Here is a 71,902-nt window from a genome sequence, read left to right on the forward strand (position 1 = left end):
CTTTTGCAACAGTCCATTACCATATAACTTTGAAACATAGACAAATCAAAGAGAGAGTGAGAAAGAGAGAAAGAGAGAAAGAAAAGGGTGAGTACCTTGATGTCTAGAGCTAATGTCAATACTCCTTGGAGTGGTAGCATTAGAAGTAGAAGCGTGAGAAGCACTGGTAACATTAAAATTTGGCACTACAACTCTTGTCCTTTTAACACCAGAAGAAGACCCAGAAGAACCACCACCAATAGTACTAGCACCACCCACCATTAACATCTTCCTCTCCCTTCTTCTAGCTGCAGGCACCCACGTGCTCCTCACGTGAGTAGAACAATCAAAACCACGAGTCTTACAACAAGTCCTACACCTCCTATGGCTACAATCCTTCTTGGCTCTATTCCCACAGTCCTTGCACACTCTCATACCATTCTCCACCATTTGCTCAGAATCATCATCTTCAGTAGTGTTGTTATTTACTCCATCTTTCTTGCCACAACTCTGTTCTTGGCCTCTCTTTAGGCTCCAATAATAGTTGGGGTTATTTGAGTTATTACCACAATCTTGGACACCATGATTAGAAGGTGGTGTAATGCATGGAGTGGCAGTGAGGAGCGGGAAAATCCCGAGGCTAACTCCAAGTGAAGCTGAGGAAGGTATGGGAAGGTTGGGATGGTGATCAGAGTTAATGGGTTGGTTTTGTTGGTGCATGGTTGGAGTTGGAGCTATGAGAACCAAGTCTCGGAGACCCAACATGCTTAGAAATGTGGTGAATGATAAGGTTTGTGAGTGTTGGTTATATTTAGAATAAAAATCAATAATGGTACTGGCGGTGGACAGAAATGGTAAGGGTGAAATAGGACTATATGCTCTAATAGGAGAAACAGAATGTGATCTGATCTGAGAATCTTTTTGATGTATGTGAATGAATATCTGAAGTAGTTTGGCAGTGAGAGTTAGAGAGAGAGAGAATATTATTAGGGAGCCGTTGATGGTGAGGTTGTTTTTGCTACCATTGCTCCAAGTACTGACACTGAAGTTGCACCTTTTAAAAAGTTCTTGGCTTGGTACAAGAATGATGATAATTTGATGTTTTTTATTTTTATTTTTTTAATTCATGAAAAAGGCGGTGATTTAATAGTAACTCGTTATTTATGTCATTTTTTTGGGGGGGGGGGGGGGGGGGGGTTTTTTTTAATTTTTTTTTTTATAATCATCCAATCATCCAATGTTAGATTAGCCTAATAAGAAGTGTAAATGGAAAGAACGTCTACCAAGATAACGTTATGAGTTGCTATATAATATTGGTTTAGTTTATCTTAATTTGTAGTACGGAATTTTTTTATTTTTCCAAAGTGAAATCCCCTAATAGAGTGAGAAAGTGTTTTCGTTCATGTGATATAAAAAGTCATCGAATCTTAATGCATGTATTTAATTTATTTGGAACTATTAGAGTAATATCTACTTTCTAAGGAATATAATTAAGTCAAAGCAATATTAAAAATATTTCTAGTGGAATGCCTTTCACAATCCCTAAAGATATAGTTTACTAATAGCTTGAAGGATAGGCAATTCGATTCATTCACGTATAAATCATGAATGTTTGGAATGATATAATCAAATAAGTAAAATAAGATCAAAAAACACTTTATAAAAATATAGTTTTTGGTAACTTTAGTTTTTAATCTTTAATTCTCCTATTCATTTTTTTTCTTAGGTCAGTAGTTAGTGGCAAGGGAGGAGATGAGATTCAAACAATAAATATTGATGCTATAAAAGATACCAATACTGTTGGATCATCACTTGAACAGAACTCCTACTATTGTATATCTAAATAGGAGAAATTATTATAAATTATATGTATTTTAATAAAACAAAACTAAAAACAAAAATCTTACTGGAATACATAGAAGCCTTCAAGAATAGTTGATTAATTTGGTATATATTTGATGATAATGTTTCTTGGTACAACCAAGTGATATTTCAAGAAAAACCACCATTTCTCTGTTTTCATCAAAATGAATATCATTTACAATTATCTCTTCTTCTTTTCTTGTTCTTTTTTTGTGGACAAAGACAAACAATCTTATTTATTTTGAAACAGAGAAAACAACATTCATATGAAAGAAAGCATAATATGACAAGATCAAGATGAGATACCATTTTCGAAGCAATTTCTTCAAGACAGGTCACACTAATAAAAGCTTCTTTTACACCCGTGGGGTAACTTATTATAGACTTTTTCAATCAGTGGACTAATTAACATCTTTCTTTTTCAGAAACCTTTTAATTGGAATTATTGTCTTCATTAAATGTAAGAGTCTAATTAGTAGCTGAATGTTTGAATACCTGCACTTCTCACAAAGAAACAAAAATATAAAATTTACTTTTCTTTTCCCAGCCTTCCAAAATTCAAATATGGTTTGCAAACTATTTTCACAAAAAATAAAATAAATTCAAAGCATTTCACCATTTTTGGTGGGTCAGGTTGGACTGTGGCAATTGGCATGTTAGTTATAGGAGACATATGGTTAGGTAAACATCACTAAGGTTTTCTTTGAAAAATATTACTCATATATAGCATCAAACAAAATGTTGTTGGTGGACCAGCCAGTCTAGTCTAAATAGGTCAAGATTGGACCCTAGGAGCTAGGGCTAGGGCTAGCTACCCTATGGGGCTAGGCAGTAGGCTAGCTCATTTCACTGGATAAAGTTGAACTCTTTCTTTGGCCAACCGGATTGATATTGATGTGCCATAATGCGATGAACCTTTTTCTTTTCTAAAATTTTAATAAGTGGAATTATTAGTGTTCTTATAATTTTGTCATGAACATAATACTCCAATAATATTACTTCATCTACTCCAAGTGGAATGTGGTTGTGTAGTTACAATCCATGAGAATGTTTTTATCTTCAATGTGAATATAACCATTAACACATTTTTAGGTTAATTAAAATTGCTTACCTAAATTATAATGTATTTTTTTTAATATGTATCTTAAATTTCAAAAGTTTGTAATCAACACCCTAATTCGATATTAATCTGCAATGTCTATCCCCATGTCTACATAAGGAATCAAATTGGTAGCATAGTAGGTAACTATTCACCCTAAATTATGAGAGAATTTAGAGTGTGCATCATAAACTATAAAGGTATTTGTAATGAGTACCACTAGTTTAGATTTTAATTTGCATGATGGGTGGATAACTAGTGGACATGGCATTTAAAAAAAAAAAACAACTATAGATTGAACACTACAAACATCCATATAAATCTTGCACTTTTTTTTTTCCGAAATTGATATAAGGATAACTTCAGAAATGATATACTTACTACTTAAGACTATTAGAGTGAACTAATTATTCATATTTTATCACATCTATTTTTACTATTTAATTATCTTTTTTGTGAAAATTTAGTGTCAAAAGCACTTTTTTCCCTTTTTTTGCTAATCAAAAGCACAAAATTGTGGTTAAATGTTTGAGCCTTATCTCTATATTTGAATACATTTAAAATTAGATTTAAGTGTGAGTTACTGGGCAACATTATTATTATTATTATTATTATTATTATTATTATTATTATTATTATTATTATTATTATTGTTTTGAGGGAGTACTAGGCAACATTAAAGAAAAAAAGAAGTTCGACTTTTAATAACGCTTGCATATATGTGTAGCATTATTAGCCTAGGTAAGTGGTATAGGTCTACATTTTGGTGGAAGGTCTACTTTCTAAAAAAATTAAAAAAATAAGCCAACTGTTGTATAATTCAATTAATACTTTTTGAGGTTTTTAAAAGAGACAATTATGGTTCAAATCCTCCTTCTATGCTGTAACTAGCTATCACATTTATCAAAAATTAAAATAAAGTAAAGTTTGAGTTAGATTACCATGATAATTAGTAACAAATTAATAAAAGTATCAATTAGCAGATAGAGAGACCACTTCCACACAATGGTTCTTTGTACTTCATTAATTCAAATTATTAAAAAAAAAATCTTAACCATTTCATAATTTTGATTAACTAATTGATTGCTTGGGATGACATGCATTATTTCTGTTGCCACAATGATTTTGGAATGTTTATCTCTTTATATTGTCTCTTTGTTATATAATTAAAAAAAAATAGTCAAGAGAAAATTCTATCATGAAAAAGGTAAAAGTTCAAGTCATAATACTTTACTTTTTATTTTATCTGTTAATAACAGAAATTTATAAACAATTTTACTGAAATGTGAAACCTTTCAATAGTAATTACTGATACTTACTAATGAATAAGAATCCCTTTTTTGTTTCTTTTATCAATATATAAGAATATATGAATCAAATTTACTCGTGACTTTGCTCCTGCGTCGAAATCGTTGTAAAAAGCCCTATAGCCTAAAAGGCGTCAGAATCAGGACATATCACTTTGTATCTTCACAAATGTTTGCAAAAAGTTGTAACCATCACACTTGGTTGGCTTCTACATGGTGCTTAATTTGGAATATTGGAACTTAGTTATTGGTGTATAAGTGTCCTCTAGATACATATTAAATTTGGTATTTTATTGGCTTATTCTTAGCATCGCTGCCTATGCAGGACTTATTTTAATAAATGATTATTGCATAAATTTTGTACTTCAAAAAAAAAGAGTTTTTAACTCAACTGGTTGCACCTAATGATATTTTCAATATAAATATCCAGTTTTAAAATTTATAAGTTTTTGAACAAATAAACTTTAATATGTTAAGATATGTGTCATTTATTTTTTGTGTTGTAGCCATGATTCAATCACAGGTCTCTTATTTGAAGATAAAAAATTTTATCAAATGAGATAATTGAGACTCACGTATATATCTATTTTTAAAGATCAAAAACTTTGCAATTCAATTGGTTAGCATCTTATAATGTTTCCAAACAAGACTTTTAAGATTCAAATCCCTCCCTCAACTTCGTAGATAAAGTGTAAATTTAACTTAATAAAAATATGACTAGGAGCATTATAAGCTATAACTCGATCAGTTGACACATTTTTTGCGTTTCCAAAAGAATCATCAAAGGTTCAAACCCTCATTCTTCGAACTATCTAATTATAAATAATAATAAAAACTTAATTAAAATAAGAAATAAGTTTAGTTATTAATGTTATTGTTAATTATTAGATAATAAAACAATTCTGAACCTTTTATTTTTACTAATTAATTTCACATGCACCAATTAGCTAAATTACAGCAGAGGTAGCTTCTCTCTAGCTAAAATAATGATTTGTTTTTGTAACTTGTACTGCTTATATTTGGATTTTATTTTTTGGCTGAATTAATGGATATAGTCTTATTTGTATCAAAAAATTTCACAAATCCATCCTAGAGCAATAATTTTCGATTAAAATTATAGAAATAGTATCCAAGTTTTTGTGCACACATCATATGCATATTCAGCTGACGTAGACGACAACATAAACCTGTGTTGTACGTAACGGCGTTTGTTTTCATTCACAAGTCAAGAGGGTTAGGTATATATACATCAATAGGGTTAATTTTTCTAGGTTTCAATCAAAGACAATATATATATATATATATATATATATATATATATATAAAAAGAAGGGATGGGATTAGCATAATCTATATACATAGGTTAAGGTTCGTGTCTAATCAGCCTATAATCTATAGCCTAGCTTAGGCATCAAAATGGGATTAGATTGACTTTTCTTAGGCCTTGTTGATATTGAATCATTCATAGATATGATGAAGGATTTAGAGGATTATTTTAAAAACTATTGTGATGACTTTTGGCCGTAAAATAAGATTAGTGACTAAAATGGTCATATATTACTATTTAAAAAAATAAGTATGAATCTACTACTATTTGCAAAATATTTAACAATCTAGTTCCATGACCTTAAGTTACATAAAAAATTTTCAAATTTTTTTCATAGTACTCGAGTCCATAAACTCGAGTACCATGAAAAACTCGATTTCCACAAAATTGAGTTTCAAAAAAGTGGTAAATTACTAAATATTTCGCAAACAATGGTAGATTGCAAAATATTTTTAAAAAAAATGGTATTTGGCCATTTTGGCCTAAGATTATGTTATGATCCTAGTGTCCCAACATTGATTAAGTAAGCTTAACCATGTGTTTATAAATTCTTAGGCACTCTCCCCTTGCAAGTTGATTTTCAAAGGTGAGTTCTACTCATGAGTTTGTAACATTTGGTATAGTTGAGTGGAGCCACTAAAAAGATAAAGGGCTACCAATGGGTCAGTGTCACTAGAGTGAGCCGTCGTGGAAAATGGACCTATTTAAATTTCATGATAAGAAAAAGATAAGAAGCTGTGTATACCAATTTCACAGGAAAATTTTGACTAAATAACAGTAAGAAATGGTAGTGGATTTTGTCATGCACATATATTTAAAGAAATGAGTATTTTTTGCACTCTAGGTTGTCTTCCATGATAGAATACAGGATGCTAGCTATGTCCAAATAGATACAAAGACTAACCATTTTTCTTGTAAGAACAATTAGTAATAACAAACCCTTTTTTTTTTTTTTTGGTTGAGAAGTAGTGATAACAAACTTCTTATTTCTTAGTGATGATTTTTATTATTTTAAGGGATTTTGATCTCTAGAGTTTCCAAGATAATTCTTTTACAAAATTTTGAAAATCTTAAGTGTTCATTATTAGACAAGTGATTTAAATTGTACCAATTGTTTAAATAGAAGTAAAAATATATAGTACTAATAAACGTTTGTAAAATGTCAAAATTTAAGTTATAAGTTAATTTGACCATTAATAATAGATTTTAAGAATTTTAGAAGATCTCAAATCTTTTTTTTTATATAAAACGTTTTCAATTAGATTATTTCCCAATGATAAAAGATTAAAAGTATGTCTAATGTGTACGTGTGATATTTTCTGGGGGTACAACGTGATGCATGTGGTTTGCTAAGCATGCATGATTATGTTCACAAACTTTTAAATGGGGTAATCATTTTTACTTCTCTTATTGTAAAGATGAGGACCCAATTCAACAAGAAAAAGAAAAAAAGAGACCCAAAAAAGAAACCCCTTAAAGAGATGGTAATAATTATATGGAGTTTGCTAACTAATAGAGTTTCTAAATTTTTATCACCTCAAAAAAAGAGAGTAGAACCTCTTCAGTGACATGCATATATGAAAGTCGATCGAATCGATTAGCAAATAGAAAGTGAAGAGTCTCGAAAATCGATGCTTATGCTCTAGACCATAATAATTTGGGAGTAACATTATTGACCACACGTCCACATCTCCCAAACGCTGCCTCTATGTTCTGTCGTTTTTTTTTGTTGGGTCCCTGATTTGATAGGTACTTTTAAATTTTTTACATTCTAATGCAAAAATGAAAAACATAAGATTTTCTTTTTCTTTTCCTTTTTCTTTTATATAATAAAGAATGCCATTATAACATAATGTACTGATGTATATCATTATTTAGGGTATATTAGAAATCTGTTTTATTTTGTTAAAATTGAAAACTTTTTGTAAAAAGTACTATAGATAAAAGTAAAATTTAACTAAAATAATATAATAACGCCCATAAATAATATCAAAAGGCAAATAAGTTAAATGGTAAAATAAGCTAGTTTTTTAATCGGAAGCCAAACGCACACCTAGCGATTACCACAAATATAATTGTTTTTTGCATTGAAGAAGTGGTAGAGATTACTAACAGATAAAACAAGGTCGAGAAAGGAAAGAGATTAAAACAAATATGACAAAATTACAATCAGAGACCCAGGCAACAACGTTGTGAGCTAAGGAGTTAACTATTCTTAAAACGTCAAATATGACATTCTACGCTATTTCTTTTCTCGCCCATTGAGCTGTAGCTTCTCTGCTTGTAATACAATATTTGCAGCTCCTTCCAACATAATGACTTTGGACAGCTTTTCTTGGGTAGATTTTTGTTGCTGCTAATAGCTAAGAGTAATAGAGTCTCCCTTCATTACGTGCCTAATTTATTGTATTTAAGTTTATATTTCTAACAAATTAATCATGCCATAAACTATAACACTCTTTCAACTTCATGTCATTGAATCTATCAAAGTAATTTGGGATGTGTTATCTGGAACGTAAGGTGCCTGTTAACAACATTTTTTTTGGGCAACTTTTGACAATAACAACAGTTTTTTTGGCAATTTTTGACAGTTATTTAATCTTTTTTAACATTTTTTTGACAATTTTTTCCCATTTTTTTAAGTGAGACCCATATAAAAAAATCTTAACAAGCATAATTTTAGTGTTGGCTAGTTTCGTGTCAAAAGTTTGGTGTAATCACAATATTTTTTATGAAAAATTAAGAACAGCAAAGTCAGGGGCCAAAAAGGCCAATAACCTTTTCAAATAATAAATTCATTTAAAAATCTCAGGCCCAACCTAAGAACTAAAGTTAAAATCTTGGGTCCAAAGTCTCAAGGTCCTTCACAACCAATCAAATTTCGAAATGGGGTATATATTGAATATCACCATCCACAAAATAGATAAAATAACGAAGTGAAAACTAATCAATATAATCTAATATAAATTTGAATTCGTAAATGACACCAATTTCGGGCTTGACAAGGCTTATCGTAGCTTTGAAACTTAAATACATTACAAAATAAAGTCTTGCTTCTAAAAACAAGTTAAAGGATTGGCAGCATATTGTAATTATTTCTAAAAATAAGTTAATAAAATATTACTTCTATCCTAAGAACGTGTTTTCAAGTTTGGTTGTGTTAGATTCTAAAGAGTTAGGATTAAATGTTTAGAATTTCAACTTATAAGTGTTGGCAAACCGAGAACAAAAACATGTTCAAGATAAGTGTTAAACATTGTTCAAAACTATATAGGTCAAAACTCATGAATGTACAAGGTGCAGGAAAAAGAATTAATTTTCTGTGAAGCTCGACCGATCGAAAATCGCAGAAAAATAATTTTTGCAGAAATTTTAAACAGGTCTAAGTCCACGAAAACATTTAGGGTTTTAATCCAACGCTCCTACATATAAAAGAAAAACCCTAACCACGTTTTGAAGACTTTTGGAAGGCTTGGGAGTTACTCTTGTGAGATTTGAGAGGTTTTGTACCTCTTAACTCTACAAGCATTTACCGGAACAAGATCTACAATCAAGTACTAGTAAAATCTAGTTGTTACATAGATCAACAAGCTGTGATCTGAATCCTATGAATGGGATCTAAAAGTCACAAGCGTGGGGTGCTTGTGTGCTACAAATCCAAGAGAGAAGTAGTCCATGAATTCGAAATTTGTACATGGTCATGTCAGTAAGTTACTACTGGAGGTAGCAATAGATTTAGAGTCAAATCTTTTGTAAAAATTTCAATTCTCTATTGGTGGATTTGTTTTACCTTGAGGATAGTTAGGTCAAATCTTCCCTAGATTTTTATCTTGAAACTGTTGGTTTCATTGATTTTCCTGAATCATCATATCGTGGTGTTATTTATTTTCCGCTGCTTTACATGATATGATTGATTATCGTTTAACTTAGATCTGGATAATTAACCTAAGTAATCACTTGACTAACATATTAAGTTAAACAATCTACTTTTAAGGCGTCTAAACAAGCAAACATGCCCCTACACCTTAATGGCCGTGAAATTATAAGAAGCAAGCTTCAGCCAAAAAGAGCACAAGTATGTTAAAAATGTTGATAAGTACGTAGGATTTATTCTTGCATGCACAGTTACCGGCCAAAAAGCCCTAGATGGGAAGTTTTTTTTTAACAAAAAGTGATGCAAAGCACTACTCCCACATTGCTAGTGCATGGATTCTGCCATTTTTAACTATAAAAAAAGGTTAGTTGCTAGTTGCATCACCAATTTCAAATGTAGCACATATTGCATTGTCTCCTCACAAATTTAAGGTCTTGAACTTGTTCACTGCTTTACTTCAAACACTATACGCCAAGTTTTTGTTAACAATGGTACACTAAACTATTAATGTGTAAATTGTTCAATCTTGGCTGCATGACGCATGTGACCCATGCAGAAATTTCTTATTCTATTGTTCAATCTTGGTTGCAAGATGAATGTAACGTATGTGCAGAAATTTATAAGTCTTAATCGATAAAAAGTTGAAAATTTGTGTCAAAATGAGTGTGGATTGGTTGAGAGAGCAGTTTTCCATGCTACAGACTACAGTAAATTTGTATATGCTTAACATATTCTGTGCATTGCATTAAGTCACTTCAGGATATGCCATTGCACAATACAGAGTTTCTACATATTTTGGTTTTCTGCAGAAGACTTATTCTGTTTTTTAGATCAACTTTTGATAGACTCTATCAAAACATAGTCTTTCAACTGCCCTTCGACTCATACTCGATCAATAAAAAGTCCCTTTTTTGTACCTCTTGCTTACTGTCTTAAAGTTCCAAAGTTCATTCATGGTGTCTCTTAAGTCTTGGCAACTTGTGTACCACACTCCATTGTTCCTCTCTTATCCATAGTACCCTACATCCTTGTCTTTATGATATATTTACGGTCTTTTGTTTAAGCATTCTTATGATATGTATTGGTCCTTGCACGTTCCCACATTAAACTCTAATATTCATTGTGCTATTTCTGATTTGTGACAAAAATTAGGAGTGAGAATTGTTTATTATTGACTAGTCCAGAGATTCAAGGGGAGGGTTATTTGCTTCTTTCATGCGTAATTTTGTGTTATTTTTGCTAGGGGGAGCTGGGGTATATTTTTAATGTAAAACTTGGATTATCTAACCATTCCTTTTGATATCCTGTTATACTTATTGCAAATGATATTAGTGCTTATCGCAAATGATTTTTGTAGGTGCACAATTGTACTCGGACCCAAAAACGAATGTTGGACTCAGGCCCAATGAGCTTTATACAATATAATTTGTAGAGTATGGGTTTGAAATCTAGGTTCGGGATGTTGGAGGTTTGATTAGTAAGCTAGAATGTTACAATCTGTGTAAATGATGAACGAATATGACAAATAGATCTCCTTGGACATAAGCTGAGGACGATTTGTATAAATACTCTCTTTCTAGGCCAAAGTTTACAATTCTTAGTTCTCTTTTTAGTTTAAGAGCCGATCTCCTTCTCTTTCGTCTCTCGTCTCCTCATATACTTCTTCCTCTTCACTGTTCATCCATGTGTCATACAAATCTTTCCCTTAGATACTTTTCCCATCTACCACCTTCTTGAAGTCTTTAAATAATAGCAAGAATGTTCAACTCTATTGTTCAGAGGTCATTTCCCCATTAATACGATCAGGGAGGTAGATGCAGGGTCTTTAATGTGGAGGTGGCAGCCTTTTCTCTAAATATTTCTATCACATCCTTGCGTCTAGAGGGTGCTTGGATCACCCTCTTACCCATCAGTTTTTCCAGAATTCTATCTTTAACCTTCTTGGCGAGTCCCAAGGTCATTGCCAGGCCAATCCGAGGAGACATTCCTCCTCGGACAACTCCTTGGACCTTCATAATGCATACTGACTTGTGGGCCTAGAGGCCTTAACCAAAAACAAACTGATACCCGTCAATAAAGCCCAAAACCCAAATGTTTATTCGGGAATTTTTACCCCCCACAATAGACCCTCAAAACTCTACTATCGAATTGAACACCGTTATCTGAAACAAGCGTATGAGGCACCCCAAATCTAGTGATAATATTCTTCCAAATAAACTTCTTGGAGTCGATATCTCTAATATTTGCTAAGGGCTTAGCTTCGACCCACTTGGTAAAGTAGTCAGTCCCCACGAGTAGCCACCTTTTGTTTCCCACAGCCCTCGAAAAAGGCCCTACTATGTCCAATCCCCATTGAGCGAAAGACCAAAGACTAGACAAAGGATTAAGGACTCCCCCAGGCTGATGAATGTTGGGAGCGAACCTTTGGCACTAGTCACACTTTTTTGCGTAGTCCTGAGCTTCCCTCTGCATGTTGGGCCACCAATATTCCTGAGTCAGAGCCCTATGGGCCAAAGACCTTCCCCCAGTATGGCTTCCGCAAATTCCTTCATGCAATTCTTCCAAAAGTGCCTCTGTTGACTCAGGGTGTACACATAACAAGTATAGTCCAGAGAATGAGCATTTATACAATTTCTAATCTTCGGACAGCCAGAAACGAGGCGCCTTTCGACGAATCTTATCTGCCTCGGACTTGTCCTCGGGAAGAATGTCACTTTTCAAAAAAGATACCACAGGGTCAATCCAACTAGGTCCAGGCCTGATCAGGTGGATACGGGCGGCACTTGCAGTGGTCAAAGTTGGCTCTAGCAAGTCTTCGACGAGGATAATCCTAGGCAAACACCGAGACGAGGATGTCGCCAAGGTGGCCAACGAGTCTGCATGTGCGTTTCCACTTCTAGAAACGTGAGAAAGGATAAAGGAATCAAATTCAGATTGTAAACGTTTGACTTGGGTCAAGTACTCTTGCATTCTTGGATCCCTAGCCTCCATGGTCCCCATCACTTGTCCGACCACTAACTGAGAATCTGAGAACATATGAACTTCCCTTCCGCCCATCCTACGCACCATGTTCATACCGACCAAGACTGCTTCGTACTCGGCCTCATTATTAGTCACCGAGAACGCTAATCTTAAAGATTTTTCGAAGACAATTCCCTCATGGGATACCAAAACAAGTCCGACACCAGACCCCCTCTGGTTGGCTGCCCCATCAACGGACACTTTTCAAATTGGAGGTCCTTTGTCCATGATCATGCCAACTGATTTTTCATCCATGTGTGATTCCTTTGTAGTTTCTTCCAACAATGGTTCAGTAAACTCCACCACCAAATCTGCTAGAATCTGGCCCTTCACCGAGGTGCGCGGCATGTATTTGATATCAAAAGCTCCCAAAATAGTTCCCCACTTAGCTACCCTTCCGGAATAGTCAGCACTGCGTAACACTGACTTGAGAGGCAGTTGGGTCAAAACCACGACAGTGTGGGACTGAAAATAGTGAGGAAGCTTTCGCGTGGCATGGACTATGGCCAGAAGTGCCTTCTCCAAGGTCAAGTAGCACACCTCAACTTCGTTCAAGGATTTGCTGACATAATAGACCGGTCTTTGCACCCCGCCGTCGTCCCTTATAAGAACCAGGCTAACTGCATGGACGGCCACAGCTAGGTATGCAAACAGGATTTCATCGACCTCCAGCCGAGACATAATGGGTGGCCGGGAAAGATATTCCTTAAGTCGCTGGAAAGCTAAAGCACACTCCTCGGACCATTGGAATCCTTTCCATTTATTCAACAGTTGGAAGAAAGGCCTACACCTGTCAGCTAACTGAGAGATAAATCTGCAGAGAGCAGCGATCATTCCGGTCAACTTTTGAACTTCCTTCAGATTCCGAGGTGGCTGTAAGCCTTGGATGGCTCTGACCTGCGCCGGGTTCACCTCTATCCCTCTATGAGTCACCATGTAGCCTAGGAACTTTTCGGAACCCACGCCAAAAGAACACTTTGAGGCGTTAAGGCGCAGCCTATACTTTCTAAGTATTTGAAAGGTGTCGTCCAGATCTTTCACGTGCGTGGATATTGTCTTACTCTTCACTACCATATCATCCGCATATACCTCAATGGTCTTTCCAAGTTGTGACTCAAATATTCTGGTCATCATCCTTTGGTAAGTAGCCCATGCATTCTTCAATCCGAACGGCATCACTTTATAGTGATAGTTCCCTGTTGGAGTAATGAAGGCAGTCTTCTCCTGATCATCCGCTGCCAATGAAATTTGGTGATAGCCCTGGAAGACATCTAAAAAGCTCATTCGAGGATGTCCGACCGTGGCATCCACAAGCTGATCGATGCATGGCATCGGGAACGAGTCCTTTGGGCAGGCTTTGTTTAAGTCTGTAAAGTCCACCCATACTCTCCAATTCCCATTCTTCTTTTTCACCACAACTGTATGCGCCAACCACTCCGGGTAGAAAACTTCTTTAATAGCCCCAGCCTTCTTGAGCTTGAGCACTTCTTCTTTAACAGCCTCGAAATGCTCTTTGGAGGCACGCCGAGGTGGCTGCCTCCTAGGAACAATGGTAGGGTTGACGTTCAAATGATGACAAATAAAGCTTGGGTCAACCCCTGGAGCCTCATAGGGATCCCAAGCAAAGACATCGATGTTGTCTTTCAAAAACTCCACCAATTCCATCTTCTCTTAGTGTGGTAAACGTACACCAACTTGAAAAAACCTTTCGGGATCATCGGCTATCAGAAACTTCTCCAAATCTTCACACATGGTTTCCTCTGCTGTCACAGCATCGAACGCATTCAGAGTCGTTAATTGCTATAAGTCCCTCATAACAGGGGCCGAGGACTCTAATTTAGCTTGATGTAGTACTGTAACCGATATGCATTGCCTTGCCATTGCTTGGCTGCCAAGAATTTCTTCGATGAATCCTCCCGAGAGGAATTTTACTTTAACATGCAAAGTTGAGGAGACAGCACCCAAAGCATGCAGCCAAGGCCTGGCAAGGATGGCCGTGTATGGGGAATACGCGTCAACCACAATAAAATCCACCTCGACTGTTTCTGAGCCAGACTGTACAGGCAATCGAATCTGCCCCTTTGGTATGACGGCCTTCCCTTCAAAACTTATTAGTGGCGAGTCGTAAGGAGTGAGGTCCTCCAGCTTTAACCTTAGCCCCTTAAATAAGTCAGGGTACATAATATCCGCACCGCTGGCTTGATTGATCATCACCCTTTTGACATCGTAATTTCCTATCCTCAAAGTGACCACCAATGCGTCATCATGAGGTTGGATGGTCCCAACCTTATCCTCATCCGAGAATCCCAAAACAGACACATTCCCTTTAATTCTCTTCGGCTTCGAGCCTAACTCCTCTGCCTGGGAGTGTGACACTGCCATCACCCTGGTAGGACAGGAACCAGTCCTGCCAGGTGCAGCAAAGATGACGTCGATCGTTCCCAAGGGTGGCTGAGATAAGTCGTTCTTCTGATTATTTGAACCTGACTGACTGCCTTGCCCGTTAGGTTGGTACAGATGCTGCTTCAATTTCCCTTCGCTAACAAGCTGTTCCAGATGGTTCTAGAGGGTCCAACACTTCTCGGTAGTATGACCCACATCCTGGTGGTACTGACAAAAAAGATTCTTATTCCGCTTCATAGGGTCCCCCACCATCTTACTGGGCCATCTGAAGTAGGGTTCCTTACGGACTTTCTCCAGTAGTTGGTGTACTAGTTCTCGGAACACAGTATTAACTACTTGAGGAGTGGCTGAGCCAAACTACCCAGAGTAATCTATCCTCGGCTTATTGTTGTGATACCTGTCCGACCTGAAATCCCTTCTCTCCTGCGGGATAACCTTCGCCTTACCCTTACCCTGCTGTTAATCTTCTTCAACCCTTTTGTACTCGTCAATACGGTCCATGAGGCGACGTACGCTCCGTACGGGCTTTTTGGTCAAGGATTTCCTCAAGTCATGATTAGTGGGAAGGCCCACTTTGAAAGTATTAATCGCTACTTCGTCAAAATCTCCATCTATCTCGTTGAACATCTCCCAATACCTGTCGGAGTATGCTTTCAACGTCTCACCCTCCCTCATGGCCATAGATAACAATGAGTCCAACGGTCGAGGAACTCTGCTACATGTAATGAACCGAGACGCGAATGCCCTAGTAAGTTCCCTGAACGAACTGACAAACCCCGACTTGAGTCCATTGAACCATCTCATAGCAACAGGTCCCAAGCTAGAATGAAAAACTTTGCACATCAAGGGTTCATTGTGAGAATGCACTGCCATCCTCTGATTAAAGTGGCTCACATGTTCCACCGGGTCTGTCCGGCCGTTATAAATGATGAAGGTGGGCTGGGTGAACCACCTGGGAAGCCTTCCATTCTCAATCCTGTGTGAGAAGGGCAATTTGGAGAGTTGGTGTAACGCTCGGTTCATAGCGTTGTTTCCCAAGCCCTAGAGGGGAGCTTCCTATGCTTGCGACCTAGTAGGTCATCCTCTTCACAGGAGGAGGTTTTGCTGGGGGGGCGTTCGGAACCTTAAACTGTAACTACTTCCCCGGGATTCCCCCGAGGAAGGATTGGATGAGGGTGAAGCCCGCCTTCGTCTGACACGGTGCAGCTTCTTCTTTAGGTGGTTAATCTCCCTCTTCATGGCCTTGGCATCATCCTCATGGGTGGCACTGCCTCCGCCGCGCGTATGACTCGCGTTAGGATATACAGTATGAACACTTCCCTCTCGATCCCTCTAGCGCTCAAGAAGCTCAAAGAGATCTTCGGGCTGTGATCCTTGAGATTCTGCGTGGTGTGAACCTAAACCTGCCATGATGTTCCAATTCCTTCAACGCTAGATCCCCACAGACGGTGCCAATTGTAGGTGCACAATTATACCCGGACCCAAAAACGAATGGTGGGCTCAGGCCTAATGAGCCTTATACAATATAATTTGTAGAGTATGGATTTGAAATCTAGGTTCGGGATGTTGGAGGTTTGATTAGCAAGCTAGAATGTTACAATCTGCGCAAATGATGAACGAATATGACAAATAGATCTCCTCGGACGTAAGCCGAGGACGATTTGTATAAATACTCTCTTTCTAGGCCAAAGTTTACAATTCTTAGTTCTCTTTTTAGTTTAAGAGCCGATCTTCTTCTCTTTCCTCTCTCGTCTCCTCATATACTTCTTCCTCTTCACTGTTCATCCACGTGTCATACAAATCTTTCCCTTAGATACTTTTCCCATCCACCACCTTCTTGAAGTCTTTAAATAATAGCACGAAGGTTCAACTCTATTGTTCAGAGGTTATTTTCCCATTAATACGGCCAAGGAGGTAGATGCAGGGTCTTTAATGTGGATGTAGCAGCATTTTCTCTAGATATTTCTATCACATCCTTGTGTCTAGAGGGTGCTTGGATCACCCTCTTACCCATCAGTTTTTCCAGAATTCTGCCTTTAACCTTCTTGGCAAGTCCCAGGGTCATTGCCGGGCCAGTCCAAGGAGACATTCCTCCTCGGACAACTCCTCGGACCTTTATAATGCATACTGACTTGTGGGTCTGGAGGCCTTAACCAAAAACAAACTGATACCCGTCAATAAAGCCCAAAACCCAAATGTTTATTCGGGAATTTTTACCCCCCACAATTTTAATGCTTACTTCAATTGATTTATGTTGATATTTGTTTTTTTTTTTTTTTTTCACATATGCCTTTGTTTATTAAATATCTTCTTGCTATGTGATACATGCTCTCTTCAAGCTACTAAACTATTTGTGTTTTTACCTGCTCTATTTTCCACATGGTGCACTTAATGTTTTTGTTCACATTTTCGTGAAAGATTGGTACATCTTTTTGTAAATGAATATTTTCAAACATAGTTTAGTTTATGTGTTATGACATATGTGATTCATTTTAGGAACATATGTCAATATAGAATTGGCTAATCCTTTGACAAAACGCACTTTACTTGTAATTAGGTAGATCTAGAATATGTTTAATGCTTCAAGGAACAATGTTTCAAGTTCTAGTGTTAAAGCCATGCAAATTTGTCCAAGAGTCAAGTGAAGAAGTGTTGATTCATTAAAGCTCAACAGCTCTCGACAGCTCTTGACAAATAGCTATCTATCGAGGTTTAATAAGTCTCGATAGCTCTCGACAGATTCTATCTATCGAGAATCACAAAAACCAGTTTTTCAGATCTGATTTTCGGCTCATGCTTATGTATTAGTGTAGAGTTTCTTTTTCTCACAACCCTAGATATATATAAGGCTTATTTTTAAGGCCGTCACGTAAGAGAATACAAGGAGAACACATGCAAAAGGTGACCGATGCCTTATTCTCTCTGAAAGAAGCTACTGCGTCTTTGCGCCTTAGGATTTTATAACCAAGTGCTTCTTGATCTTCATTGTTGATGAAGTGAAGAACTTTGCAGCCAACATTCTTCTTCTTCAAGTTGGTGAGTGAGTCACGTACTGGGATCCGCGCATCTATTGGTTAGTTACGTACTGGAAGCCATGCGTTAAAAAGAGAGATTGTCACTACAGAACAAGTTTAATTGGGTGTTGGGGTAAGGGTTCAACTGTAGTTGGTATAAGGTACTGAGATTCCTTTACTTGTAACCGCTTGTTGTGATAATAGTGAATTCTCAGGAGTGGTGACCTTAAAATCACCCGGTGGGGTTTTTGCCTCAGAGGTTTTCCTTGTTTGAAAACAAATCACCTTATCAAATTTATTTTTCGCTGCATTTTAGCTTTAGTTGGTGATTTGTTTGCGCTGCCAAATACATTGCATGTTAATTTGGTTAATTGATAAACTTGGATAATTAATCAATTAATTCATCACAAGAGGTCAATACATTTTTGGCCTATCATTATCGTTTCTCAAGATTGTCTTTACTAGACTAGATGGGATTGGATTTGACTTTGGATTATGGTGTTTGGTCGTAGAATGGCCAAAGGGGAAGTTTGCTAGATTTGTAGTGCCCACCTCATGACATTTGCTTGTAAACAACTTCAAGTTTATTGGTGTAATTTATTCCTTGTAAAAGCGGGTTGAGTAAAAGTTAGAAATTGATCAAAGAAGACAAAGTTTCAATGTGCTCAAGACTATCATGACTAGTAAAAACCCCTAGCCACATCTTTTATATACACAAAAAGAATAAATCAAGATGGAATTAGGTTTCACCGTGATCACTTACAAAGCCCAAATCGACCAAGTACACATATGATGTAAGACTCAATGCATGCCCATTCAATCGACACTCACATCCAATTTAAGACTAATCTTGACAATTAGACATATCAAAGTTTTCCTTCCTTCTATCCCATATGTCTTTGTTAGGGCCTATGTTGCGCTCTAGTAACCCTAAGCTAAATAACATTTTTAAGGTAGCTTCGATTCCATTTGCAATTACTATAGGGAATCACTAGTCCTTTTAGCACAATACCTAAAGAAGACTAGTCAAGTTACAATTTGGGATTCTCGTAATTTTTTATATGACCTAGATTGACCTAGAAATCACTCGATATGGGACTTAGTACACCCCTTTATACCACATTCATCTAACAAACCCAATAGAATCCACAATTCAAGGTATCACAATATTTTCAACCAAAATTCCTAATATCATTGTTAGGAATTGTCCATACACTGCAATGCCCCCAAGCCACATGGCATTACTAGGTTGGCTATGATAGCATTTATTCTAACCAAAAGAAAGTATTATCCACATCTACACTATACCTAAAAGGAATGATCAAGTTACAATTAAGACTCCCCATAATCACTTATATAGCCAATACACTAATGTGGTATTTAACATAAGCCAACACAATACACTCATACATTGTAATCCAATCCAATCAAAATTCTCATAATTCTTGGTATCACAATCTCCATCTCGAAAATCATTGATGTCCTCACCCACACTTGTGTGGCGCTATAGTGGCCCTATGCCACATAACCTAAGAAATACTAGCTACATTTTTTTCTATACCCAAAAGAACTAGTCAAGTTACAATTAAGAGTTATAAATAATCAATTATATAGACAAAATTTTTCTAGTAAACATTCAACATTCGATTTAGTATAGGACAACACAATATACAGTACAATCCCATCCAATCATCTCCACAAAATTAGGGGTATGACAGTCAAATTTGTAGTTAGGTCTTCTCCACCATAATCACAATTAAGGGATTATTCTCCATAAGACACAACATAAAAGCACATAGGAAAAATTTTGTTAAGGGCCTTGTTAGGTTCTTATTGTTCGCCCATTCCATGACTTTGTTTGTAATGAATTCAAGTTTATTGGTGTAAATTATTCATTGTAAAATTGTGTTGAGTCGAAGCTAGAAATTATTGAAAGATAACAAAGTTTTGGTTTGCTTAAGATGAGAGTTGGTGATATTTTACCCATAGCTTTTGCACCATAACGAATTTCAAAATGAAACTTATTTCATTGGAAAGTAGGCATTTAAGATTTCAAAATAGACACACATTTGACCTAATTAGGATTTGAAATAAGTGATATATAGTTGTTTGAAGTCACACATGAATGTCGAACTCGATAAGCACAAGATTTCTACTTCCATTCAATCGACTCTCGATCGGTCAAAAATCGGGAACATAGCAGTGAAGTAGATACCATCCCATACTATCCGTACCGGCCAATGCACCGGTACAGATACCCCTCTGTTTCGTACCAAAAAATATACCGGTTGTACCAGATGCGTACCGGCCATACCGGACACGTATCGGCTGTACCAAGCCAAAACATTCCAAGCCACTTTTTTGTGGTAATTTTGACAAATTTTCAAGGGCAATATGGTAATTGTGCTAAACTTGATTCTAACCCTAAGTCCCAGCCGCACAACCCTTTTTCTTTCTTTCTCTCACGCTTTCTCTCAGCTGCTCTATGTCTCTCATCTCTCATCTCTCGGCTTCTCTACCTCTCACTCTGCTCTGTCTCTCACTCTGCTATGTCTTAGCTTCTCATTCTCTGTCTTGGGTCTCAGCTTCTCACTCTTAGGTAAAATTTTTCCTTAATCAAATTTGAAAATCGTTGCCATTATATGATATAAGTTTTGCATAAAGTTTTAGAAATTGGCATTTTTATACGAGTATCTTGCAATTGTTCCATCATGTCATTCTTCAGAATTTCTTGATGCAAAACATAAAATTTATTTATTTTCTTTTTCAGTTTTGTTGCTTTTTTTTTTTTTTTAGTCTCTATACTTTGAATTTTTTTTTTTTAATTAATTTTGGTTTACTTTCATTTGTTATAAGGGGGGTTGTTTCTTTCCTTGGAGAGACAATTTTTTAGGTTCATTACGAAATGCATTTCAGCATTATGTTTATTTAATTCCACTAAAGAAAAATGAGACCAATTTATACTTGTCGTGCATCTATAACTTTTCTCTAATGATGAATTGCCTCGGCAAAGTTGTTCCTTTGTCTTGTAATTCCTATGCTTCTTGGGGCAGAAGAATAGTGGATAATCTTGTAAACATGGTTCTAGAGATTTTGTGTGTGTGTGTGTGTGTGTGTGTGTGTGTGTGTGTGTGTGTATAATATATAAAATAACAGTAAACCCAAAACGGTACACTGATATTAACCTGTACCCAAAATATATCGTACCGCTAGTCAAACCGGTATAACTTTCGGTACGGTATTGACTTTCTTGGAACATGGTGACTTGTTTTAGAACTCAAAGGCAGTTGCTTTGTTTGCAAAACCCTACTAAAGTCTACTATAATAAGGACTTATTTTGCATAGCTTATATACAGTTAGAGAGGCAGAAACATAGAGAAAAATAAAGCCTCCATCTTAGTGCACCCATGAGTTCAGAAGAGTATATTCCATCAGGTTTTATCCTTATGGTGTGATCAAAGAACTAGCTTGAACCACATCCTAGTGGAGCTCACTGTAGTATCATATTCGCAAAGGTGCCTTGGAATTGGTTCTAGGCTCTGGTTGTTATGTGTTGTTCGTGAAGGGATTCATGTAAAAGAAGTTATGAAATTTCGAAGCTACAAATGCGTTGCAACAATGAGTTCATCTATTGGAATTGTGGAGTCAATGTAACATAGTTTTCTTCTAGATTTTAAACTTCTTCTTTCATGGTGAATTGCATTATTTGGGGTAGTGGTTTTTCCTTTGCAGACATTCTCCATCGATTTTTCTACTTTGTCACCATATCATTGTCTCTTATTTTTATCTTATCTTGCTTTAGAGCTTTGGTCACTTTCTGATTTTCTGGTATAAATTGTCATAATTGTGATCACATAATTTTATTATTTGGAACGTAATTGTTAAATGCATTGCATAATCAATTCGGGTCTAAACAAGATTTAGGGATTGGAAGGTAAATTTGAATAACAAACACATTTCTCTTTTCTTTTTCTTTTTTTTCTTTTTTATCACGCCAGAACTTATTGTCTATAAAATTACGCAAACTATCATGGAATCATCTAAAAATTGTAAATATTCACAATTAGATCAATGAGACAAATAATTTTAGTTTACTAAAATTTAATTGCTAATTGTTAAAAGATACTTTTTTCGAACCCATAATGCTAATGGTGTAATCTTAAAACCCATTCTTAGGATGAATTCAATATGAGTAACTTGGATCTACAAAAAGGTATTGGTTGGTCACATATTTATTTCTCATGCATGCGTACATTCTTATTCAGAGAGAGAGAGAGAGAGAGTATTTATCAAATTTATTATTTGAGTTAGCTCTTGGATTTCATGTATTATTATGTCTCAATGCTTTTTTATATGGGATATGTACCATTCATATAAACAATCTCCACGATAAAGGACACTTTTGTGGTTTTCAATGCAGTTTTCATAACCTTCAAAAGCCTTCTTATCTTCTTATATAGTGGATCATCCTTATGTTCAACCTTATTAGAAAGGCAATTTCGATAACTCCTAGTAATACATAATGCATGATCGTAAAGTTGTTTTTTTTTATCTTTTAAACAACTTTTAATGTTTTTTTCAATGCAAATATAAAATACTCCTTGAAAATAATCTAAATTGGAAGTCAGGGGAAGCTGGACTGGAAGTGAAGAGGAATGAAAATAGGTAAGAGCAAGTTTACTAGCTTGCATTATGATGAGAATAAGAATGACCAAAGCTGTCATCACCAACATAAGTTTTCTCACGAATTTCCTAACCATTGATTGATTTTCTTATGATGAAATTTTCTTATTTTAATGTAAAATTAGAACAACAATTAGAATTTAGACATGCCTTATATACAACTAGCATGTAACTTCATACAAACTCATGGATGCATTTAAAATTAAACAAAATTTTTATTATAAAAATATAAATAATTAGTCAAATTAATTTTTTTAAAAGCATGTAACATATGTATTCATGTATACATATAAATACATTTAAAATTAAACACAATTTTTATCATAAAATATAGATAATTAGACAAAAAAATTTTAAGTAAACGTAATTAGTCACATATTAAAACTCTGACCTAAATTTAATACTACTTATGATCATTTTTTTTTCTAATTTTTAATAAGATAGAACGTGGGGTGATTATTGTTATGTGGTAATTTTTATTTTATTTATTAATTGAGAAACATGTGATGATTTTTATTAAGTATATGTGATTTTTTTTTTTTAATTTTATAGTTCATTAATATTAGATTCTTAGTATTTTGAACTCATTAACTCACTTGACACAAAGATTAAAAACTTAAGTAGACACATGGCACAAGTTTAAGTGGATAATTATAGTGTAGTTCCCACATAAATTTAGACACATGGCACAAAATTGAATTATAATTTTACCTATTAATATATATATATATAGATGACTTATAAATTTGAATTTTTTTTTAGTTATATGATTATGTTTTTTTATGGTTTATTATATTGGACTCCTCGTTTTCTACACTAAATTAACTAATTTGGCACAAAAATTTAAAATTTAGATTAGATGTGACATGTAGTGCAAAATTAAACTCTAATTGAAATTCAATTTTTACACTAAATTAACTCACTTAGCACAAAATTTTAAATTTTAGATTAGATGTGACACATAGCACAAAACTATACTCTAATTGAATTTCAATTTGAAATTTAATTGAATTTTCTCTCTGCTTTACCTATTATTATTATATATAGATTAAATGATTAGACATATTTAATAATAAGACATTTTACTCTATAGATTGATTTATTTTTAAGATATATATATAGACACACATTAAATGTGATATTTGGAACACAAGTGACTTCCACTTTAAGTAATTTCTTTTGGCTAAGATAATATTTTTAATAAATAAAGATTTTTTTTTTTCAAATATGTCCATTTTTTAGTTATGGCTGCCCCTTCTAATTTTTTTTTTTTTTTTTTTCCTAGGGTCACAAGGTTTAGCAATATTTTTTATGTTAACGTTTGGCTTTTCACAATAGTCAAGTATACCCACAATAGTGCAAATAGTTTCGATTGAATCTTTGAAAAGGAATGATCCAATAGTTGCAATATGAGAAATTTAAGCACCCATTTCAAAGGTTTTGAAAGAAAATATTGGTTCAAAAATTGTGGTACACAAGTCATATTAGAATATCTGGAGTTCAAACCATACTAATGTTTTTTTGTTAGTGCGTATATGCGGTTAGAGCTACATGTTGATATTACTTTAAGAAAAGAAAAACACCTGTGTTAGGGGATTTGGGTGTCCCTAGCATTACTTGCAATTGATGTCGCAACAAATTCCCGAGGACAGATTAACGAACTACTGCCTACTGCCAAATAGACTTACTGCCAACTGCCAAATAGACTAAACAACGAACGAAATATGTTCTTGCCTTTATTTTTACTTTTTTACAAAATGTTCATACCACAAAACACAACAACCAAATAGTGTCCAATGTTTCTCAAAAAAAATAAATGAGAAGGTGTCAAACAACGTAGATATGAAAAACAAAACAGATCACACAAAGGAAAAATTATCCTTCTGCTATTAATAATAAGCTGCATATATATAAAGAAAATGAGTTTGAAGGTAGAGAACACTAATTAAACCTAGGAATGTAAAGAGTCGCCATTACCACACATCTCTCACATAGCATGAAGATTCAAGCAAGAGGCTGGCCTGACGGTTACGGACTGTCTTTGTAGAACGCGACTCTTGATCTCTATCATTGGTTTTCTTCTTATACTTTTCTCTTCAGAAAATTCCAAACAGTGAGCTAATTACTCAGATTTCTCTCCCCTCTTGTGACTTACCAACTCTCTATCCTTTTCTTGATCCAGATTTAGCTTTTCATCGGTCTTAGATTTTATGGTATTTATGACACTGATACGGTACCAAGTACGAACTGTTGAATGTAGTGTTTTTGTTCGAAAACAAGTATGAATGAACGGTTATATCTTTCAGGCTTGGCAGCTGTATTAAGCCAACCGATACATTGGGTTGGTGCAGTGTTTTTTGGGAGTTGTATTATAGTGTATTTGAGATTTAAACTTTGCATTGGTTTGGAACAAAACAAATGCCACGTCTTAACAGGAGTGATTTTAGTATTTATATTCTCTCAGCTTCTGCTATTATATATAGTAATAGAAGAATTGCAACTCCTGGGATTCTACTACTGTGAAAGATTTAAGTTGTATAAACTATGACTCTACCCAATTTTATAAGAACCAAATTCAGATCAGGTTTCTTAGGGCTGTCAGACAATATACAAGAGACACTACCATGGTTCCGAGTTATTACCAATATAATTTCTAACATGTGAGGGCTTACTCCAACCTTCCTCCATCAAAATGAGGTTGAGGCGTATCATCAATTTCTCCGCAGCATCTTCCTCTAGGCTGCTGAGTGAATCAGCTGATTGGCTTTTTAAGGAAGAATCCTGGAAATATTTAAGAAATCTCCTTAGTTTATTCAAAAGTGACATCACATGTTATGCCATAAAGATAGAGAATTGTACCTTGGTGTCCTGATACAACTTCAGATACTGGAGTGATTCCTCAAAGAATCCACAATGGTAGAGAAGAATGCTATAATCTCTTAATTCCTTCGCATCAGTATCCAGGAGGATAAGCCGTTCACATGCTGCAAAAATGGAGATCATTTCCAGACAAATAGGTGCATAAACAATTGAGAAGATCTTTTTCCTTTGAAGATAGTGTTTAACTCATTCAATGATTTGGTGGGAAGGGCATTCACAATATAAATGAAAAAGAAAGGAAAAGCGTCATAGTTTGACGAAATTCTACTTGGCAACCTGATGCCGGACAATATCAAATAAGGTTAAACAGGAAGATTAAATAAACAAAAAATGACAAACCCTAATCAGTATCTAGGGGTTTACCTGGAATCAACCCCAAGCAAAAAAAAAATCTAGGAATAAGCACCTAAGTTTCTAGGAATCAGCACCCAACAATTGGAAATTTTCCAATTCAAAATTTCATTTCATCAAAGTCTCCCCTACATGTTTATTGGAGCCTTTTTTAAAAAGGCTTTCAGAGAGTACATCAATAAAAATAAGGAAACTCATTCAAACATAAACATAATCTCACAATATTATCAATCAAGAAAATAACATAAATGAAATTTCAAAATTTGAAATTCAAATAAGCAGTAATCTCAGTGCATCTTGGTGTCCAAACCACAACCTCAACCATTACTTTAGTGAAATAAGGTACAGATCAAAACTATAATGGAATTATACGCTAAATTTTTGAAACATGTTTTATTTACTCTCTTTTTTCCCTTTTTTGGTGGGGTTGAGGAATACAAAATGTAAAGGTAGTGAATTTATGAAGCCCACATCACAGCATTGAATTTATTTTTGGTTCAAATAGCCTTATATATTCCACACCAAGTATGTCATCAATTTGTATATCAAGAAATGACATCATTTCTATTATCATTTTTATGAAAACTCCTTGAAATGACTCCATCATATGTAATTTTTAAAGTGCAATAGAAAATATGCCATACACCCTCCAAGCCTACTAATAAGTTGGATTTATCTCAGAAGTAACTCCATCATATTCTTTTGACTGATTCCAATTCAGGGATAGGTTGAGCAATAAAATCCCAAAGGAAGAAAAATGTATGTCATTAATAATTGAAGATTAAAATTGCAACCATAGATACAAACCAGAGAAAAAAAGAAGAGAGAGGGAGGGGGGGAGGTGGAGGGTCACTGCATGATTTACTGCAAGCTTATATCTTTTCATCCTACTCCAATTCTTGCAATATAAAATATCCCTTGGATCAAGTATTCCTAAAAGTTGGGAGCAACCAACCAATCCAAAGTTGACAAATCACAAGACATACAACATATTGCCCAGCAACTAAGGTAAAATTCCAGCATTACCACTTTTGGAAAGAAATCGAACTCTTTACTAGAAGTTTCTTGATACTTTCTGAATAACATCAGCGATAAGAAGTCATTGGTCTCTTCAATTCAAGCAGTTCTCGAAGGTAGAAAATATTGATAAGATGCATAGCTGAGATTTATAAGTCTCAAACTAACATATTCCCAACCCCCATTTTAACCATTCAAAAAAATAGTTTCAAACTAACATTCCATTAATACCCAAAAGGTGCAGTCTTGTGCAATTTAGAATGATATTTTTGGTCACTTATGCTTGAAAGGCATAAATAGCATATAAAAATGCAGATATTAAAATTTAAAACAATGTCACAACCTATCTGTAAGTGATCACTTCTTCCTAGAAAATTGATGTCAAACTTAAATAGTGTTTTCCATATTACATTCATACATACAACAAACCGAACCTCCAGTTACTACAATTATAAACCAAAATAATTCCAACACTACAGTGACCTTGATGCTATCAGCATGTAAATGAAGGCTAACACTAGTCACTAACCAGGAAACTCATTAATCCTTTTAATGTTATCAGCACATAACTGAAGGAGTAACTTATAGATGTGGGTGACTCCAGGGCTTCTTCTCTTATAAACAATTTAAAATGGTAACATCGTTCTAATCCTGGTTAGTATTGCCCTGTCAAAATCATCAATTTTCCCCCTCACAATGTTTCTTATACTGGCTAGAATGGTTTTGTTTATGTGTTACTGCCAAGTATGGTACTGTCAACATCATCAATTTCCCCCTCATGATTTTTTAGACAACGTAAAACCTCAAAAGCATGTAATGTCATAAACCCTAATATCTTGATGTGTTTATAATTACTAATTCAAGTAGTCTTAAAACTCCAAGCAAATCTTTTGGGGTGTAATCACAACTATGATCAAGAAGAAAACCAAGTATATAGTGGTCTAATATACAAGACCTTACATTGGTAATATAAACTAGCACTGTGCTTGTGGGACATATGGATTGCTATAAAAATCATATGTAAACTAAACAAAATGCTTCTAGTATAGTTGAAACTAAACAATATAGAAAAAATAACAGGAAAAAATTATTTTAAATCAAATGGAATAAAATATTAAGATCATTTAAAAGAAACAACGAAACTCCTTTTAATTTTTGAAACTTTTGGTCATTGAGTTTTAATTTAAGTAGTATTTAAAATTTCTTGAAACTTGGGTAACAGAGTTCTACTTAATTTTACATACTTATATTGGGAGAAAAATGAAAAAAAAAAATATATATATATATATATATATATAAATAATAAAGAAAAAAGGGGAGGGTTCACTTGGCACAACCATAACATGTAGGACACAATTTCTATTATCGTATATGATTTGAAATTGATGATGACAGGATATGTTTAGTGAAACAACTCTAGGTATTAATCCCATTCATTTTTGTAACTCTATTTGTCTTAAGACATTTTAGGGATTTCATTGGTATTTCTAATACAGAATCAATATCAGGATTGAATATGAACATATGAAAGATATCTTCCTTCCCCAATCCTCACTCTCCCCCTCTTTTATCTTCTATTTTCTTAAATGCATAAATTTTCTTTCTCCTGGGAAAGCTTCTTTCACTTGCCTACATCTTCAACTTTACTCCTATTCAAGACCAATAAGCAGTATTTGAAGATTCCATACTAATTTTTTTTCTTAAACTCAGGACCTCCCCAATCTGTTCTGCCCTGATTGTTAGCATAGAAGGCAAATAGCACTGCAAGCTTGTAGGATCTATGGTTTTGAATGAAAACATCTCCACAAGAAGATGCATTCTGTATTTAACCAAATGCAACTCACACTTTAAGTCCATTTTAGTTTCTATTGGCATTGACTCAGCAGCAAAAAGAAAGAGTCTACTAAAATGTAGCATCATCGTCTAGATACTAGGAGTAAAAACTGAACATGGTACATACCAGATAATGCACGCCTCATGTCCCCAAAACGTACACTGGTCCAAACGCCACGTTCAAGCCTATGTCGAGCAGCCTTAGCAGATGCAAGCTGAAAGCCACTGCAGAAGAAAAATTATGATATTAACATCTGATCTTAACATTTTGTGTAAAGTTAAGAACAGGCCACATTGCAGTGTAATTGAAAACTAAAAATACCTTTCTTCTGCAATATTTGATTTATCAATGCAGTTAGCGGCATGTGCTGCCCATAAGAATAAACTTCTGGTATGATCATGTTGAAATGGCCAGAAAGCATTCTTCAGATTTTTCAAAATCTGCATATGTAGTAAACTCTAAGGACAAGAGCTAGAATCAAGTAGGATTGATGAATCAAAGATTTTCACCCATATTGAGCATAAGTTATACTCCAACCTCTCATATTACACTCAAACGAAAGTTAAGCTGAAATGCTATTCCAGAATGGCTGGATTAGATGCTTTTAAAAGACAGATGGGAGCCATGAAGAAAATATTTCCTATTATAAGTAACAATATCACCTTGGAGCTGTGTCAGTAACATACATGCACAGCAGCACATCTCAGACTTCTGAGCTTTGTCAGTGATAACTATTTGGAGGGAGAGAGAGAGAGAGAGAGAGAGAGAGAGAGAGAGAGAGAGAGGGAAGGAGGTATTAATAGCTTAACTTTTATAATACATTAAACATATTTTTCCAACCTCCCTGGTGATTTCTCATGAAATTTCAAGGTGGCCTTTCCTGTAGTAAAGTCGAGCATCATGCAGTATATAATTAGTCTCCAAAATCATTAGAAAGTTTCCAAGTGTGCAAAAGGATCAAAGAAATTTGGAAAAAAAAATAACATCCATTATAAAATTTAGGATATCAGCTTCAAAAATGGATATGTATTCATGATCCAGTGCATATTTTCTGAGCAAGTTAACTTTATGAAGAATTAGACGAATGCCTAAAAGAAAGGAAAACAAAAAGGAAGGCAAAGCAAGAAACTACAGCACAATACTTTAACTTGTGTTTTCTAATGAACTTCACATTGATTTACTTGACATTTGACTTAAATATCACTAAAAGAATACAAGAGGGATCAGTAAAGAATATATTATAACAAAAAACCAATCCAAAGCCTTTTTCACCTAATCTCTGCCACTGCCATCACCAAATCCTTCTGTCAGGACAATACCTAAATAATATTGCCAATCCTTCATTTCATCCTTATGCCACCAAGCAGAGTCAACAGCAGTTCACAAACTGCAAGACATCATCCAGTCAACTAGGCATTTCACCACCACCAACCCAAAGCTTCCACCATCAATACCGTTGAATTATTGATCCAAAAGCCCATTGAAGTGGCGCTTCAGCCACCACAAAGGCTCATACCACCTTCATGATAGCCCATGGCTCCAACATTTGTATTTTCAGAGGTTAATTGTTTTTGTGAAATTGTCCAATGGAAAAAAATTGTAATTTAACCTGACAATAACACATTTATTAAATCATTTATTGAATATGACATATCTTATTTGATGGAAACCTTATTGCTCTTTTTTTTTTATAAGTATCGGAAATACTATTTTACATTTTTTTTTTATAGAGTTTCAAGTTTCAACCTATGGTGTCCGCTCCTAATAATTGTGCTCCTTATAATCAAACCAAACATCAATCGGTTTTTTGTGTAAGGATCTTGTATAGTTACCTAGAGCTTGAGCTTGGTGATTTAAGGAACAAAGCTCAAGCACAAGGGAACTATACAAGATCCCTACACCTCCAAAGCACATTTAAAACAATAAGTCTACAACTATAAGAAGTTCAAAGGAAAGGAGAACAAATGTTCTCCTTTCCTTTGAACAAATATTCTCCTCTAGCATAAGAAAAACAGTCTCTATTGCATAAAACTTGCTCAAAATTCCAGCAAAGTTGTGATTTCTAGAAAATCAAAAAAAAAAAAAAAAAAAAAAAAAAAAAAAAAAAAGCAAGGACCAAAATTATACCCAACAACTTCTAGGGGAATGAAATTTTGTAGACGTAATTTCTATTGAGGATTTCCAATTTTCCCAAATGCATGCCCTCACAGAAGCTTTATATTAAATTTATTTACTTTGAGTGCTGAATATATATTAATTGGCCTTTCTACAAAATCTCGCCAAAAATAAAGCTAATAAACTTGAGAAGTTGAAAAGTTTCAATTTCTCTTAATCTTTTAGTTTATTTTATTAAAAGTAAATCGGCTGTTTATGTTAATCACCAGTTTATCAGATATTCTTCAAATTGATTAGGTAACAGTATAGAAAATCAAACCCTGTGCACCATAAGATATGGGAAAAAATGAAAGGTCATAACCACAAATACGCTAGGTACACACCTTACGTGTGAAGATTGTTCATTCCTCCACCCAAGGGTGATAGCGATACAACTACTTATATCATAAATAAGGTAATAAATAACAGGCTTTATTATACAAAATAAGGCAAAAAAATGCAAGCAAGCAGGAAAACAGGAGTTACCTCCAGCAATAGCGTTTGCGATGTAATTATATGTGGCTGATCTGACTCCTTGCTTTTTTGTTTATCATAGCCTCTTGGTAGACTATGAAGATCATGGGGAAAGAATATCTCCACATCAAAATCCACAAGGCCCCACATGCGAAGCATTTTCAGGAGTTCTGAGTATATAAGCGAAAGCATGGCAATGGAGCCTGAACGATGGGTCAAAACCTATTTAAAATGTGAAGAAAAAATTACTAAAAAATCCCTCATTTAAAAGAATTCTCTTGAAAACAAGAACAATGTAACAAGACAGAAGGTAGAATTCCATACGGAGTGAAGATAAAGAGCTCGTGGCTCTGACTGATTTCTTGAATGAGTTCTTCGAAAACCCTGAAAAGAAGAAACCATGTCATACAAAATCATGCAGCAAGGGTCACAAATTGATCTATGAGATAAAATCTGAATTAGCGTTTAAAGATAATAGATCTATATGAAATCACAGATGACATGACTACATGTAACAGTCAATCATTGACTAAATTCTTGCTAGCAGAGGTGTAATATAGTTTTGCTCTAGTAATCCACACAACACACACATTGTGGAAGATTACTGGAAGAAAATGGGACATATTCTGGTCTTCGAGATAATTCTAACATTCATTTTAGACATGATCTGTAGAATGGTAAGACTACTCTTAAGAAGAGTCTTAGGTGGCAGATCATTTAGAGTACAGAATGAGTTGCTTTTATTCACTAGAGAGGTGCATGATTGGAAATTAAAATCTATGACTCAATTGTTGGATGACATAAACGCTAGAAATAAATTGGAATGGATCCCTTCAAAAACTCAAGGCTTCCAAGTGAAGAACTATTATAACACATCAGGAAGAGAGAAGGGGGTAGGGGAAATTTTCCTTGGCAAAGCAATAAGAAAGTTCCTGTACAGCCAAGGGTGTTTTTTTTTTTTTTTCATGGTGTGTGTCATAGGGAAAGACCTTGACTATAGATAATATAAGGAATAAGGGTTGATCATTATGGATTGATGCTTTGTGTGCAATAGTCATTGAGAGAGTACGGCTCATCTTTGCCTACATTCTGCAGTGACTAGGTAATTGCGCCCTTTGGTTTTCTTTTTGTTCTTTTGTGTTTCATGTGGTGCCTTTGAAGAGAAAGAAATGTTTGATGCTTTGTATGTTAAAGAGTTATGCATAACAAAGTAGAAACTATTATTTTGGAAGACTTTATATTGCTGGACTTCGACTTCTCATATTCTCTTTCCCCCCACCCCCCCCCCCCTATCATGGACTTTCTAGGACTCACGGATGCCGGAAGTTTTCATTTACCTTTGTTTAGTTTTATATTGTTACTTTCACATTGGGCTATTATTTTGTATTCTTTTGAAGTGCTAGGGTTGCGCCCCTTTTGCGCTTTTTCTTTAAATGAATTTTTGTTACTTATAAATACACATTCCCTAACAAATTCAACAGCAAGTATGAAATGGATATATAAACTCATAATCAAAGGACGAAAAATTTATAATAAAAAAAATTATAGATTGAAATAGCACAAACATATTGACCTTGGACAAAATAAAATGATGTGCTCGTCATACAAGTTTCATTTTTCTTAGTACACCTACTATTCAACTTTGAATACGCATATAAAAATTCCTTCAATGAACAGACCTTTGTGCCATATAGATATCTCTCTATGCTCTCCAAAAACTTCTCTGGAGATGACCTATAAGAGGAGTTATAGTGAGAGCAGTAGCCTACGGAAAGATCATCCAATCTTTCAATGAAAGCATCTACAGGGAGAGGAACTGAAGAGTGAGAAACAAGAGAATCATCCTCTGCCGCTATATAAAGAGCCGTCTTCCCCAAATCAACACAACTATTAATGCTAATGCTGGTTTCCCTCTCAATGTCAGACAATTTCCGGATCTGCGCACAGAAACCCTCCCTTCCCTCCTGCTCACGCATAAATTATGGACCAAATTCACCAAATCAAACCATATTACATCCTAAGAGATATCTAACTGAACAAAATAAAATAAATGAAATTAGCAATCACGTGAATTCTTGAAATCCCATAAAAAAAAATGCAATACAAAGACAACTAAATGGACTAAAAAAAAAAGAAAGAAAGAGAAAGAAATCAAGGCAAAGTGCTCTAGCTAAATTGGCACCTCCCCTCGTTGTAAGAACAAGGTGGAGGATGAGGTTGTAGATTCAAGACTCAGTGAGTGCGTGTACATAATTACCAATATATATATATAAAATACCCCTAGATTACTCAGCACTAGTTCTCGTGGATGGGTTCAATTGTTCATAACCATAGCTTTTACTGGTTGGAGCGCAAGTACAAAGGGCTGTTCTTTAGAAAGGTTCCTTATATTATCATATAAGATCAACCAAATTAAGAAATGCTCAAATGGAACCTCTTTTTTAAGAAAAAAACACCCAGATTCACTCCAGAAAAAATAATAAAAAATAATAATAATATCAAATCCACCAAATTTCAATTAAACCAACCAACATTGTTTCCACTGGGTGCGGTACCTGTGTCATACCTGTGTTTTATCAGCCCTGTTATGTTATACCCGTGTTTGTGACAGTGTCCGTGTTTCCTAGCTTTTCACACACGCCTCCCAAAAATAATAATAAATAAATTAATAAAAACAATTTTGGGCATTTTGGGTGCTTGTATATGAGGTAAAAAAAAAAAAAAAAAGCCTTATTTTGCAAAATTTTCACAATATTAATAAATAAAAATAAATAAATAAATCTCTCTTATATTAATAAAAACTAGAAACAAAGTGAGAGAGCGATAGATAGAACAAAAATTCGAAGGCCACAGAAAAAAAAAAATCGAATTTGAAGAAAAAAAGGTTTTGGAAAATTTTTTACTCTGGCATGGGAGGTGTGGATTCCGGAAGATTCGAGAGCGTCGTGGAGCACGAACTTGGACTCACGCGCCGCCGCATCGGAGCTCGATCTCGATGTTCCCTCGGTTCCGCCACTGCTACAAACAACGCGAAAGCACGAAGAAGAAGGAGAATGAGAAGGAGAAGAGGAATGGAATTTGAAGAATTTGGAAGGAGGTGGTGATGGTGGTGTCGGTGGTGGTGTTGTTGTTGTTGATGTGAGAAACGAAGGTCTGCGAATCGGAATCCATGGCGATGACGTGGCAGCAGCTGAAGACCCTAACAACGAACTCATAATATCGGGTGTTTTTTAACTGTTTTTTTAACAGTTTTATTATTCTGATTGAAGATTGATTGAATTTGAATTCACCGTTTTTCACACACGTATATATATATATATATATATGGAGAGAGAGAGAGTTGTGCTTTTGATATTGACAGGTGTTAGAATAGAGAGAGTATGGCGGCTAGGACAAGGAGTTACTATTTACTTCTACTTTTTTTTTTTTTATGTATAGCATTTTTTTTATGTAATGCATTCTTTAATTTTTATTGGCTAATCCTCGATTTCCAAATGATTGATTCCCATTTTTCAAAACCAAATGATTGATTGATTCCTTCTCAAAAAAAAAAAAAAATGATTGATTGATCGTACTGCTCATTTATCTTCGAATGGGGCTTGTATTCAATGCATTTGTGCACAATATGATTAGGACTCATGTCCAATTTTGGACACGGGTTTAGTTTACAAATGCACGAATTATATCTTCTTCTTCTTTTTTTTTATTCAGCTTGAATTTTAAAAAATTTTAAATTGCACATTTTGATTAGATTAAAAATTAATTGGTATATCATTTATTAAATGTTTAAATTTTAAATTTTTGCATGTAATATGAAATTAGGTATAAAAAAATAAGTTTATTATTCAAATAGTAAATCACATCTAATTTGAATAAAAATTTTGACATGCATGTTGTATGGGCCCAAAAATACATTAAGTCCACTTAGAGTGGTGGAGTTTGGTTATTAGGTTGTTAGGCCCAATACCATTAATTTGTTTAGAGTTATGAGTTTTGGAGGTCACTTTTAATGCAATCTTATAATCTAAATGTTGTGTTTGAGGCAAAAATAGCTCAATAAATCATTCGTATAAGAGCAAATTGAGAATTAACACTTTTTTTTAATATGGCTGAAAAGCCAATGTTCATATTGAGTTCAAGTTTTTCAAATACAAGGTTTCCCTACACAGTTCTTCTATTTTTTTTAAATTTCTCGTTCCCTAATTTGGAGGGGTCTCCTTTCCTTATACAATCTTTTGGATTGCATCCTAACCCTCCACTTGTATAGCTAAGGGCCTTCTTTTGAATGCTTGTCCCATCAAGGTTGTGTTGGATGTGGTAAAATGTGTTGCAAACTATGAGGCTACTGTTTAAGGGTCATTCTTTCATTAATACGGCCATCTGAGTTGATATAGTGCATTAAATGCAGAGGTGATGGCTACTTTATCTAGATATTTCCTTTCTTCTTTGCTCACACATTTCTTCCACCTTCCCCAGTTTCTTGTCTTTTGATATTATCAACTTGCTTAGTGATTCCCGAGGAACGCTTGCTCCTCGAGCTCCTTGGGAGGTTGACCTCTTTATCTTTCCTCCTCGAGCTCTAACCCGCGGGTTAGGCCAGGATTGATGTGCAAGTGGGCCTTTTTTTGGCCTTGGGCTGGGCCCACAATTTCTATTCCGTACTCAGCCTCACCCCTCCTACCCATGTTGAGAACATAAAGAAAATGAAATTCAACAGTTAGATTTTCAAAACTCACACCTAATAAAAAGATATACAAAGAATTTAAAGAGTTTCTCTTCAAACTAGTTTAGAGAGATACGAGACTCACAATACCACATCTTGTTCTCAAAACTTGATTTTAGTTAAAATTGTGAAATCATATTTTCACCGTTTCATAATTATAACTGAAATCGTGTTTTCAATACAAAATTTCACATGAGTGTGCAATAAAAAAAAAAAAAAAGTGTAAAAAGATGAGCAAAACTTAAGTACAGTACTTAGGTATTGTTCCTTAAATTCCTATCTTAAAATTAAACCATGTGACTGTACTTAACTAAAAAAAATACTTTCATCCTTTGAGAAAAAAGTCACATGGCTAAATTTTAAGTGTTGAACCTAAGAAATAGCAAATGAGATAGTATAACTATTTTTTTTCCTAAAAATATTTGGCTTTATTGTTTAAAATATTTTTTCACATGAGAGACACTAGTTTATGAGCTATTTATTTATTTATGGCTAACCCCTCAAACGATTGGCATTTTAATTATTTACTATAATTATTCATGTGAGTTTTTTTTTTTTTTTTTTTTTTGGGATTAAAAGTTAAAATTGACTTTTATTAACTAAACAGAAACACCTCCGCGCACCTTTAACGCAATGGTTATTCCATAAGTATAATTAGTGTTTGTGAGGTACGGGGCCTAAGGGTCAGAGTTCAAATCTCTAGGAGATTACTTCACACACATATACACTTAAGTTAGACTATAGTAAAATTTATATATTGTATAATAAAATAAAATAAAAACTAAACAGAATCAGCAGATTAGAGGACAAAGAATTTCATAGGACTATCCCAAATCCCAAATTCTCGTGAAAAAGCAGTAAACAATAAACATAGGTCCACATTTGAAGCAAAAAATAAATAAACATAGGTCCACGTGAGTTATTTTTATATAAATGGCATGTCTCGTGTGTGTATATTATTATTTTTTTTTTTTTAAGAATTAGATAGAACACGTGTGTTCAGTATTGTGTCTGTCTTTTTATATAAAAATAAAAATCATTTATGCAGTGATAGCTGTGAGGAAGTGAAAAAGTGTGGATGCAATTTCCTTCTTTTAAAAATAAAAATTCTCCTACTAGAATAGATATTTACAAATATTAGTACAAGATTTTCAATGCAAATTGAAGTACAAATCAACCGCTCAATAGTTTTTTTTTTTTTCAATATAAAGGCCATACAGTGTAGGACCGTAGGTAACAAAAGGACACAAGAATGGTGGGCAACTAGACCAAATTTGTCTTGTGCTAAATTTGCAAGAAATTTTGCTGCCCTATATATATGCCACCGACAAACTCAATTTCACAGCCTGCCAAATTGGTCAATTGTGAATGGTAAAAAGAAAAAATAAACTTTGTTTGTTTAGATAAAAAGTAATAGATGCTCACAATCGATCACTTCAACATATTGTAAAATTAGGTTTGTCCCTAGATTTATTCACTCACGAAAAGCTTTAAGCTTTACACATTGAAACGTAATTTCAAAACAAGACAAGTGAAAGTACATCATCCACCAGCAAGCCTAACAAGAACAAATTTGGAGTTGTAGAATTGATGGCCAAAACAGCACTTAATTTCATGGTTTCTCCACCTGGACCCTTTCAACTTTAGCAGCAATGACATTTTACACAAAGGTATTGGCACAAGAATTCCCAATTCTTGAGCATGGAAAAACATGATAACTAGCTGCCTTCTCATACAAACAAATAAATAATAGATCTTAAACCTTTCAATATTTCATTGACACTGACTATACCTTCATTAACATAGCCATTGATGTTCTATATCTACATGGAAATCATACAAACATCTTTGAACAATCACTGAACACTGACTACATTTACCGATATCATGTCCAAGGATTGTTTTCTGCTAGACATATCTTTTGTTTCCACAATAAATGCAACTCCATACCATAGTTTTACTCCCAATAAAATTCAGCCAGAAGCTATTATTCCCTTTCTCTTGTATCAATTTTCTGTACTTCATTTGAAGGCTTTCAAGGATAGGCCCGTACCCCAGAAACATATGTTGCCTCTATAGATGCAGATCCTTCTGCTGCAAAGTCATCCCATGAATCAGTAGATAGTATGACAAAATCTGCTAGTTTCCCAGGGGATAAAGATCCCAAATCATTGTCAAGGAAGCATGCACTAGCAGCTGAAATAGTGTGCCTGCCAGTGTGAAAGCGCAAGTTTTTCACGTACAAATGTGATTGAAACTGATGAAAGAAGTGATATCAAACAGGTGTAAAAGGCACTGATCAGGTATATAACAAATAAATTTAAGAAGAAAACAAAAACACAAAATAGAGGCATCAACAAAAAAGATCATTGAATCATAACAAATTGGGGATGGAGGGAATACATTATTTTTGGTTTGACAATTTGCAGGGATGTGGCTCACTGGTGGATATTTTTGTTTGGATATAAAGGATGGTTAATGTTTGTTGTACATATCTGTACACACCGCCTTAAATCACGTGTTCAAGACACAATAACATACATCATTTTGAAAAAGTGAAATTGTGCCTTGAAAACACGATTTCACAATTTAACTGAAATTGTGTTTTGAACACACAATTTCAGCTGACACCGGTGTGTAATTAACAGTGCTCATAAAGGATTAAAGGATTAAGACTAGGGATATTAATGTGGCTAAATGGAGGCAGCATTTGTTCCTTTGGAGTGCAGCGTACTTAGCATCTGTAGGGGGTTCCCATTGTTGGATCAGGAACCACCAACTGGATTGTTTTTACTCCATTTAGAGTGTCTGGTGAGCCATTACAGAGCATTGGGGGCCAGTTTATTGGTACAATCTTGTATGGGGAAATGTCAGAAAATGCTTTGACATTATTTTAAAATTATGAGTCATTTAGTTCAGAGGGGTTCTTTTCTGACAAGTTTTTCCCTCATTGGTAATTACATATGCACCTAGTGGGTCTTGAAGCCAATTCCTCACCCTCCACCTTGCTCTTAGGAGAGGAGGTGCTACTTGAGCTATGTAGCTCATTGACCAAATTATCATGTCCAAGATTATTTAAGTGTCCTGGCAAAATCATCTTAACAGCCTGCATTTAGCTTTAGTGGCACTAACAAGACATATCAGCCTCAATTCAATTGGTGCATTTCAATAGAATCTCTTCAGTTTGTCCATTCCATCCTAATCCAGTCGAATAGTTCTCCTCCAATCTGTCACTTCTTAACACCAATCAACAATAATAATAGGAAACATCCAAACACATGGTATATCTTAGTTCCAGTCCTGACAAACTATGCTTGTAGTCTTTCACTATTATCTTAACACACCACTCCATGTTTGAACTTTTGCATAAGCCACCCATGTTTGCACCACCACCAGGCCATCACCACAATCAAATGCCTCTATCATCATCTGAGATTATGGCAATCCAAACATGGCCTTCAGGATATTCTTTTTTATATGAGGAAAAAAAAAGTTTTGACATTGAATCCAGCCGAGGCCTTAGGAAGAAGGGGAGAAGGGTTGGTTTGTACCACCATACATGTCTTGTCTGCTCAGGAACTCGACTACCCATGCTAGCTGACTTGGATTTTTGAACTCACACATGACAATTCCTATATTATAGCACGTTACCAAGCACACAAAATCTTGGTTTCATATATATGTGTGTGTCTGTGTATGTGTGCACAGAACAAATAAGCATTCATTCTATGTCAGGAAGATGAAAACTTCTGAAGGATAAAATATCTTAATATTGCTTACGCCTTTAATGCATCATTCAGTGTAAGGCACTCTGATGGAATCCAAGCATCATTCCAAGCTGGAGGTATTCTCTTCATAGCTGTCCTGATACTACCTAAAGGATTTATATCTGCAACCTGAAACAACAGCACTGACCTTAAATTTTGCAGAGTATGTCAACATTACTAATTAATTTAATAAATATATCAGAGTCTATTAACAATAATATGCAAGGACAAATAATTATTTATGAATCTTGAATACTTACTGGCCAGTCAGAGCCAAATGCCAACAGAGCATTGCTAGCTAAGAGTGACCGAAATAGAAAAGATTCCTTTTGAGCCCTGTCCATCCCAAGTTTCTTTGTAGCAGAATCAGCATCATCCAATAGGTGCAATGGCTGTTCAAATTGGCAATCATGAAAGCATATTCATTCAGAATGATAGTTTGTAAGGATGCAAGTTGTCCTTTTCAGAAATGATCTATTATCTTTCTTCACTGATCAGGCAATGATAAGCCACAACGAAGCAAGGAAAAAGGAAGAAAGAAATTGATCCAAGCAAGATACTTCCATCCACAAATTGGAAGACTGAAAGCACCTACATAGGGAATAACATACCATCTTACAATAAATTATACTTGGATTTGTCTCCAATTTACATTTCCTTCAATTTTAATGAACAAGCGGGGATCATTGCCAAGCATCCAAAATTGACATAAGGTACATGTTTCTAAAGACTCGTAGACACTTAGCATGCACTTTGCATGTTGTTCATTACCGTTAAAAATCAAACTTGATCACAGTGGCAAGTGAAAGGAGGATTCATGCATCCTAATAAATGCACTCAGCAGATTTACATAATATTTTTAACTATGAGCCTTGATGCAGAAAAATCCCAAAAATGAACAATTACAGGCAGAATAGGAATAGCAATATTCAAACAAAATAATGCCCAAAAGATAGTTGAAATAAAAACCTGTACAGAAGCGACAATCCCTTGTCGACCAAATCGGGCAGCTGCCCCAGGTGCGAAATGCTGTGCATGCTCAATCTGATAGCTTCAATCCAGTTGTGCAAAAAATAAAAATCACAACCAAAAGGATGGGGATCTCCTTTATTTCAAAATATGCAAGAAATTATTTTAAAATATTGTCAATCATTTTCTTAAATTTACCCTGAATCTTCGATCCCTTATTCCATTAGTGGAAACAACTGACTCATAAATATCCAGGATCAAGTCGTTTGCTTTATCACCTATGGCATGCATAGCAACCTGAAACAAGCTAGAGGTAAAAGCCAATTAGTACTAATACACATAAGGTGATTCTTGTAAATCAAGGAAACACCTGAAGGCCTGATTTATCCGATGCCATGGTCATGTTGGAAAGAATTTCGCTTTCTGTCACTTGTAGGCCATAATTGTGAGGCTCATTGGCATACGGCTACACCATAGAACACAAATCTTAGATAAATTAGCTTACATGGTAGATAAATGATAAAAATCATCTTGTGATAAAGTTTTACATAACACAGTTGAAGCAGCAGTTATAAGGTTGACTAACTAAGCTTTTTTGTCTTCTCTTCTTCTTTTTATTTTATTTTTTCCATATACAAAGAAGTGGTTGAGTGTAGATAGCAGGGCAAGGCACACAGCACGGCTTGTATGGGTGGTGATCTTGATCATGGGGTTTATCCATTTAGATTTGAGATCCAGGACAACTAGTGAAGCTAACTAGAAGATATAAGACATGCTCAACCTCTAAAGTAAAAAAACAATTACAGAACAGATTTAAGTGCAAATGATAGATGGACTAAAACAGAGATAAACGTTTTATGAATGCTAAAATATCTTTCTTCTCACCTCATAAAACAGTGCGCTATTTGAACCCAAAGAACCATCAGCGAAAGCCTTTACACCACCCAAGTAAATCCACTGGCTTATGGCACGACCCTTTTCTTCAATTAGTTCCTAAGTGGGAATTACAAAACTCAGTAACAGTTAATGGAGAAAATTTTAAAGCATCCACTCAAGGTACCAATTAGATTAGACTCATCAAAAAGGAGAAAATTCTCAGAAAGTTTGTGTTACTTGTGAACAAAATAAGACACAATAGCTTAACCGAAGGAAAAATAAAAATGAATGCGCACACACAGTACTACTGTTTCTAGATTCAACATAAAATGAAGGCCATATTACATTGTTGGTTTTTAAACTTTAGCCCATGAGCTATTTTAATCTATGTAGTTTAATGTGATCACTATTCATCCCTAACAAACTTAAATCACCTTTAAGTGGTTGATTTAGTTCCCTAACAGACTTTTAGTCCTGGAAAGGTTTACTAGAGTAATGGCATGTCAGTTTTTAGCCTGGCCAAGTCATCTAAGGTATTAAAAGCGACCACTTTAAACTATTGGGACAAAATTCTCTCATGTGCTAAATTATAGGGACCAACAATGTATTTAAGAATAAAATGAACCTTTAGAAATTAAAAAAAAAAAAAGCTCAAACACAATAAAATTGCACCAAACTTCCAAGACATTACTTTCCACATCTCATGCTAATAGGGGAAATCATTTGGCAGAGGAACCATTTTGACACCTATGGGAAGCCAGTCTCATCCACATAATTTGAGATTAAGTTAAAAATATATAACTTGGATTCAAAACCCTGCACAGTAATGACACTGGCATAGACATAGCTAAACCAGAGTGGAAAAGATTTTGCTTCTTAAAACTATTCCTAATGACACTAACTTGACATGCACTGAATCATTGATTAATTGATTTGACCACTAGGTCCTACACAGGTGGCAACCATGGTCCAGTTTTCTATACAAATCTTGAATAGGTCCATTGCCTAGATCAATATAACAAAAATCAATAGAAGCTACGTTAGGATTGAGAGTGACTGAGAGAAAAGTGGTTCAACCTAACAGCTTACATCAGGATCGGAATGCCCTTAATGGCTACAGCTTTACTATGATAAACTTTATGTGTTATAGTGAATCCATTGAGGGGTATATATAATTCAGCAAACCATAGGCTAATTCTACAATTAACCGTAAGGTACTTTACTTGAACTACAAGTAGGGTTGCTACAGGAGTGATTACTTTGTTTGTACTTCAAGTAGGTTCTATTACTATGAATCTAGACTAAGATAAAGGATTTGGGCCTTGACTAGGATTGGCCCCAAATGTTTCTAACAAACATTATCGAGCTCATTAAAATAAAAGCAATACAACACCAGAAAGCCACCTAATGCAAGCAAAACCTAAAAAAGAAATTATTAACAAATGAATCACTTATTATAACCAGCAATGATAAGAAAGTCATACATGTAAACGTGACCATGTCTCCATTGGAAAAAATAGGCAAACCCTAATTATCATCTTCTCTGAAGCATCAGCCCATTGATACACATCTGTGAAACTCACAAAAAAGAAAAAGAAGTGCATGAAGGTAAAATGGCATTATCACGACAATAATACTATTGCATATGAAACTAAAATGTAAATGTTAAAAACATAGAATTTGAACTACTTACAACTTATGGGATTATCCATTGAGAACAGAGAAGAGAGAGACAGCAGAAGACTGGCAACTAAACTTTAAAATTACAATCTTTCCTTCAATAATACATAACTATCTTGACATGGCTACATTAAATTCACCAATCAATCCAAGGGGAGCATTTCGATGTCCCATGTATTTTAATTGATACTATTGGTTTATTTAATTATGTTGCACTTCAATGTTCAAACTCATTTGTTTTTACTTTGCATTCCAATAGTTTTTCTATTTCCTTAAAACACATTCAAAATAAAGCCATTTAAAAATCGTACAATATTCATGTTGGTAGCTTTTTATTGTAATTCCCTTTTACCTTATGAAAGCGCTGAAGTGCATGTTCAAAAATAAAACACTTTTCATCCTTTGATAAATACAAATTTCATTTAACATGACATCCAGTGAACCTCAAAATATTTAGCTGAGACCTGAGAAGTCTTTCCAGGAAAGCTCTGCTGATGCTCCAGGATAATATCTCCCAAAATCAACTACTGTTGTCACACCCCTCATCAAGGCAAGACTACTGGCTTTAAGCAAAGCTTCCCTTCTTTCACTCACCGTGTCCTCTGGTATATAGGGAAGGAGAAGTTTCCTAGCAGAATCAGTCAGCAATCCAGTAGGTTCTGCTTGATGATCAGAATGCAATACAAGTTATTTATTGTAGCACCCTATTTAAACATGTAAAGAATCTTAGAATTGAAAAAGTAACATACATTGCTATGCCATTAGTAAATATATGGCATTTATAAGATCTTTTATCTTTACTAGTAGTTAAGCACTAATCAGATTGACAATAGACTCCATAAATATGTTTATGAAATGGGGAAGTTCATCCAGTACCAGATCAAAATAAATAATTTAAGCAGATTAATGGAGAATTTAGAGGGTAAGGAACATGCAACACTAACTTTGCCAACAGGGATTAGCCATATATTTATAACATCTACCACAATTTATTTGAGTTTCATGAGTAATGTGATCTTATAGTCGTACTGCTAAAATTTTTAATCGTTACCCACCAAGAGCAATGATGCTGGTGAAACACTAGAGCTTGCCTACCACAAAGCATCCAATCTTCTGATATGAAAATTTCCTTCTTTTTTTATAAGTCAACTGTTATAACAAGTGGGGGAGGAGGATTTGAATTGGTTCTCCTCAGAAAGAAGACACAGCAATGCTACTGAACTACAAGGATCTTGGCGATACGAAAAATTCCTTTAAATGAAATAGAAGAGGTTCAAAAATATAAATACTGTGAAATATGCCAAAGACAGGGAAATTTAGCTGAACTTAACCATATATAAAGGGGAGTGGTGACTAAGACCATTTTCTTTCTTGATTAGCTGATGAGGTAGAAAAAGAGAGATCTGGATGGAAAAATAACAATAGTCATGGGTTCAATTCCATACTGGTGTTTCAGTTGTATTTATCTAAAGAAGGAAAAAAAATATTGATAGTAAACAATAGAAAGAAGGAAACAAAATAGCGAAGCTTGAAGAGACCTCACAATCGAAATGGAGAGAACTCAATCTTATAATCAACATGCCAGTTTGATAAAACCAGATGCTTTGAGAAGTTAGAAGCATCTTAACACAAATGAATCAAATTTGATATTACCTCCATCAACAGTTCTCACAATAGTTCCACCTTCAGGATCTTTGGTTAGATTGCTAATTCCAGACAACTTTAGTGCCACTGAATTTGCCAATCCCATATGACCATCCATCCTATACAACCAAACCTGCGTGTAAAGATAGTTTAACTTGGTTAACACCATTCTGATTGTTAGTATTCATGCTAGAAGCCAAAATTAATGAAGTCACCACTTACAGGATTATAAGGTGTGATATCATCAATCCAAGAAGCCAGTGGCAATTCTCCACCCCATAGATCATTGTTCCATCCACCACCCAAAATCCAGGAATCCTCTTTTGCATCTGAAAATTTTTGTCTAACCACGAGCAATTTGAAAAGGCTGCATAAGCTTGACAATTCATGTTTTACAAGGAAGAAATGCTACAATAAGTTCATGTTGTGTACACAATGGGTTGATAGAATGCATTGATTATAGTAAGACCACACAAACTAGATTGTGCAGTTTATGACATTTAGATCTGACTATGAATTGACACATCAGCCATTGATCAAAGAATATATACTCATTGCATGTGTGTGTCTATAATCACATGAAAATTGGTAGTCAAAACTCTAAAACAAGAAAACAGATGGAAATGTTTACATCTCACTGATTCCTTGATCTTTCTCACGAACTCATCTTTTCGATTTACACCTTGTAGTTTCACCCTTGCCATCTGTTTTCCCCACATGAAATTTTAGCTCAACATAAAGATTTAGATCCGTGTGGTGAAAATAAAGATCATATCACAAAAAACAATAAACAATAAAACATAAATTTGGAAAAATATGGCAGGAAAAGTTTGAGGTAGAAGTCTTAATACTCTAGGAAGGGGAGGGGAGGGTAGTGGGGGAAAAAGGCCATCATTTGAGAACAACTATTCAAGTTCAGAGATGGTAGAGTCCCTTTTTAAGTTAAGTTCAAACATATTATGTAAATTAGGCTCTCTACTGCCCTCAGATAGGAAGGATACCCAAAATGATGGTCGGATAGATGTGTGTGTGTAAACTAGTAATAGGCAATGGCATGAAATGATTATAGTGGCATGGCAGTGACATGAAATGATTATAGTGGAAAGGCATACAATGAAACCTACAATGGAGTGCACATATCCTCCATGTACTGAACTTTAAAGAGTGAACTTCACGTACTGATCTTTAAAGAGTGAAAAAAAAAAAAAAGGATCTCAACAACTGAAATGCTAATCCAGGAGCATAAAGTAACAGTTGTCTTCTTGTACAATATACGGAATGCCTGATAGTTCAAACAAAGTCTACATCATCACAAACTAGTCATGTGAATGATAGATGCAAAGGAATATTTTTGTACACAATAAAAATGCTTGTAACAAATTACAAAATTTCAATATAGAAAAAATGCTTTCCATAGTAAACATAATTCCCTACCTGAAAAGTCAAATAATAGAAAGGGGTAATCTTCTCAACCAAGTCAGCACATAAATATTAAGAGGAAAAAAGGGGGAGGAGAGAGAGAGAGGGGGAATGAAGCATAAATTTGGAACAGTATCAATTTAGAGGTTGAGGTTTCGGCTAGACCTGGAGTCCAGCATAAAGCAAGTGTACATGGGAATCAATAAACCCAGGAACCACAACTTTTCCTCCAAGATCTAACTCTTCAGTCCCATTTCCTGCCAGCTCCTGCAGTCATGTAATTAATGCATGAGAAGGAAACTTTTACAACTTACAGGCACCAAAAAGTTTCTAGGAATCAATTTTATTGATTACCTAACAATGACATCCATTTTACTCTTTTTTCTACCCCATCACATTTTGATGGGCTTACTATTCCTCATGTTTTCTTTTCTTTTCTGTATTCCATCACAAACCAAACATTGGAAAAAGAAGAAAATTCAAAATTTTTTTTTTTTTCTTTTTTGTTTTTCTCTAGGGGTGATTCCAACATAAGTGTAATTGCATCAACTAAAACACACACACACACACACAATCACGTGTGCTTCATATTTTAGAAATCTAAAGTGGTTTTAAGAGAATGATAATGAAGAAGAACATAACAAAACACACACACAAAAGCATGGTTCATATTTATAGAAACTAACAAATAGGTAAAAGAGAATGATGGTGAAGTTGAATAACCTGGATAACAAACACAAACACGTGCTTCATATTTTTAGAAATTAGCAACTGGGTATAAGAGAATGATGATCATGATGAAGAAGAACCTGAACACCACACACACACACAAGCACATATGGGGCATATTTTTTGAAATGAACAAATGGGTTACTAGAGAAAAAAAAAAATAGAAGAACCTGGAAAACACACACACACGCGCACACACACACACATGTGCTTCATATATTTAGAAATTAGCAACTGGGTGTATAAGAGAATGACACTTTTTTTATGAACAAGAACCTGAATAATACGCAAACACACATGCTTCACAGTCTTAGAAAATTTAATAAATGGGTACTATTACAATAAGAGAATGAAGAAGAAGAAGAAGCAGAACCTGAACAAAGGAGGAGTTACCAAGTCTGAGAATCCTGCCATTGCGAATGGCCATAGAATCAGCAAAAGGAAGAGACTCATCGCTTGTGTATATCACAGCATTCCTCACCACCAAGTCTGCTGTCAGAGACAATGAATACATTGAAGAAAATGGTGTTGGTATCCACCACAAAGACTTCAAATTCAAACTCAAGCAATCTGCCAAAACAAAAACATAAAAAGTAGTAATGCTTTAACACAAATAAAGCGTTATGTTGAAGCAAAACAAATAGTGGAAACGAAAAACTTACAGGTGGGGTTGACTGTTGAGAGAAGATGGTCAAAAAGACCACGAATGAAGCTGATATAAGTGTGTAGAGGTTCACTGAAGCTAAACTGAGCTAGATAACGTGCAGGGACATCCAGAAAATTGAGCTTTTAAGTTGACTTCTAAAAATCAGTTTGACAGTTTGTTTCACTTTCAAGCTTGAAAGTGTTTATAAATTAGTTTTTTTTTTTTTTTTTTTTTATGTATTGTTTACTTATTTTAGTATTATCTTTTGTCTCAATTTTATTTTAAATAATTTAATCTTAAGTATTTTTAATATAAGTTAATTTTTAAAAAATTATCTTACATTATAAAAATAAATTATCCAAAATAAGTAATTAACCTTTAAAAATCAGCTTGTTTGTTACTTTCAAGCTTCAAGTTCGGAAGTGTTTATAAATTTATTTATTTTTGTTTATTTTATATATTATATACAGTTTTCATATTATTTTTGTCTCATAATTATTTCAAATAATCAAACTTTCAATTTTTTAATTTTTCATTTCACAATTCACATTATAAAATAAGCTATCGAAAATAAATAATTTCCTAACGGGTAATATGATACTCCTACTCAGATGATTCTACCTTCTGATTGATTGCAAGCCCATCGTGTAAGTTGACTGATAAGGGAAGGTAAATTTTTGTGTACTTCTGAAGTACCATAAACGCGTACTATTTCCTTTTATATGAATGGTAGATCCCATTAATTAAATTCATAGTGAGACCCATAATTTATGTGAGAGTAGGGAGTACACATTTATGATACTTCGGAAATACTTAATAATTTTCCGGAAGGGAAGGTAACAGCATGCAAAAAAAGATTCTCTCCAGCAATGAAGTGGATTTGGTACCATGGAATAAGATTCTTTTTTTTTCTTTTTCTTTTTTCTTTTTCTTTTTCTTTTTTAAGTGAATATAATCTTCTTCTTCTTTTTTTATGGGAAGTGAATATAATCTTGTATTCTTATGACAAGTCAAAACTATATTTTTAGGAAAATTTCATTTTGAACAAAATAAAAAATCATTTTAAACCTTATATTATAGGGGTGGTAACAAATTAAAGGGTAAAATATTATTTTGGTTCTAAACTTTAACAAAAATTTGTTTTTCATCTCTAAACTTTATAAAAGTTTTTTTCAATAGTTTAGAAACAAAAATAAAGAAGAAAAAGTAGATTTTTTTAATAATTTACATATGAAAATTATTTTTTTAAGTTTAAAAATAAAAAGTGAAATATTTTCAACTATTTAGACAACGAAAAATAAACTTTTCAATAGTTTAGAAACAAAAAACAAACTTTTTAAAGTTTATAATCCAAAAACAAGTTTTTGGTAAATTTTAGAGACTAAAATAATATTTTAGCCTATATTAAATCCCAAATTTTCAAAACTTAGAAATCAAAACTGCATGTTATTTAAAATAGATGCGATAGAATTTTTTTTTTTTTTTTTACCAATAGAAAGGCGATATAGTGTAGGTAGCAAAAGGACACAGCGATGGTGGGCAACTAAACCAAACTTGTCTCTTGCTAAATTTGCGAGCTTTTGGTGCCCTACCCACTATCAACAATACCGCCAATATACTAGATTTCATAGCTTGCCAAAATGGTTAATTGTGAGTAGTAAAAAAGATTATAAAAAATGATAGGTTTATATAAAAAATGGAGTACCGAGAGTGTCCACCACTCATGGCCGACCATTTTAACATGGGAAATTGACTAGAGCAAATTTGGAGTAGGAGAATTGATGGTCAAACAGCACTTAATTTCATGGTTTCTCCTCCTGGAACCATTTCAACTTTAGCAGTGATGACATTTTAGTGTGTGTTTAGCAAAAATTATTTTTGTCAACTTATTTTACTATTCAGCTTATTTTTGTTACTATTCATGAGCCTCACTGCACTTTTTGGTACTATTCATGAGTCTCGCTGTACTATTTCAGTTAACTTTTACCTTTATCTACAGTACTTTTAGCAAAAAGTTTTCAGTTTCAATAAAATAAGCAGTTCCCAAACAAACCCTTAATACAAAGATATTGGCACAAGAATCCCTAGATGCCTAGATACAATTGACACTGACCATATGCTATTATTCCCTGACTATATGCCTTCTTATACAATTGACACGGACTATATCTTCATTAACATAGCCATTGATGTTCTATATCTTCATTAACATAGCCATCGTGTCCAAGAATTGTTTTCTACTAGACATATCTTTTGTTTCCACAATAAATGCAACTCCATACCATAGTTTTACTCCCAATAAAATTCAGCCAGGTGCTATTATTCCCTTTTCTATAGTATCTATATTCTGTACTTCACTTGAAGGTTTTCAGGGATAGGCCCGTACCCCAGAAACATATGTTGCCTCAACAGATGCAGATCCTTCTGCCGCAAAGTCATCCCATGAATCAGTAGATAGTATGACAAAATCTGCTAGTTTCCCAGGTGATAAAGATCCCAAATCATTGTCAAGGAAGCATGCACGAGCAGCTGAAATAGTGTGCCTGCCAGCGTAAATTTTTCATGTACAAATGTTATTGACGCTGATGAAAGAAGTGATATCAAACAGGTGTAGAAGGCACTGATCAGGTGAATAACAAATAAATTTAAGGAAAGAAAAAAAAAAACAACAACAACACACACACAAAAATACGCATCAATAAAAAAAGACCATTGAATCATAACAAAAAAAGTAACTTGATATTGGGGATGGAGGGAATACATTGGTTTTGGTTAGAAAATTTGCAGGGATGTCGCTTACTGGTGGATATTTTTGTTTGGGTATCAAGGATTATGACTAGAGATATTAATGTGGCTGCCATTTACAGGGGGTGATAAATGGAGGCAGCATTTGCTCCTTTGGAAGGCAGCGTCATTAGCATCTGTAGGGGGTTCCCCTTGTTGAATCAGGAACCACTGACCAAATTGTTTTGGCTCCATTTAGAGTGTTTGGTAAGCCATTACAGAGCATTTGGGGATGATTTATTGGTACAATCTTGTATGGGGAAATGTCAGGAAATGCTTTGAGATTATGTTATATCATAACTCATTTGGTTTGGAGGGGGTTCTTTTCTGACAGTCTATGCCCATGTACCATTAGGACTTTGTCTTGAATCACTTTTTCCTCACTAAGATATATTTTTTCCCTATTGGCAATACATATGAACCTAGTGGGTCTTGAGCTACATAGATACATGGTCACATAATTTAAATCTAAGATGATTTAAGTGTCCTACTACATGTGGCAAAATCATCTTTCCACCCTGCTTTTAGCTTTAGTTTAGTGGCACTACAAAACATATCAGCTTCAATTCAATTGGTGTGCATCAATCAATGATATTTCAAAAGAATCTCTTCAGTTAGTCCATTCCATCGTAATCAGTTGAACACTTCTCCAATCTGTAACTTCTTAACACCAATCAACAATAATAACAAGAAAAAAGGACACATGATATATCTTAATTCCAATCTCGGCAAACTATGATCATAGTCTTTAGTCATTATCTTAACACGTCACTCCATGTTTGTAATTTAGCATAAGCCACCCATGTTAGCACCGCCACCACCACCAGGCAGTCATCACAATTAAATGCCTCCATTATCATCACCATTACTGATGTACTGGCATATGAGATTCTGCTATTACAGCCACTACTACTGATTTATCACAACCATGTTCCACTTCTAGACTGAATCAAGAGCTTGCTCAAAAGCCAGAAAAGGACTAGTTATTAAATTATTTATCCCCAGTTAGTTATTTTAGGATACTATATATCTATGTATATCCCCATTTTGGCAATCAAAACATGGACTTCAGGATTTTCTTTATTATATGAGAAAACGTTTTCACACTGAAACAAGCCGAGGCCTTAGGAAGTAGGGGAGGAGGGTTGGCTTGCACCACCAAATGTACGTGTTAAGTCTGGTTAGGGGAACTCAACTACCCATGCTAGCCGACTTGGTTTTTTGAACTCACGTGTGACAATTCCTATTTTATAGCACCATACCAAGCATACAAATTTGGTTTTATATGTGTGTGTGCGCGCACATAGAAAAAATAAGCATTCATTCTATGACAAGAAGAAGATAAATACATCTGAGGGATCAAATATTTAATATTTCTTACGCCTTTAATGCATCATTCAGTGTAAGGCACTCTGATGGAATCCAAGCATCATCCCAACCAGGAGGTAGTCTCTTCATAGCTGTCTTGATACCACCTAAAGGATTAATATCTACAACCTGAAGCAACAGCACTGACATAAAATTATGCACAGTATGTCAACATTACTAATTAATTTAATAAGTATATCAGTCTATAAACGGTAATATGCAAGGACAAATAGTTATTGATGAATCTCAGAATACTTACTGGCCAGTCAGAACCAAATGCTAACAGGGCATTGCTAGCTAAGAGTGACCGAAATAGATAAGATTCCTTTTGAGCCCTGTCCGTCCCAAGTTTCTTTGTAGCAGTATCAGCATCACCCAATAGGTGCAATGGCTGCTCAAATTGGCAAGCATGAAAAAATATTCATACACAGTGAGAGAGTTTGTAAGTATACAAGTTGTCCTGTTCAAAAATGATATATCATGTTAATCTGGGCAAAGATAAGCAACAAGGAATAAACAAAAAAAAGGCAGAAATGAATTGATCCAATCAAGATGGTTCCAAGTTCCAACCACAAATTGGAAGACTGAAACACCAAGAAAGAAAGAGATATCATACTACAAGGGAATAACATATCATCTTGCAATGAATTATACTTTGATAAATGTCTCCAATTTCATATTTCCTTCAATTTTAATGAACAAGTAGGAGTCATTTCCAAGCATCCAAAATCAATGTAAACTTCTTGTTTCTTTGTATATTATATATTTTCCTTTCTAAAGACTCGTAGACACTTGGCCTGCATTTTGCATTTTTTTTCATTAATGTTAAAAATCAAACTCGATCACAGCAGCAAGTGAAAGGAGGAATTATACATCCTAATGACTGCACTCAGCAGCAAATTTACAGAATATTGTTAATTGTGAGCCTTGATGCAGAAAAGTCTCAAAAACAAATAATTACAAGCAGCATAAGAATAGCAACATTCAAAAAAGAGAATGCCCAAAAGATAGTTGAAATAAAAACCTGTACAGAAGCGACAATCCCTTGTCGACCAAATCGGGCAGCTGCCCCAGGTGCCAAATGCTGTGCATGCTCAATCTGATAACATTAATCCAGTACCCAAAAAAAAAAAAAAAAAACATTACCAAAAGGAATGGTGGTCTCCTTTATTTCAAAATATACAACAACAACAAAAAAAATTTATTACTGTTGATCATTTTCTTAAATTTACCCTAAATCTTCGATCCCTCATTCCATTAGTAGAAACAACTGACTCATAAATATCCAGGATCAAGTCATTTGCTCTATCACCTATGGCATGAATAGCAACCTGAAACCAAGTAGAGGCAAAGTCATTTAGTACTAATACATATAATGTGATTTTGTAAATCAAGGAAACACCTGAAGGCCTGATTTCTCCGATGCCATGGTCATGTTGTGAAGAATTTCGCTTTCTGTCACTTGCAGGCCGTAATTGTGAGGCTCATCAGCATACGGCTACACAATAAAACACAAATCTTAGATAAATTAGCTTACAGAGAGGATAAATGATAAAAATCATCTTGTGATAAAGTTTTACATAACACAGTTGAAGCAGCAGTTATGAGGTTGTCTAACTAAGTTTTTTTGTCCTTTTATTTTTAATACGTATAAGTGGTTGAGTGTAGATAACTGCACCAGGCACACGGCACACTTGTATGGGCGGTGATCTCAATCATGGGGTTTATCCATTTAGGTTTGAGATCCAGTACATCTAACAAAGCTAACTAGAAGCTAAAGAAATATTCAACCTCTAACAGGAAAAAAATTACAGAACAGATGTAAGTGCAGATAATAGATGGACTTGAACAAATATAAAAGTTCTAGGAATGCTAAAACATCTTTGTCCTCACCTCATGAAACAGTGCACTATTCGAACCTAAAGACCCATCAGCAAAAGCCTTTACACCACCCAAGTAAATCCACTGGCTTATGGCACGACCCATTTTTCCAATTAGATCCTAAGTGGAAATTACAGAACTCAGTGAGCAACAGTTAATGGGGAACAATTTAAAGCATCCACTCAAAGTACCAATTAGATTAGACTCATCCAAAAAGAGAAAATTCTTAGAAAGGTCCAATTGCTTGTGAACAAAATAAGACACAGTATTATGGTTTCAAGATCCAACCTTACAACTACCAATATGGTATTTTAAACATAAAATGAAAGCCAAAATACATTGTCGGTCCCTAAACTTTAGCCCAGTGCCGAACTTTAGTGACCGATAGTGTATTTAAGCCTAAAATGAACCTTTTGGAAATAAATAAAATGCTCAAACAACATAAAATTGTACCAAACTTCTGAGAAATTTCTGCCCACGTCTCATCCTAATAGGGAAATCATTTGGCAGAAGAGCCATTTTGTCACCTTCGGGAACCCAGTCTCATCCACAAAATTTGAGATAAAGTTAAAATACATAACTTGGATTCAGAACCGTGCACAATAACGACACTGGCATAGACATAGCTAAACCAGAGTGGAAAAGAATATTTGCTTCTTAAAATATTCCTAATGACACAAACTTGACACTTACTGAATCATTGATTAATTGATTTGACCACATGGTTCTACAAAGGTGGAAACCATGGTCCACTTTTCTATACAATATTTAAAGAGATCCATTACCTAGAGCAACAGAACAAACACTGATAGAAGTTTTATTAGAATTGAGAGTGAGTGAGAGAAAAGTGGTACAGCCTAACGACTTACATCAACAACGGAAAGCTCTTAGAGCCTACAGCTTTACTATGATGAACTGTGTGTGTTACATTGAACCCAATGAGGGGAATATATAATTGAGTAAACCTTGGGCTAATTCCAAACTTACCATAAGATTACTTTACTTGAACTACAAGTAGGGTTGCTACAAGTATAATTACTTTGCTTGCACTTCAAATAGGCTCTATTACAATGAATCTAGACTGAGGTAATGGACTTGGGCCTTGACTAGGATTGGCCCTGGATGTTCTAACAATCGAATGGGACAATCGAATCAAGTAGAATCCAAAAAAGAAATTATTAACAATCGAATCACTTTGTATAACGAGCAATGATAAGACAGTCATACATGTAAACGTAACCATGTCTCCATTGGAAAAAATAAGCAAACCCTAATCATCATCTTCTTTGAAGCATCAGCCCATTGATACACATCTGTAAAAATCACAAAAATAAAAAACAAGTGCATGAAGGTAAAAAGGCATTACCACCACAATAATAATATTGCATTTGATGCAGACATATAAATGTTAAAAACATAGAATTTGAACTATTTACAACTTATGGGATCATGCATTGAGAAAAGAGATCAGAGAGACAACAAAAGACTGGAAGCTATATTTTAAAAGTACAATCTTTCCCTCACTAATATATTACTATCTTGACATGACTACATGAAATTCAACAATTAATCCAAGGGGACCATTTAGATGTCCCATTACCACCACAATAATAATATTGCATTTGATGCAGACATATAAATGTTAAAAACATAGAATTTGAACTATTTACAACTTATGGGATCATGCATTGAGAAAAGAGATCAGAGAGACAACAAAAGACTGGCAGCTATATTTTAAAAGTACAATCTTTCCCTCACTAATATATTACTATCTTGACATGACTACATGAAATTCAACAATCAATCCAAGGAGACCATTTAGATGTCCCATGGATTTTAATTGATATTATTGGTTTTTTTCTATTAGGTTGCACTTCAATGTTGAAACTCATTTTCTTACTTTGCATTCCAATAGATTTTTTTTTTTCCTTAAAACACATTCAAAATAAAGCCATTAAAAAATCATACAACATTCTATAGCCAATTTGGTGGTTTTTTATTGTGAATTTGTGACTCTTTTACCTTATGAAAGTGTTGAAGTGCATGTTCAAAATAATACTTAAAAAATAAAATACACACATATTTATTCTTTGATAAATACAAATTTCATTTAACATGACATCCAGTGAACCTCAGAAGATTCAGCTGATACCTGAGAAGTCTTCCCAGGGAAGCTCTGCTGATACCCCAGGATAATACCTCCCAAAATCAACAACTGTTGTAACACCCCTCATCAAGGCATGATTAGTGGCTCCAACCAAAGCTTCCCTCCTTTCATTCACCGTGTCCTCTGGAATATAAGGAAGGAGAAGTTTCATAGCAGAATCAATCAGCAATCCAGTAGGCTCTGCTTGATGATCAAAATGAAATACAAGTTATTTATTGTAGCAATGTCCCCCTATTTAAACATGTAAAGAATCTTAGAATTGAAAAAGGAACATATACCACTATGCCATTAGCAAATATATGGAATTTATAAGATTTTTTATCTTTATTAGTAGTTTAGCATTAATCAGATTGTAGAATCCATAAATATAATTATGAAATGGGAAATTCATCCAGTACCAGATTAAAATAAATAATTGAATCAGAACAATCATTAAGGGAGAATTTAGAGGGCAAGGAATATGCAACACTAACTTTGCATGCCAACAGGGATTGGCCATATATATATAACATCTACCACAATTGATTTGAGTGTCATGAGTGATGTGAACTTATGACCCAGACTGCTAAAATTTTGTTGTGTTAACCACCAACAGCAATGATGCTTGTGAAACAGTAGAGCTTGTAACACAGCATCCAGTGTTCTGATTTGAAAATTTCCTTTTTTTTTATAATTCAATTGTTACAACTTACAAGGCTCTTGGCAATACAAAAATTTCCTTTAAAAGAAATAGAAGAGGCTCAAAAAAATATATACCATGAAATATGCCAAAAACAGGAAAATATGTTTAACCATATATGTGTATATATATATACATAAAGGGGAGTGGTGAATAAGGTCCTTTCTTGATTGGCTGATGAGGAGGAAAAAGAGAGATCTTGACGGAAAAATGTCAATGGTCATGGGTTCAATTCCATACAGGTGTCTCCATTGTATTTTTCTGGAGAAGGAAAAAATATAGATATTGATTTAAAATAACAAAGCTTGAAGAGACCTGATACTCGAAATGTAGGAGAGAACTCAATCTTATAATTAACATGCCTGTTTGATAAAACCAGGTGCTTTGAGCAGTTAGAAGTGTCTTAACACAATGAATCAAATTTGATATTACCTCCATCAACAGTTCTCACAATAGTTCCACCTTCAGGATCTTTGGTTAGATTACTAATTCCAGACAACTTTAGTGCCACTGAATTTGCCAGTCCCATATGGCCATCCATCCTATTCAACCAAACCTGCAAATAAAGATAGTTTAACTAGGTCCACACCATTCTGAATGTTAGTATTCATACTAGAAGCCAAAATTAATGAAGTCACCACTTACAGGATTATAAGGTGTAATATCATCAATCCAAGAAGCCAGTGGCAATTCTCCTCCCCATAGATCATTGTTCCATCCACCACCCAAAATCCAGGAACCCTCTTTTGCATCTGAAAATTTTTGTTCAACCATGAACAAATTGAAAAGGCTGCATAAGCTTGACAGTTCATGTTTTAGAGGGAAGAAATGCTACAATAAGTTCATGTTGCCGACAGAATGGGTTAACAGAATGCATTGATTACTATAATACCACATCAGCCATTGATTAGACTATGAATTGACACATCAGCCGTTGATCAGCGAATATATAGCTATTACATGTGTATGTCTATAATCACAGGAAAATTGATAGTCAAAACTCTAAAACAAGAAAAAGGATGGAAACTTATACTTCTCACTGCTTCCTTGATCTTTCTCACAAACTCATCTTTTTTATTTATGCCGTGTAGTTCCACCCTTGCCATCTGTTTTACACTGATGAAATTTCAGCTCAACATTAACATTTAGATCTGTGTGGTGGAAATAAAGATCATTTCACAAAAAAAATAAACAATAAAACAAAATTTTGGGAAAATATGCCAGCAAAAATTAGGGGCAGCAGTCCAAATACTCAAGGAAGGGGAGAGGGGAAAAAGGCCATCATTTGAGAACAAATATTTCTAATTTACAGACACCCTGTTCAAGTTCAAAGATCTAGGAGTCACTTTTAAAGTTTAAGTTCAAACATATCATGGAACTTTGGCTCTCTACTGTCCTCAAATAGGAAGAAAGGATACCCAAAATGATGGTCTTATAGATGCGTGAGTGTGTAAATTAGCAATAGTGGCAGTGGCATCAAATCAATCAATATATATATATATATATATATATATATATATATAAGCAGAGATCTCATACGGCAGAATATGAGGTTCTACCATGTGGCGTCCTCTATGAAGAGAATTGAAATACCCTTAAGTCACATTAGAGATAAGAACAAATTATTTAGTTCAATGTTTTAAGACTTTTCTAATTAAAAAAATATATTCTTTGTATTATTTGGTTTAATATTTCCAGACTTTTCATCTCTCACACATACATACAAAACTCTTTCGCATTTTAATTCACTCTTTTCACCTTTTGCACTTCTAGCCCTTTATATATGCCTACCTATTGCCCTTCATTTCCCTTCAATCTTTCGGCAACACCTACCTAACTCTAACATTGTTATTTCATCTACTCCTATCCTGTTTGAGTTAGCTACAACCAAGGAAAGAGGGATTGGGTTATATATTGAGTGACAACAGCGATTACAATTTTGATGTCAAGGTTGAATGTTGTAGATTTGTGAGTTTTGTAAACAATGTGATTAACCGTGGGTGTTTGGGATATGTATTTTCTTTTAGAATTAAGGAGAGAGAAAGACACATTATATATTAAATTTTATTCTATAATTTTTCTCCAAATTTTTTTTTTTTTTCATTACTTCAATTGAATAATTATAATGGATATGCGTATGAAATTTATAATTGTTGCTTTTTATGATAAACTCATTACTAATAAAGTTTTATAACAATTATGTTATAATATATATACAACATTCTCCAAATCATCTTATATAGAACATTACAATACTATCCGTGCATCACATGAGTAACTTACTAGTGATTATAGTTGCAAGGCATACACTGAAACATACAATGAAGTGCACATAGCCTCCATGTACTGATCTTTAAAGAGTGAAAAAAACCAAGGATTTCAACAACTGAAATGCTAACCCAGAAGCATAAAGTCACAGTTGTCTTCTTGTATACAGAATGCATGATAGTTCAAACCAAGTCTACATCATCACAAACTAGTCATGTGAATATTCGTGTACACGATAAAAATGCTTTTAACAAATTACAAATTTTCAATATAGAAAAAATGATTTTCATGGTATACATAATTCCTTTCTGAGAAGTCAGTTTTATTGAAAGTAATGAGAAGTCAGATATTTGATAGGGTTAATCTTGTTAACCAATTCAGAACATAAATATGAAGAGGAAGAGAGGGGGGGGGGGGGGGGGGGGGGTGAATGAAGCATAAATTGGGAACAGGATCAATTTAGAGGTTGATGTTTCTGCTAGACCTGGAGTCCAGCATAAATCAAGTGTACATGGGAATCAATAAACCCAGGAACCACAACTTTTCCTCCAAGATCTAACTCTTCAGTCCCATCTCCTGCCAACTCCTGAATTCATATAATTAATGCATGAGAAGGAAACCTTTACAACTTACAGACACCAAAAAGTATCTAGGAATCAATTTTATTGAATAACTAACAAAGTAACAATGACATCCATTTACTCTTTTTTCTACCACATCACATTTTGGTGGGCTTATTATTCCTCATGTTTTCATTTCTTTTCTCTATTCCGTCACAAACCAAACATTGGGAAAAGAAGAGGATTCAACATAGGAGTATTTGCATCAATTAAAACACAAACACACACACACACAATCATATGTGCTTCACATTTTAGAAATTGAAATTCGGTATAAGAGAATGATGATGATGATGAAGAACATAACAACACACACAAAAGCATGGTTCATATTTATAGAAATTAACAAATGGGTACATGAGAATGATGGCGAAAATGAAGAACCTGGATAACACACACAAACACGTGTGCTTAATATATTTTAGAAATTCGCAACTGGGTATAAGCGAATGATGATTATGATGAAGAAGAATCTGCACACCACACACACACACACACAAGCACATATGGTGCATATTTTTAGAAATTAGCAAATGGGGGTACTAGAGAATGGTGTGAAGAACCTGGAAAACACACACATACACGTGCTTCATATTTTTAGAAAATAGCAACTGGGTATAAGAGAATGACACTTTTTATGAAGAAGAACCTGAATAAAACACACACACACACATATTCTTCATAGTCTTATTAAATTCAATAAATGGGTATTATTATAATAAGAGAAAGAAGAAGCAGAACCTGAACAAAGGAGAAGTTACCAAGTCTGAGAATCCTGCCATTGTGAATGGCCATAGAATCAGCAAAAGGAAGAGACTCATCGCTTGTGTATATCACACCATTCCTCACCACCAAGTCTGCTATCACAGGCGATGAAGACAGTGAAGAAGATGGTATTGGTATCCACAACCAAGACTTCAAATTCAAACTCAACCAATCTGCCAAAACAAAAAAAAAGTAATGCAATTTTAACATAAACAAAGTGTTAAGAATAGCAATGACTGCGGAAACGAAAAACTTACAGGTGGGGTTGAGAAGAGGAAGAGAGAAGAAGATGGCCAAAACGACCACAACTGAAGCTGAAATGAGAGTGTAGAGGTTCATTGAGACTAAAACTGAACGTTTTGTTTTTTGAGACAAGAGACTAAAACTGAACTAGTTAGAGGGCAAAATTTTTTAAATAACTATAAAATCTAAACTATATTATTAGTTAGCCAAGGTTTGAAATTATTTTAGTTTCTAACAAATTGAGTTCTAAAAACTCGACTTCCATGAGGTGCGTTGTTGACGTGGAGGCAAAAAATCCACGTGAAAATCGAGTCTCTAAGACTCAATTTTCTTCAAAACAAAGCCAACGCAAAAAACCCATCTTCCTCCTCTGTTCTTTTTCTCTTTTTTTTTTTTTTTTTTTTTGGTTCTTTCTCCATCTTCTGTCCGAAGAAAGTTCTTCCTTCTTCTTCTCCTTCCTCAAACATCCAAACCCTTTTCTCAAAATTCCAAACCCAAAAATCACGATCTCGAAATCGGAGCAAAAACCCAAACCCAAACCCAAAATTCACGATCTTAGCACCGAAGCGCCATGGGTTTGACAATCTCAGCACCGGAGCGGCTTGGGTTTGTTGATCTCGGCACCGAAGGTTCCTTTTCTGTGATTTCTGGTTTGGTTTGTCTCTTGATTCATTTTCTATTTTTTCTGGGTTTTTTTTTTTTTTTCATTTTTGGTTGGTCTATTTGTGTTTTCTGGGTTGATGTTCTGGGTTTTTGGTTTCTGGTTTGCCAAAGAAATATTGACCGTACGATCAAAGCTCAAAAAAACAAAGCGTGATGGTGAAGATTGTGATTGAAAATGCAGTTTGATCGATCGTACCGGAGAGGAGGGAACCAAAGTCACAGATGGAGACGAGGTCGTCGGAAGAGATGATGTTTTCGAAATCGGACTTGTCGGCGAGTTCTTCACTAGGTTTCGATAAAGGAGCTTGGGGGCGATGATCGGAGGACATGGCGAGTTCTTCATTTTCTGCATTGATGATTTCTGCTGTTCTGGGTTGGGTGATTTTTGCTTGGGTGTTCTGGGTTTTTTCTGAGGGAAATCGAGTCTTAGAGACTCGATTTTCACGTGGATTTTTTCCTCCACATCAGCAACACACCTTTTGATTGATGAGTCCAAATCTTCTGTCTCACTTTTCCTACTCTACTTTATACTCCACCAATAAAAACTTGTCACGTGTTCTCCTAATTAATTAAATACTACTATTAATTAGGTGAACACGTGGCAAGTTTTTATTGGTGGAGTATAGAGTGGAGCAGAAAAAGTGAGACTTAACCAAAAAAAGTCTTTTTGTGTAGATTATGGAATCTAAAAAGTTTCCCATTGTTTAGTGTCAAATATTTTTCATGAGTTTTTTTATTATTCTTATTTATATATTTGGTAGTACTCTTGAAATTTTTCTTGAAATCATTTAGGTGTTTGGCATAGTTCTCAATGTTCGATCAAACCCGTAAACATGACACGGGATTTTACAGGTTAAAGTTGAGTTTTTGCGGGTTTGGGTCATAAGCGAGTCGACCCCGAAAACGACACAATAAGAAACGAGTCAACCCGCGTGACCCACAATCCTTTGACATGCTAATTTATTTGCATCAACCTGAAATGACCTATTTATCACAACCCGTTTAATTCGTATAACAAATAAATATTTATTTTATTTTAGACTAAAAAAAAAGTAGGTAATTACAAAAACTTATAAAGGGATATAATTGGAAATTGGAAATTGAAACTTTACAAACCCTAAATCTCTAAACATTCTTATATTTTTGTAAAGAACTTATTTATAAATGGATGTTATATATTTGTTGAACTATATTATTTTGAATGTGGACTAAAGACTTGAAGTGTATACACCACTTTTGAGATGTAAAAAAAAAAAAAAAAATTAGATAGATTTATATTTAATATTAAGTAAGTTAAAAATGGGTTGTGTCACATTTGTGTTAACCCAACACGACCCGTTTATTAAGTGTGTCAAGTGAGTTGGGTCAAGTAAACCCGCCTTATTAACAGATCAAGTTATGGTTGAAGGATTATAACACGATTATTAAATAAGTCGAGTTCGGGTTAAGTTATTTAGTCGAATACCCTTCCCTTGACATGAACTTGACACGCTAACCCGAATTGACACCCCTAAATCAACTAATAGTGTTAAATATTTTTAATGAGTTTTTTATTATGGTTATTTATATGATTGGTTGCGTTCTTGAAAATTTTACGAAAATTATTTTATAATTTTCGCCCAACCTAAACACAAATTAGGATAATAATAATAATAATAATAATTGTGGGGACACAATTTTCAGACCAAGCCCAAAATGTAAGGGATCTTGGCCCAGTGAACCCAGTACAATAAATTTGTAGAGAGTGGGTCAAAGAGCTAGGCTTTAGTGCGTGGATAGCAATTAGTATGGTTTTGGATGATGAGCCAATATGAATTGTACCCGGTTTGTGCAAGAAAGTTTGTCCTCAGCACAATCCGAGGAGCTCTGTTCTAGCATATATTGGATGACCACGGTTACAGGAGTTGTTGAGGTTGCTACAGTGCTTTCTCTTCTCCTTTTCTCCCTCCCCTCTCTCTGGGATCTCTACCCTTATTTATATTACATCTCCCCCTTCATCCTTACCCTACATGTGGACTACATGTGGACAGTTGATGGTTTATCCTGATATTTGTCCCATCATCCCCCTCTAAAAGTCTTCTGGGGTGGCTGTAAGGCTGCCATAATACTGTTCAGAGGTCACTTCCTCATTAATGCGGTGATAGCAGCTTTCCCTTAGATATTTTTGAGTCCTTATCCCTCTTGTACGTTCATGATACTCGTTGCTATCATTAGAACTTCTTGGAAGGTCATCCTTGATCATTAGGATTTATACTAGATTTACATTTTTAGCTTTGTCCGAGGAGATAGTACTCCTCGGACTAGGACCACCCATGCTTCTCGGCCAAACCCACATGCTCGCGGCCAAATCCCAAAATCCATGACCCCACAATAATAATAACACCCCATAGAAAAGAGGAGGGGTCAGTGTGTTTAAGTTTTGGAAAATGTTTTACAAATAATATTGGCCATCTAATATTTTCCAACTTTTACACTACTTGTCATATCGAAAATGTTTCAATTTGACCAAGATTTTACATCAAAACAAATTTTTTTTTAAAAATTACAACACTTGAAAATGGTGAAAATATTTTCTTATTAAAAGAAAACTTTGGCTAAAATCCCAAAAAGACTCCTTGGAGTTGCAGCTAACCTCATGTGTTATCAATTTTGTATTATTGACTCCAAGGGTTTAAAAATTATCCAAATTAACCACTTCATTTTGTATTACAACCACTTTAAATTATCCTTGAAGTCATACAATTAAGTATTAGTGTCTCTACCATAACACACCATTGGTGCGATGGTCACTCCACAAGTATAAGTGCATGTGAGGTGTGGGGGGCAAGAGTCGGGGTTCAAGTCTTTAGGAGGGAGTTTCACACACATAAACACTTAAATTAGGCTAGAGTGGAATTCTATCTTGTATTAAAAAAAAAAGTATTAGTGACAATACATGCATGCCACATGACCATTTTTTTATCAATTATAGTTAACCAGAGTGATATAGAGGTACCAATTTGGAAAATTATAACACAAAATTGATAGCATAAGTGGTCAATTAGCAATTGAACCAAACCTAGGGGAGTTTTTTTTTCTTCTTCTTTTTATAGCATTTTACCCAAACATCTTATATAAAAACAAACAAATATTAAAGAATCTAGTCACTGCACATGAAAATGTATAATTATTTTTGAGATGTGATATAATATATAATTTATTCTCTAAATCTTATTGTAAATAATTTAATCTCCCTAAAAAGTAAATAATTTATAAAAGCGAGCATTTCGATCGACTTCACTTTATTTGAGCAGATGAGGAGTCTAGAGTCCATATACAAAACATTTAAGCTTTCATTGAAGTGGATTAAAATGGATTGAACAGACCAAAGTGGATCAAAGTTGACCAAAATGAACCAATCTGCTACACTAATGTGACTCAATAGGACCATAGCAACAATGAATAATACGCTTTAACTTTTAAATATTATATAGATATAGATAAGGATTGTGAGACGCTTAACTGCTCCCTTTCACGCACTTGAGCTTACAGCTTAGGCAAGTGTTCAAGTGAATTAGGGCTTAAGCAAATTGTACAACAATTGAGGCATGACCTCAAAAAAAAAATATATATATATATATATATATATTTTTTTTTTTTTTATTTAAAGACAATTTTGTAATTTGGCAACAAAAAAGTAGTTTTGTACAAATTAGTTAGTCTCTTTCTCTTTCTTTTTGAACTCTTTCTCACCTACTTTTCTTTTTTCGTCAATTTCGAATAGATAAATTTAAAAAATATATATAAATCATATAATCATGTAGCTTTGATAGCTGTTATGTTAGTTTTTATTATTATTATTATTATTATTATTAAGTTTCCCTCTCTCCCTTGTGTGTTTGTTGCTCAAAAAAAAATTATATAAGCTTTCTATAAAGTCTATTATGAATTAACAGGGTATATTATATAACATACGGCTTGAATTCACCATCTGTATAACAACTATTTCTGGAATTCGGCATCTTGCCACACTTGGGAGAACACCTTTAACTACACTGAATGTTACACCAAAGCCTGGATCCAATTGAGTAAAGAGGCAAAGTGTGTACATCATCTAACTTTTCCTACAGTGAGGAAGGTAATCTAAGTCTAACAGGATATACTTTGTTGAAAGAACTAAGCAGACCTTACCTATAAATGATCAGAGCAGTTCAATTAAATCAATCCTTATTAAGGCTCTTTCAACAATGGTATGGTATGTGCCTGCAGTGGTGGCTCCAGAAATTTTGTCCAGAGTGTTCCTTAAAAATAATAAATTACACAATCTTATTTCTTTTTACCCTTTAAGTAATTAGATTTGATTAAATGTTATTAATTCTGTTCTGTCCAGAACGGCCGGAAAATATCGTGTTAATAAACAAATCAAAATAGTAACTCACCATATTTCACTTTAAAAAAATTTAGGGTCATTCTGGTCTATTTCGTGTTTCGGGATGTTTCGGTAAATACCGGCCAAAATTCAAGATTTGGCCGACATGAAGTTTGTGCTTAAGAAAAAAAAATTGTTCTTAAAACCAAAACAAATTTGCATCCTGTACATCGAAAAACCTCAAAAAAAAAAAAAAAAAAAAAAACAAAGGTACCTATACAGCTAAAAAAATCGTATTGAGAAATTTGAAACTCAAAACTTGAGATAAGACATTGCTGCAATGGTACTAGTAGAAGATACAGAAATTACGAACAATGAGGAAGGCAAAACGTAGATGTAAAAATATAGATAAAGATTTAATAAAATTTTAAACGTAGATGTAAAAGTATCTAGGAACCGGTTATATTGCTAAAAGTGAAAATTTTTTGCTGAAAATACTGTAAATAAAGGTAAAAGTTAGCTGAAATAGTACCGCGGGGTCCATAAATAGTACTAAAAAGTGCAGTAAAGCCCATAAATAGTAGCAAAAATAAGCAGAATAGTAAAATAAGTTCGCTAAAAATAATTTATCCAAACACACACGAAGCATGCGTTTGGATTGAAATAAAAAATTTAAATTATTTTACTATTCAGCTTATTTTTGCTACTATTTATGGGTCCCACTGCACTTTTTGATACTATTCATGGGCCCCACTTTACTATTTCAACTAACTTTACCTTTATCTACAGTACTTTCAGCAATAAGTTTTTAATTTTAATAAAATAAGTGGTATCTAAACAGACTCTAAGTGTAGAAATCAATGAGACGGAAGGCATGTGTGGTTAAGAATAAACAAGAAAATAAAAAATAAAAAATGAGAAGTTGTGGGGAGTAAAAGGACCCAAGTGGGCATATGGGCCTTTGGGCTGTAATGTGGAGGGCCGACCTGCTCCAGGATTAAACTCTATGAGTTGGCCCATACGCTGAGAGCCCGAGGATACAGCCGAGGGAGGGTTTCACCTCGGACAGATCCAAGAGAATTCAAGATTTTGTTATAAAGGTCAAGGCACAACTCTAGAAAGACTAATGGATAAAAGGGGACATCCTGAATCTTCTAGATGCATCAGTATTAAAGAAAATATCAAGAGTAAAGGCTGCCACCTCCGCATTAAAGGCTCTGCATCTACCTCCCTGGCCGCATTAATGGGGAGGTGACCCCTGAACAGTGAGGTGGAAACTTCTAGTCACTGTTCAAAAAGTATCAGGGGAAGGAAGTATAAAAGCTGGTAAAGGCCAAAGAAAAGGGAGATCGGGAAACTAAGAAAGAAATTAAGAACTTGTAATTTTGAAGGAAGAAAGAGAAATAATAAAGAAATAGTCATCGGCTTGAGTCCGAGGAGACCCATTTTGTCATTATCGTTTTTTATTTACTTGTGTTTGCTTATAAAAGCCTGTTATCAAGATCCCAGCATTTCTAACATAGGTTTAAAGCCCACACTTTACAAATCTTATTGTTTAAGGCTCATTGGGCCTGAGCCCGTGATTGTCTTTGGGTCCAGGTGCAATTGTGCACTTACAGAAGTAATATATGTCCAGTGAAGAAAAATAGTAATAAAAAGTTGGAAATTGTATTGTATTGGACAGTGTACTTAGTCAAGGAATCATGCCAGCCTTTTTTATTTTTATTTTTTCATATTTTAGTTCAAATTTTTTTTTAGTTTTTCCTTTTTGCTTGAAAAACTCCAATATATTGTTAAATTACTCAAATTATAGATCAAAATTTAATTATATTAGCATAAAAAAATTCAGGGTGATTCCAAAAATTTTTCTAAAGGTAAATAAATATAAATTTTTAAATTAGGGTGGTCCATAAGGTGGTGCCGCCACTGTGTGCCAGTGTGTCACACCAGCAAGCAAACACAATCTGATTATCAAGGAGAGGAGGCACCCTCCAACAATTCGATTGGGAAAAGTTTATGTACTTTAAAAAAATAAATGGTAAAAACATTCCAAACTCCCTTGGCATAGGTAACCCTCTTGAGATTTAGACTAACTTCTGCTGCTAGAGCTGTTTGTATAGAATTATTCTCAGTCACATTCTATCGCCGCACATTTTATAACTCATTTGATTGAAAACTCCATTGCATGTATCAGTGTCGTCAAGTTGATTGTATTTACTATTCCTAATAGTTATTATTGAAATGAAAGTTTTACCTTGAACCAGAACCATTCCTAATACCCCAATACCTTACCCTAGAAGAGTAGAAGTGAAACTTTTACCTTCAGAACTGAAACTATTTTTAGCACCTCCTTTGACAGTAATCAATCATCAAAAAAAAAAATATATATATATATATATATATATATATATATATATATGTAATAAATAAAAACAGAGACTTCGTGCAGGAGAGCATGAGATCCTGCCTAAGCTATTTCCACATCTTTAAATCTCACATATTAGTTAAATAAAACATCTTTTTCAGCAGAATTTTCCGGTTACTAAATTCTTGAATAGAAATTGCAATTGTTGATTGGGGAAAAAAATAACTGCAAAAAATAGAGTGTAGCTCACAATCAATTGTTGATAAATAAATACACTGAATTGTTACCACTGCACTGGTGTCAAGTAAGTAGAAGTCTCACAATCAAGAACTCACTAGTTGTTTTTTCATCTTATTTCAGAGAGCACAGCAAGAACCTGTCATTGTATGTGAGAATATAATATTTAGCAAATATTTGGTGTTTTCATAATGCTGTATGGGTATAAATGATACTGGAATTTTGAAAGAAAAGAAAAAGAAAGAAAGAAACTCACCAGTAATATTCTTTGATGGAGGCTTTGCCAGCCATTGGATTATCTTGGGTCAAAGTAACACACCATAGCAAGTAGGCAGGCATTCTTCTTACAAGTATGGGAATCTTTGGCTGGCTCATGAAATACTATAGGAAGATGATAGATAGCAAAACAATGACTACTCAAATGCATGTAGATGGAACTTTTTGTTTCTCAACTAAATGTATATCGAAAGGCATCCCAAAATTTCAAATTCTGAACTATTTGAGCTGTCTGGCAAGCTTTGAAGCCTGTCACATTCCCATATGTCCAGATTATCGAGAGAGGTGAGGTTTTGCAGTCCCTTGGGCAGGGATTCAAGTTTTGGCAGTCGTTGAAGACAAAGAGAGGATAAACTGGTGGGCAGCAGCCACTTCTCAGGAAATGATACTAACCCCTGACATCCACCAAAAGAGAAGTCCACGAGAGTAGTTAGTCTGTGCAGCCCCCACTCATATGAAGGCTTGAGATTCTCGCAGTCTAAGATTGAAAGTGACAACAGATTGGAAGGAAAACCCCCCTCTGGAAATGAAAAAAGACTTGAACAACCATCTATGTGTAGTTCTTGAAGAGATGTGAGTCTGTACATCTGATTTGGTAGGGACTTGAGACTACTGCAATTTGATATTCTCATTGATCGGAGCAAGGGTGGCAAGCCAGGTTCTGGAAAAGACAGAAGCAATGGGCACTCAACTATTTCCAAGTAATCGAGACTCATGTGGTTGTGTAGGCCTCTAGGTAATGACTTGAGGTTTGAACAACTATTGATAATGAGCCCCTTCAGGTTCATGGCAGTGCTGGATGTGACTGTGGAAAGCACAAAAGTACTTTCTGAAAAGGCCGTAACAGAATGGCACAATGAAATCATAAAGAATTCAAGACAACTATTGTTATGAATCATCTGCTCTGGAACTGACTCCAAATTCATGCAGTTATGGATTTCAAGTTGTTTAAGCGTGCTTGGCAACTGGCCTCTTGGTAAAGATGTGAGAGAAGAGCAACCTTCAATTACCAAGTATTCAAGTAAAAGAGATGCCTTCTCATTGTTATGCATCCTCCACCCAGGTAGGACCTGCAAAGCCTCACAATATATGATCTCAAGGCCTATGAGTGTTGAAGGCAAGCTTGTTTCAGGAAAGGACACAAGCGAGGGACATTCTGAGACCCTCAACTCCTTCAAAGATGAAAGCTCGTATAACCTTTGTGGCAACTCTATTAATAATGGACATCCTGAAATCTCCAATCGTTGAAGGCATTGGAGATTTTGCAATCCAATTTCATTGGATAAAGTTTTCAGTTCGTTAAGATGAGTTATCCGTAATTCTTCAAGAATTGTTAACTTTTGAAAACACCCTTCAAGCAAACATGTGATCTTGGATATATGACACATACGCAAGTAGGTAAGCGAGGTGAGCTTAGCTATACTTCGTAATACCCCATCATTAAACTTATTTACTTCTAGTTCATGGATTGAAGGAAGCCTTGGAAGTTCTACCAATTCTTGGCATCCATCTAATTCAAGCATTGCCAAGGAAGGAAAGAGATGAGGTAGTTCTCTCAAGTTGGGACATGCCAATATAGAAAGCTCAAGAAGGCATGGGAATTCTCTGCCTTGTTCTAAGCTATCATCAACAGTCAAAACCCTTGGTAGAGTTTCCAATTCTTCACACCCCTTAATACTCATTCCTTTCAATCCAGGAAAGTGGTGAGGCAATTTTGTTAGCTTAGGACAGTTGCGAATCTCAATATTTTGCAGGTTATTGAAGTCCTCCCTCCCTTCAACTCCAGAAGAAGACCACTCCTCCCATTGTAACATGCTGTCAAACTTCAAAGTCTCCAAGGATGGAAAAGGCATAGCAGAAGAACACCCATCCCCGCAGAACTCAATCCCTATTCTTTTTATTCTATCCATTCCTTCCACTGTGAGTTTTTTGAGAGAGGGCAGTTGCCCAAGTGGTGGCAGAGAACTACAATTTCTACAATTACTAAGTCTCACAAGAATCAGACTAGAGAACAAAGGGGATCCAATCCAACTTGGGAATTTCGTACCTCCAAAGTCCTTGATTATGATTTCCTTCATGTTTTTGTGTGGTTGCAACATCTCAAGAACATCCGTTTCAACTGTTTCATTTCGTGAATCATCTAAACTGTAGCTCCGTTCCAATGTTTCCTTGGTAGGTTCCTGTTCATAAGCTTTCATGGTTTCCCTAAAGCTTGGAAATCTTTTACGACTATAGCCTCCAAGGCTGAGATCTTTCAGAAGTCTCAGAACTTGTGGCCTGTGTGATACTTCTTCATCCACATTATTAATTGAATCTCCCAAGCTGGTACTCCATTGTAATACCAATCGATCAAGTTCTTTCTTATTTTTCAAATTAGCCTCCATTGCATCAGTAAAGCTGACAACATTTTTCAGTCCTGAAATCAGAATTGATCCTTGAAGTTGCAGCATGTTCCTCAAGTCTCCAATTCCTGACTCAACATCTTTACCTACAACAAAAGTAGGCAAAGATTGGAGATTCTTCAATCTACAAATTTGCTGTGGCATCTCTTTTAACCTGCTTCCACTAATCCGGAGATGTCGTAAGTTTGTTAGGCTCCCCATTTCTGCAGGCAACTTAGTGAGAGACCGACAATTTAATAGGATCAATGTCTGTAAATTGCAGAGAGTACCTGTGGAGTCAGGTAACCTTTTAATTGCCGTATGAGAAAGGTCCAGGTAGCGTAGATGTTTCAAGTCACCTATGGAATCTGGCAATTGAGTGATGCGACAAGCATTAAATGACAACACTCGTAGATATGTTAACTTTGGCAAGAGATAATTAGGGACTTTATTAGCCAAATAGCTGATTCCAATCATGCCTGTTGGATCTAAGGGTAGGAAGGTGCGTAAGCATTCAACTCCATGAAAGGGCTCAAATTTTGAGAGCACATCACGTCTGCCACGAATGTATGAGGAATGACGAGCCTTCTCAAAAATTCTGTTTTGATTACCATCCTTCAGCCTATCCCCCAATCTGAAACAAAATTCTCCAGAAACAAAATGAGATAAATCTCTAATGAGGCCATGCATTACATATTGTGATTTATTGTTGATAGATTCTTGAAAGAATGACCTTGATACTAGCTCCCGAAAATATTCTCCACCCACTTCTTCCACTCTTTTCTTCGCCTTAGGTTGCTGCACAAATCCTTCCGCCATCCATAACAAAACTAGTGAGTCCTTGTCAAATTCATATTCCATAGGGAATATTGAACAGTATGCAAAACATTGCTTCAAATGTGCAGGAAGGTGATGATAGCTTAGCCTTAGACTCTGAAGAATATCACTTTCATCATCCGGTAGATCCCATATTTTCCTGTTCAATATGTCTTTCCATTCGTTCTCTTCTTGTCTGGAGCGCAACAAGATTCCCAGTCTCTTAGCTGCTAAGGGCAAGCCTTCACACTTCTCCACAACCTTTCTACCAATTGTCTCCAAATTTGGGTAAACTTCATTGTTTATGT

At 34.8% G+C, this 71,902-nt stretch overlaps 5 protein-coding genes across 14 annotated transcripts in view; all 5 read right to left on the reverse strand.

Annotated features, from left to right (window-relative positions):
• LOC142615366 (protein LATERAL ROOT PRIMORDIUM 1-like) overlaps nucleotides 1-1,025 on the reverse strand; it is a 5,488-nt gene extending 4,463 nt beyond the window's left edge. The window contains exon 1 of the mRNA XM_075788119.1: nucleotides 96-1,025. Coding sequence (XP_075644234.1) covers nucleotides 96-744 — 649 coding nt within the window. The 5' untranslated portion in view covers nucleotides 745-1,025. The remainder of the gene's footprint in view (nucleotides 1-95) is intronic.
• A 23,986-nt stretch (nucleotides 1,026-25,011) lies between these two features.
• On the reverse strand, nucleotides 25,012-34,577 carry LOC142615875 (uncharacterized). The gene is made up of 8 exons (XM_075788792.1): nucleotides 34,184-34,577; nucleotides 32,960-33,244; nucleotides 31,605-31,664; nucleotides 31,293-31,502; nucleotides 28,974-29,092; nucleotides 28,779-28,876; nucleotides 25,430-25,554; nucleotides 25,012-25,351 (listed from the first exon to the last, which is right to left on the reverse strand). Exons 1-8 carry the CDS (start codon nucleotides 34,493-34,495, stop codon nucleotides 25,190-25,192), a joined length of 1,371 nt encoding a protein of 456 aa, XP_075644907.1. The 5' UTR covers nucleotides 34,496-34,577; the 3' UTR covers nucleotides 25,012-25,189.
• Nucleotides 34,578-37,756: 3,179 nt separating this feature from the next.
• Nucleotides 37,757-47,893, reverse strand: LOC142617954 (protein LONG AFTER FAR-RED 3-like). 4 transcript variants are annotated; one of them, XM_075790928.1, is made up of 15 exons: nucleotides 47,750-47,893; nucleotides 47,461-47,657; nucleotides 46,524-46,625; nucleotides 45,571-45,643; nucleotides 45,162-45,268; nucleotides 44,949-45,072; nucleotides 43,760-43,954; nucleotides 43,100-43,185; nucleotides 41,625-41,732; nucleotides 41,110-41,205; nucleotides 40,938-41,036; nucleotides 40,740-40,814; nucleotides 40,031-40,162; nucleotides 39,784-39,899; nucleotides 37,757-38,213 (listed from the first exon to the last, which is right to left on the reverse strand). In XM_075790928.1, the coding sequence occupies exons 2-15, from the start codon at nucleotides 47,599-47,601 to the stop codon at nucleotides 38,039-38,041; spliced, it is 1,629 nt and encodes a 542-aa protein (XP_075647043.1). In that variant the 5' UTR covers nucleotides 47,602-47,657; nucleotides 47,750-47,893; the 3' UTR covers nucleotides 37,757-38,038. The 4 variants fall into 4 exon arrangements, with proteins under 4 accessions (XP_075647043.1, XP_075647044.1, XP_075647045.1 ...); XM_075790930.1 differs by having other exon boundaries at nucleotides 38,071-38,260; XM_075790929.1 differs by lacking the exon at nucleotides 47,750-47,893 and having other exon boundaries at nucleotides 47,481-47,618.
• A 1,842-nt stretch (nucleotides 47,894-49,735) lies between these two features.
• On the reverse strand, nucleotides 49,736-60,670 carry LOC142614516 (protein LONG AFTER FAR-RED 3-like). 6 transcript variants are annotated; one of them, XM_075787042.1, is made up of 15 exons: nucleotides 60,523-60,670; nucleotides 60,242-60,438; nucleotides 59,365-59,466; nucleotides 57,646-57,718; nucleotides 57,258-57,364; nucleotides 57,045-57,168; nucleotides 55,919-56,113; nucleotides 54,994-55,079; nucleotides 53,779-53,886; nucleotides 53,288-53,383; nucleotides 53,118-53,216; nucleotides 52,910-52,984; nucleotides 52,145-52,276; nucleotides 51,899-52,014; nucleotides 49,736-50,276 (listed from the first exon to the last, which is right to left on the reverse strand). In XM_075787042.1, the coding sequence occupies exons 1-15, from the start codon at nucleotides 60,602-60,604 to the stop codon at nucleotides 50,102-50,104; spliced, it is 1,767 nt and encodes a 588-aa protein (XP_075643157.1). In that variant the 5' UTR covers nucleotides 60,605-60,670; the 3' UTR covers nucleotides 49,736-50,101. The 6 variants fall into 6 exon arrangements, with proteins under 6 accessions (XP_075643157.1, XP_075643158.1, XP_075643159.1 ...); XM_075787043.1 differs by having other exon boundaries at nucleotides 55,919-56,056; nucleotides 60,523-60,664; XM_075787044.1 differs by lacking the exon at nucleotides 59,365-59,466 and having other exon boundaries at nucleotides 60,523-60,664.
• A 7,380-nt stretch (nucleotides 60,671-68,050) lies between these two features.
• The window catches only part of LOC142614580 (putative disease resistance RPP13-like protein 1), a 4,984-nt gene continuing 1,132 nt past the window's right edge, over nucleotides 68,051-71,902 (reverse strand). For both annotated transcript variants that reach the window (XM_075787131.1, XM_075787132.1), the window contains 2 exons: nucleotides 68,378-71,902; nucleotides 68,051-68,260 (listed from right to left, as the gene is read on the reverse strand). The exon at nucleotides 68,378-71,902 is cut by the window's right edge. In XM_075787131.1, coding sequence (XP_075643246.1) covers nucleotides 68,574-71,902 — 3,329 coding nt within the window. In that variant the 3' untranslated portion in view covers nucleotides 68,051-68,260; nucleotides 68,378-68,573. The remainder of the gene's footprint in view (nucleotides 68,261-68,377) is intronic.

This window comes from Castanea sativa, chromosome 11 (genome assembly GCF_040712315.1).
Source record: "Castanea sativa cultivar Marrone di Chiusa Pesio chromosome 11, ASM4071231v1".
In the NCBI taxonomy this organism is placed as follows: Eukaryota; Viridiplantae; Streptophyta; class Magnoliopsida; order Fagales; family Fagaceae; genus Castanea; species Castanea sativa.

Excerpts from the sequence above, each read along its gene's own strand:
- LOC142614516 (XM_075787042.1), bottom strand. The coding sequence starts at position 60,604 with ATGAACCTCTACACTCTCATTTCAGCTTCAGTTGTGGTCGTTTTGGCC. Across the intron at positions 57,169-57,257 it reads ATATTACACCTTATAATCCT|GTTTGGTTGAATAGGATGGA; the intron begins GTAAGTGGTGAC and ends CTTTATTTGCAG. Across the intron at positions 56,114-57,044 it reads TGTGAGAACTGTTGATGGAG|AGCCTACTGGATTGCTGATT; the intron begins GTAATATCAAAT and ends ATCATCAAGCAG.
- LOC142615875 (XM_075788792.1), bottom strand. The coding sequence starts at position 34,495 with ATGAGTTCGTTGTTAGGGTCTTCAGCTGCTGCCACGTCATCGCCATGG. Across the intron at positions 25,555-28,778 it reads CATGAGGCGTGCATTATCTG|CATGTGAACGGCTTATCCTC; the intron begins GTATGTACCATG and ends CCATTTTTGCAG. Across the intron at positions 25,352-25,429 it reads AGTTGTATCAGGACACCAAG|GATTCTTCCTTAAAAAGCCA; the intron begins GTACAATTCTCT and ends AAATATTTCCAG.
- LOC142617954 (XM_075790928.1), bottom strand. The coding sequence starts at position 47,601 with ATGTATTCATTGTCTCTGACAGCAGACTTGGTGGTGAGGAATGCTGTG. Across the intron at positions 45,073-45,161 it reads ATATCACACCTTATAATCCT|GTTTGGTTGTATAGGATGGA; the intron begins GTAAGTGGTGAC and ends CTTTACACGCAG. Across the intron at positions 40,815-40,937 it reads TAAGGGATCGAAGATTCAGG|ATTGAGCATGCACAGCATTT; the intron begins GTAAATTTAAGA and ends TGAAGCTATCAG.